This window comes from Oryx dammah, unplaced genomic scaffold (assembly GCF_014754425.2).
Source record: "Oryx dammah isolate SB20612 unplaced genomic scaffold, SCBI_Odam_1.1 HiC_scaffold_9, whole genome shotgun sequence".
In the NCBI taxonomy this organism is placed as follows: Eukaryota; Metazoa; Chordata; class Mammalia; order Artiodactyla; family Bovidae; genus Oryx; species Oryx dammah.
Genome location: NW_024070193.1, coordinates 49,502,437 through 49,574,191, shown reverse-complemented (window position 1 = coordinate 49,574,191; position 71,755 = coordinate 49,502,437). Strand labels below are relative to the sequence as shown.

General features: G+C 45.5%; 1 protein-coding gene across 1 annotated transcript; it reads left to right on the top strand.

The window, feature by feature from the left end:
* Nucleotides 1-22,908: 22,908 nt before the first annotated feature.
* DCLK3 (doublecortin like kinase 3) lies at nt 22,909-62,033 on the top strand. The gene is made up of 5 exons (XM_040245965.1): nt 22,909-22,981; nt 46,015-47,870; nt 58,702-58,834; nt 60,258-60,425; nt 61,388-62,033. Exons 1-5 carry the CDS (start codon nt 22,909-22,911, stop codon nt 61,549-61,551), a joined length of 2,394 nt encoding a protein of 797 aa, XP_040101899.1. The 3' UTR covers nt 61,552-62,033.
* The last annotated feature ends 9,722 nt before the right edge of the window (nt 62,034-71,755 follow it).

Here is a 71,755-nt window from a genome sequence, read left to right as displayed (position 1 = left end):
ATGTTCCTGCTACCTTCCCTGGCTTCCTTCCTGAGCTTCGAAGACACGCTCATCTAGCTATGAAGCTTGAAAAGTGAAAGTGAAAGTAGCTTCAGTTCAGTTCAGTTCAGTCGCTCAGTCGTGTCCGACTCTTTGTGATCCCATGAATCGCAGCACGCCAGGCCTCCCTGTCCATCACCAACTCCCGGAGTTCACTCAGACTCACGTCCATTGAGTCAGTGATGCCATCCAGCCATCTCATCCTCTGTCATCCCCTTCTCCTCCTGCCTCCAATCCCTCCCAGCATCAGGGTCTTTTCCAATGAGTCAACTCTTCGCATGAGGTGGCCAAAGTACTGGAGTTTCAGCTTTAGCATCATTCCTTCCAAAGAAATCCCAGGGCTGATCTCCTTCAGAATGGACTCGTTGGATCTCCTTGCAGTCCAAGGGACTCTCAAGAGTCTTCTCCAACACCACAGTTCAAAAGCATCAATTCTTTGGCACTCAGCCTTCTTCACAGTCCAACTCTCACATCTTTACATGACCACTGGAAAAACCATAGCCTTGACTAGACGGACCTTAGTCGGCAAAGTAATGTCTCTGCTTTTCAATATGCTATCTAGGTTGGTCATAACTTTTCTTCCAAGGAGTAAGCGTCTTTTAATTTCATGGCTGCAGTCACCTTCTGCAGTGATTTTGGAGCCCAAAAAAATAAAGCCTGACACTGTTTCCACTGTTTCCCCATCTATTTCCCATGAAGTGATGGGACCGGATGCCATGATCTTCGTTTTCTGAATGTTGAGCTTTAAGCCAACTTTTTCACTCTCCTCTTTTACTTTCATCAGGAGGCTTTTGAGTTCCTCTTCACTTTCTGCCATAAGGGTGGTGTCATCTGCATATCTGAGGTTATTGAAATTTCCCCCGGCAGTCTTGATTCCAGCTTCTGTTTCTTCCAGTCCAGCGTTTCTCATGATGTACTCTGCATAGAAGTTAAATAAGCAGGCTGACAATATACAGCCTTGACGTACTCCTTTTCCTATTTGGAACCAGTCTGTTGTTCCATGTCCAGTTCTAACTGTTGCTTCCTGACCTGCATACAGATTTCTCAAGAGGCAGGTCAGGTAGTCTGGTATTCCCATCTCTCTCAGAATTTTCCACAGTTTATTGTGATCCACACAGTGAAAGGCTTTGGCATAGTCAATAAAGCAGAAATAGATGTTTTTCTGGAACTCTCTTGCTTTTTCCATGATCCAGCAGATGTTGGCAATTTGATCTCTGGTTCCTCTGCCTTTTCTAAAACCAGCTTGAACATCTGGAAGTTCACGGTTCATGTATTGCTGAAGCCTGGCTTGGAGAATTTTGAGCATTACTTTACTAACATGTGAGATGAGTGCAGTTGTGCGGTAGTTTGAGCATTCTTTGGCATTGCCTTTCTTTGGGATTGGAATGAAAACTGACCTTTTCCAGTCTTGTGGCCACTGCTGAGTTTTCCAAATTTGCTGGCATATTGAGTGCAGCACTTTCACAGCATCATCTTTCAGGATTTAAAATAGCTCTACTGGAATTCCATCACCTCCACTAGCTTTGTTCACAGTGATGCTTTCTAAGGCCCACTTGACTTCACATTCCAGGATGTCTGGCTCTAGATGAGTGATCACACCATCGTGATTATCCGGGTCGTGAACATCTTTTTTGTACAGTTCTTCTGTGTATTCTTGCCACCTCTTCTTAATATCTTCTACTTTGGTTATGTCCATACCATTTCTGTCCTTGATCGAGCCCATCTTTGCATGAAATGTTCCCTTGATATCTCTAATTTTCTTTAAGAGATCTCTAGTCTTTCCCATTCTGTTCTTTTCCTCTATTTCTTTGCATTGATCGCTGAAGAAGGCTTTCTTATCTGTTCTTGCTATTCTTTGGAACTCTGCATTCAGATGCTTATATCTTTCCTTTTTTCCTTTGCTTTTCGCTTCTCTTCTTTTCACAGCTATTTGTAAGACCTCCCCAGACAGCCATTTTGCTTTTTTGCATTTCTTTTCCATGGGGATGGTCTTGATCCCTGTCTCCTGTACAATGTCACGAACCTCATTCCATAGTTCATCAGACACTCTATCTATCAGATCTAGGCCCTTAAATCTATTTCTCACTTCCACTGTATGATCATAAGGGATTTGATTTAGGTCATACCTGAATGGTCTAGCGGTTTTCCCTACTTTCTTCAATATCAGTCCGAATTTGGTAATAAGGAGTTCATGATCTGAGCCACAGTCAGCTCCTGGTTTTAGTCATGTCCAACTCTATACAGTTCATGGAATTTTCCAGGCCAGAATACTGGAATGGATAGCCTTTCCCTTCTCCAGAGGATCTTCCCAACCCAGGGATCGAATCCAGGTCTCCCACACTGCAGTGGATTCTTTACTAACTGAGCCACAAGGGAAGCCCCAATGGAGCTTAACAGAATGCAAACAGCCACTGTAACAGCTGTTGTGCGGTGAGTACCTCCCTGCCGGCTCATACTGGCGAGTGAGTGCCCACAGCGACCCCATGAGGCAGGTGTCGGGATCACACCCATTATACAGATGAGAACTGAGGCTGTGAGCGCTCCATGTAGCCCCGCCCCTCAGGACTCACATCTCCAGCAGTAGCTTGTGGGGATCACAGGTAAGTTTGCTTCCATTGTACAAAGATAGACAGGGTGGTACTTCTCTTGGGATAAAGAACACTTTTCTTCCATTTTCTATTCCACCAATTTCCTCCCTCTTTCAGTTTTCCTTCACATAGACGTCAGCATGTTCCCAGTTTTCTGGAAACCTTTTGACTATTTTGACTGCTCACTTTGCAGGTGGTTATTTGGCAGTGGGGAGTTGGGGAGAACCTGGTTTTTGTTTTAAATCGCTCCTCACAAAGTTCCTTTTCCTGGCTGATAGCTTGAAGGCTTCTTTCCCACCAAGGCTCTGGTCAGGTTGCCCCAGGAGCCGAGCCCCCGGGGACAATACAGGGTCAGTCACAACCGAGGCAGGGAAAGAGCCTCTCACCTGGAATGTTCCTGACTTCACAGAGGAGGGATCAGAACAGACCAGGTTGGTGCATTTTTCTCTTTTACTCGAAGCTTCTGGGTCAGAGTAAGGAGGAAACACTTTATCTCCCCGCCCCCCAACCCCACTCCCCATGGAGGCTGTGAGATGGCTGAACAGCTGGACCAAAGTGAGAAGATGCCGTCTGTCTTCCTGGAGACTGTGTTCCCGATACTAAACATCGGCGTCCTCAGAACTAACTGAGAGATAGCTGACCTTGATCGTCAATCCTCTCAGCTCATCAAAAGTCAGGTTAGAGTTTTCAAGGAGATCTGGGTTTGTAATAGAAACACTTTCCAGAAGAACACTAATCTTCCTCCTATCAAGGATTTTCAAATAAATTTTTTAAAGAAGCGGAAATCCTATTTAGAACAAAAGTAGACTCTGGAGATGTTAGTCTGTCAGGCTGACTGCTGGAGGCGGAAACATGGCCTGTCCCCAGGCCCAGCTGTGAGTAGGCAGGATACACGTGTGTGTGTGTGCATGTGTGTGTGTGTGTGTGTACAGGAGTCAGGACATGAAAGAAGGTGCATGTGGCTGAATTTCTCGTGTTTAACTCAAAGGAAAAAAAGTGCACAGGCTGCTTGGAGGTATCCAGGTGGAACGAAGCCACCGCAGTTTAGTTCAAGTGAACTGCAATCCGCAAATATATCTGAGAAGCAGTCTTTGCCAAGGGAGAAACACTTTTGTCTACCCTTTTTATAGGAGATATTTTAAAAAGTCAAGTGAGAGCCTGCAATCTGAAGGGTCTACACCTCCTCTTTTTTCACCCAGCAGTGATGGGAGTAGATGAGTGGGGTGGGGTCGTCAGGGAGGGGCAGAGGGAGTTCTGGGTAGCGGGGAGGGGACAGTATGTTTGGCTTAAGGAGAGGAGAACTAGAGGCCTTTGTGACTAGGGCTGTCTCCCCACTAATGATAATCAGGTCTGCTTGGGGGTGCTTACACAAAAGAAATGTTATTTTCTTGGTTCTGGTGGCTCCACAGCTGAGATGAAGCCGTTGGCAGTTTGGTCTTTCCTGAGGCCTCGCTTCTTGGCTTGCAGATAGCTGTCTTTTCCCAGTGTCTACACACGATCTTCCCTCTGTGGAACTCTGTGTCCAAATTTCCACTTCCTATAAGGAAACCGATTCTACTGGATTAGGGTCCAACCTAATGACCTCATTTAACCTGATCACCACTTTAAAGACCTTATCTCCAAACACAGTCACATTTTGAGGTACTAGGAATTAGGATTTTAACCTATGAATTTAGGGTGGGGTGATACAATTTAGCCCACACGACTGGAATAAGGCATCAGCTTTGTGAGCAACTCTTGAAGAAGAGGTAACCCAGGTGGCGTTAGTGGTGAGGAATCCACCTGCCAGTTCAAGATACATGGGTTTGATTCCTGGGCTGGGAAGATCCCCTGGAGGAGGAAATGGCAATCCACCCCAGTATTCTTGCCTGGAAAATCCCATGGACGGAGAAGCCAGGTGGGCTACAGTCAAAAGGGTTGCAAAGAGTCAGACGCAGCTGAGCACACAGCACAAAGGCATCAGTATCTTAAGGAAGAAGAAATTTGGTTGGACCATTAGCCTCAGTTGTCAAGCCACAGAGAGCAGAGCCTGGGACGAAAATTTTGACTGAGCAAAGGGGACCGAAGTCTTTAGTCATCTGGTCGACTAGGATGCTGCTGGTGCCGGAGGAGCTTGGACAACTGGCTGGCAGGGGCAGGGGTGGATAATAAATGCTGTCCTCTGAGCTCTGCCTTCTGCCTCTCTCTTGTCTTTTCTGATGTTTCTCACAGAACATCTCCTTCATGCCTTTGGCCTCAGTTTCCCCTGGTGTGCTCATCATTTCTCCATCACATCCTCCTGTCTCAACACCTCTTCCAAAGACCTGCTGATCCCTTCTTAAAGTTCAAGGTGTAGGAGGTGCCATCTTTCTGGGAGTCAAGTCTTCTGTCGCTGATTATATGTCATTTGCTTTCGTTTTTCAGAGACAGCATTCTTTCAACCATATCTTGACTTTTTCATTACCAGTAATTTCCATTTGTACTTTTCAACTTTTGTTTTCCCAAAGACGAAGATAAATAGTGTCTGTTCCTGCAAGACCTTTGATTGATGTTAACCTTGTTTTGCACCAGAGATCTCTAGCAGACTGAGGCACCAAGCTCTGCAGACACGAAGGCATCCAATGAATCCCACCCGTTCCTTGAAACAAAAGTCATCCTGCTGCCAAATGCTGTGGAATTATATAATTATCAGTTTTGCTTTGTTAGATAATTGTGCTTTTTAAATGCTTTCCTGAAAATAGCTTTACCAAAATCTACATTTTCTACCTTCTCTGAAACTTAGGGATGATTGGAGGGTTGGTTTTTTTTTTTCTTTCTGATTTTATTGTTGCTGAAATGCTTCACAAATGACATTATTAAAAATGAACCAGAACAAAGTTAAGGACATTTTTTTTTCATCCTTATTCTCCTCTCTGACACAGAAGAGCCTCTTTCACTTCCCTGGGTCTCCTGTTCTCCACCTACTCGCAGTGTAAGTGGGATGGTCTAAAGATTCATGGAACGCTTGCAAAATTCTTGAGATTTCAAACTGAGAAGGTTCTGTGCAAGTGTGGAAAACAAAGACCAGAACTCCACACAGAACAATGGCTCTTCAGACTCGGCCATGACTGCTCTGCCCTGCTTTCGTACTGCAAAAATAGCTATGTTTCCGTCGCTTTTTGTTTGTTTTTAATATGCTTATTTGATAATTTATTCTGTTTTTAAATTTCAACAACCCATGGGAATTTAGATCACACCATTTACCAACTTTAGTTCAAACAAAAATCATCACAACTTTCAAATGTTACCAAGCATGACATTAAAAAGTCAAGATTAATAACAATAGTTTCAGATCACCTAGGAGAAGAGTGTTTTTTTCCACCACCAGGGTATCTAACTGTCAGCTTCACTAATAGGCCATCATAACTCCCTCGTTGTTTTCTTCTCTAACTCTTTGCTTCTACTAAATCATAATTTTAGGAACAGAGGATCCTTCGAGGCTGCTAGGTCAACGGTTTCACTGCCCGGGGAGCCCCGGAGGGTGAAAGTTTGAACCTGGAGTGGAGCACTGCCTACAGCCATGTCCTGCCCTTGACTAACTTGGCCTCTGAGACAATTTCTTCATGGTCTGGTGCAGTGTTTGAATGTGACTTGTCAACCTAATTGATAATATGATAATGACTTCTTTCTCTGATGAATGAAGAAAATAAACATTGAGAAAAAAATTCCTACTTGGTGATTAGAGTCTTTTATACCAGAGTTCAACCTCCCTGTGAAATTCTGATATCTTTTTTTTTTTCTTCTTTTTGGCCACACCATGTGGCATGTGGGATCTTAATTCCCCAACCAAGGATAAAACCTGTGCTCCCTGCAGTGGAAGTACAGAGTGCTAAACACCTGGCCCTCCAGGGAATTCCTCTGATATCTTATTTTGGATATTTATGATTGTGATACATTAGCTTTGAGGCTAGAAGCTCAACCATCTCTAAAATATTGAAAATGTCACTGCCATTTGCCACTTGGAATCACGTGCTAAGTTGCTTCAGTTGTGTCTGACTCTGTGCAACCCTATGGACTGTAACCCACCAGGGTCCTCTGTCCATGGGATTCTCTGGGCAACAATACTGGAGTGGGGTGCCATGCCCTTCTCCAGGGAATTTTCCTGATACAGGGATTGAATCCAAGTCTCTTATGCCTCCTACATTGACAGTCAGTTTCTTTACCACTAACGCTACTTGGGAAGCCCACTTGGAATGATAAAAGAAGTCTTTCTTTACGTATCAGTTACAAGAAAAAAAAAACATTTTTATAACCTCATCCTCCTCTCCATAATTTAATGGAAGCACACTTCGTGACTGTGATCTTACTTGAATGTGATTCATACAAAACATGCTAAACAGAGTCTTGTTGCCCCTTTCTTCTCACTGCATGCCGAGAGAGTGGAGGTTAAGTCACCGGGAATTGATCATGCTTGTCATTTTCACTGGCTCCCTCCACCGGATGCAACGACCAGAGGGCACACTGATGGTCAGTCACTGCCTGTCTTCTGCCAATGAAGTCGTGTATGGATTGGCCTGCAGGAACAGGCCCTGAACTACACAGATATGCTCTTTTTTGCTTCATGTGTGGCTGATGTTCCATCAACCCTGGTTCAACACTTGTTTTCCAGTTTACAACAAAGCTGCCCAAACAATCTCTCATCCTGGTACATGAAAGTCATTGAGAGCGTCTCCCTTGTGAATGTGCCATGCTTGGGTCAAGAGTGAGACTGCATTTTGCAGTGTTTTGTCCCAATCTAAGTTGAAGAAACTTTTATGATGTGCACACACACATCGTATAGACTACTCTTTCCTCTTGTATGCCCCACTGACGTTACAAGACTTCCTATACTGTCATTTGGTAACGGCTTTTGGCGATAACCCTCTCTGCTTTGCCTTTAGGCATAATTTTGTCCTGACTACTGTGATTGATATTACAAGAAATTAACTTCCGTTTTTGCTGTCAGTTCAATTAGTTTAGTTTCTGAGTCGTGTCTGACTCTTTGCAACCTGTCTGACTGCAGCACACCAAGGTTCCCTGTCCATTACCAACTCCCGAAGCTCGCTCAAACTCATATCCATTGAGTTGAATGCCATCCAACAATCCATCCTCTGTCATCCCCTTCTCCTCCCATCTTCAATCTTTCCCAGCATCAGGGTCTTTTCAAATGAGTCAGTTCTTCCCATCAGGTGGCCAAAGTACTGGAGTTTCAGCTTCAGCATCAGTCCTTTCAATGGATATCCAGGACTGATCTCCTTTAGGAAGGACTGGTTGGATCTCCTTCCAGTCCAATTCTCAAGAGTCTTCTCCAACACCACGGTTCAAAAGCATCAATTCTTTGGCACTCAGCTTTCTTTATAGTCCAACCCTCATATCCATACATGACTACTGGAAAAACAGATGTTTGTTGGCAAAGTAATGTCTCTGCTTTTGAATATGCTGTCTAGGTTGGTCATAGTTTTTTCCAAGGAGCAAGCATCTTTTAATTTCATGGCTGCAGTCACCATCCAAAGTGATTTTGGAGCCCCCAAAAATAGTCTGTTACTGTTTCCACTGTCTCCCCATCTATTTGCCATGAAGTGATGGGTCCAGATGCCATGATCTTAGTTTTCTGAATGTTGAGCTTTAAGCCAACTTTTTCACTCTCCTCTTTCACTTTCATCAAGAGGCTCTTTAGTTCTTCTTTGCTTTCTGCCATAAGGGTGGTGTCATCTGCATATCTGAGGTTATTGATATTTCTCCTGGCAATCTTGATTCCATCTTGTGCTTCATCCAGCCCAGCATTTCTCATAATGTACTCTGCATATAAGTTAAATAAGTAGGGTGACAATATATAGCCTTGATGTACTCCTTTCCCAATTTGGAACTAGTCTATTGTTCCATGTCCAGTTCTAACTGTTGCTTCCTGACTTGCATACAGATTTCTCAAGAGGCAGGTCAGGTGGTCTGGTATTCCCATCACTTTAAGAATTTTCTACAGTCTGTTGTGATCCACACATTCAAAAGCTTTGGCATAGTCAATAAAGCAGAAGTAGATGTTTTTCTGGAACTCTCTTGCTTTTTCCATGATCCAGCGGATGTTGGCAACTTGATCTCTGGTTCCTCTGGCTTTTCTAAATCCAGCTTGAACATCTGGAAGTTCATTTTTCACATGTTGTTGAAGTCTGGCTTGGAGAATTTTGAGCATTACTTTGCTAGCGTGTGAGATGAGTGCAATTGTGCGGTAGTTTGAGCATTCTTTGGCATTGCCTCTCTTAGGGATTGGAATGGAAACTGATCTTTTCCAGTCCTGTGGCCACTGCTGAGTTTTCCAAATTTGCTGGCATATTGAGTACAGCACTTTCACAGCATCATCTTTCAGGATTTGAAATAGCTCCACTGGAATTCCATCACCTCCACTAGCTCTGTTTGTAGTAATGCTTCCTAAGGCCCTCTTGACTTCACATTCCAGAATGTCTTGCTCTAGGTGAGTGATCACACCATCGTGGTTATCTGGTCATGAAGATCTTTTTTGTATAGTTCTGTGTATTCTAGCCAGCTCTTCTTAATATCTTCTGCTTCTGTTAGGTCCATACCACTTCTGTCCTTGGTGTAAGGAGTTCAGAAATGAGTCACGCACCAGTGTAAAGTGAAGATAAATTGTTAGTTGCTTCAGTTGTGTTCGACTCTTTGCGACCCATGGACTACAGCCCGCCAGGCTCCTCTGTCCATGGGATTTCCCAGGCAAGAGGATACTGGAATACTGTATCCAGAATACTGGAGTGGGTTGCCATTTCCTCCTCCAGGGGATCTTCCCAACGCAGAGACTGAACCCGAGTCTCCTGCACTACAGGCAGATTCTTTACAGTCTGAGCCACCGGGGAGGCCCTAGAGCCCTAGTCCTTTTCTTCAACCAGTAATTAATTGGAAATCTTCACACTGGAACATATGACTTATTCTGGGGCAAGTGGGTAGAATTTGGTTTACCTGTAACTGTGGTTCTGTCACTGTGCTTAGTTTGAGAATCATAAAGTTATAGATGACTTCCTGCCACCTGTTTGAAAGTTTCAAAACAGACAATTCTTGAGCATTAGGGGTCAGTAGATTGCTTATGCAATGATGATCAGATTTCACATCTTCACTGTCAAACCTCCTACTTGGTTTTTTTTTTTTAATTTATTTTGCTTATTCATTCTGTTTTTGTTTTTGTTTTGTGGTGGTGGTGGGGTACGGGGAGCCACGTGTGCAGCTTGCAGGAACTTAGTTCCCCAGCTAGGGACTGAACCTGGTCGCTCAGCAGTGAAAGTGCCGAGTACTAACCATTGGACGTCTGGAGAATTTCCCTCCTACTTGCTTTTTTAAAACAAATAAGCAAACGACTTTTCTGACTGTGTGAAATGACATCCTAGTCACTTGTTCCAGCACAGACAGATTCACATTTACTGCTTTTACTAGAATCTTCACTATTTACATTTAAAACATTTAGAGTTGCAATGTATATAATACTACTTTCTTTACTACTTTTAGGATTCTATGAAAGGCTTCATATAGCCAGGAAGATTCAAGGGAAAGAAATAATATAATTATCCCTTAAATAACTAGAGCTGCTGTTGGAAACTAAAGATGCTCTATCAAGATTATAGAATGAAGTTTCAACTTTTAAGCATTAAAAAAAAAAAAAAAAAAAGCTCAAGACTACACTGAAAAAAATAATGACACCCAAGTTAGAGACTAGGAAATAGTGACTTTATATGTCATCACAGTCTGGTGAGTTCTACACCAACAGGACTCTAGAATTAGGTCTGGTATGGTGGTTAATAGAAATTCAAAGGTAATCTAGATTTTTAAAGAACTAAACTGGTTTGAGAAATTGCCTTAATCCATGAGTCAGATGACTTCTCTGACATGATGTCAACAGTCTATGTACACTTACACTTCAGGCTTACAATCTAATTAGTCAATGCTACATCTTTTAGGAAGATATAATCATGGGACTGTCTTTCAGAAGGATATGGTTACTCTTAATTTTTAAACTTAAATTATGAATTGAGGGGATTCTGACCTGGAGGAGGTCACATCAATCCTATCGGAAATGTATTTTACCCTGGTGGCAGTCCCTGTTCATTGTTTTCTCATGATCTCTGTGTTCTCAGGCTCTGGTGTAGAGACTGAACATAGCAAATACCCCTCAGTGCTTATTCACTGGATGAATCAATGGATACATCGAGCAGGCAGCAAGGTATGGTGGATGTGTGTTGCAATCACACAGACCCGGATTCCAGTTCTGCCTCTGCAATTTATTAGGCTATTGTGTGACCTTGGGTGAGTTTTTTAAGCTCTCTGACTCTCAGCTTTCTCAAGTGTTTAAGAACAGGAGACATCCTCAGAAAAATGGCAAGAATGACCCTACTTCACAGAGTTCTGGGCTTAAAAGAGGTGTCCCTCTACAGAAGCTCCTGACTGATGGTTCAAAAATGTTTGTCTCTCCTCTTGCATTGGGCTTTTCCTCTTTGGTAGAGATCTTTGAGAATATTCAGAGAAGGAGCTAAATCTCCCAAGTGGGTTGAACATCAAAAAAGTGATAGTCGCTCAGTCATGTCTGACTCTGTCTATGGGATTCTCCAGGCAAGAATACTGGAGTGGGTAGCTCTTCCCTTCTCCAGGTCATCTTCCTGAGCCAGAGACTAAACCTGGGTCTCCTGCATTATAGGCAGATTCTTTACTGTCTGAGCCACTAGGGAAACCCAAAGGGTTAGATTAAAGTAAAATGCCTATTTCAAACCTGAGAATGAGAAATTTGAATTTTTTTCTAGAAAAGTTCTTTATATATTATTTAACATGTGAAGAAGTAAAATTTGGTGCCTTGCCCTTCTCCATTTCCTCCAAAGACAGAACACAGAAAGTTGCTGACACTATAGCAGGGGTCTGTAAACCCTTTTTGTAAGGAACCAGGTAATAAATATTTTTGACTTTGTGGGTCTGTTGTTTAGTCGCTAAGACATGTCCAATTCTTTGCGACCCCATGGACTGTAGTCCGCCAGGCTCCTCTGTTCATGGGATTCTTCAGGCAAGAATACTGGAGTGGGTTGCCATTTTCTTCTCCCAATTCAGGAATCAAACTCACGTCTCCTGCACTGGCAGGCAGATTCTTTACCGCTGGGCCACCTGGGAAGCCCTTTGGTCTCTGTTACAACTATTCAAAAATAGCATAGGCAATATGTAAATTAATAGGCATAGTTGTGTGCCGATAAACCTTTATTTATACAGATTGACAATGAGCCAGGTTTGACTGTGCCATTCATAGAGTTTGCAGATCTTGCCTTAGAACAGCAACTTTCAGTTAAATACAAGAGTCAGGCAAGCTCTGTCCACTTTCTCTCTGTTTATCTTTGAGGACCGCGTTCATATCCAGGGTTCATAACCTTCTATCCTTTATATTAAGACGAACAGGAAGAATTTATTTGAGGCCAACTGAATCACTGATAAGTTTATTTTAAAGTGTTATGTAAGAGAATCTGAGCCCCTAACTTCGACATTTCCTTATCACATTCTCAGTTTTGGCGGGGTCCATACATAAGCATGAACCATGCATCGCATTTTGCAAGTATGCTTGTACATATGTATGGCTTTAACTTTGTGTGCCTCCGTGGGGTTTTTTTTTTTTAAGTTTTTATTGAATTTGTTACAATATTGCTTCTGTTTTATGTTTTGGTGTTTTGGCTCCTGATCTTCTCTCTCCCACCAGGGATCGAACCTATACCCCCCAGTGCTGGAACTAGACTGCCAGGGAATTCTCCTGTGACCCAATGTGTTTTATCCTGGAATCTTAGGACTGGCTACTATTTACTTATTATCTCTCTTTTTTTTTTTTTTTTTTTTGAGGACAAGCTTGGTAATTCAAGAGAGATTACACGTATTTTTGTGTTTCAGTCTGTCTCTCTCAGACTTAAGCGCAGTTCTGTTTTCTAGCTTTTATACCTAATTATAGGCAGTGTTTCGAGAATGTCATGTCCTATGATGCTTGAAATCTTGCCCTGAATCTGCTACTATACCGTATGGGCAGGGGAATGTTTCGGACTTGCCTTTTATTACCATTCCAGATTTGAAAATCATTTAGTAGTTTTGCAAATGAGTTTGTTTTTATTGCTACAATAGAGAAACAATTATCTGCATCTTGTTTTTACTGCACCAAGTGCCATATTCTTGGGCATCGGGAAGGCCCAGATGGCAAGTTTAGCAGACATTGGAAATAAACGAGTTTGTTTAAAAAAGCAGGAGCTTCTATCCAGGAAAAGGGGTACTGCATTTTAGATGTATTCCTGAAATCATGTCTACACACAGCTGACACAGTTAGCTAAAACAAGAGTGGAGAGATTATATGCATCAACATCTTCCACGGGAAATCCTGTACTTTATCTTAGGCAAGACTTTTGAATTCTTCGTTGTTTTTGTTTTCTGGACTTTTTTTTTACCATGCTGCATGGCTTGTGGGATCTTAGTTCCCCAACCAGGGATTGAGCCCTGGGCCCCAGCAGCTGAAAGCAGTGAAAGCACTGAGTCCTAACCACTAGTGTGTATGTGTGTGTGTGTGTGTGTGTGCACGCATGCACGTGCATGACAAGTTGCTTTCATCTTGTCCGACTCTTGCAACCTTATGGACTGTAGCCCGCCAGGCTCCTCCGTCCATGGGATTCTCCAGGCAAAAATACTGGAGTGGGTTGCCGTGCCCTCCTCTAGAGAATCTTCCTAACCCAGGGATTGAACCCACTCCTCTTAAGTCTCCTGCATTGGCAGGAGGATTCTTTACCACTAGTGCCACCTGGGAAGCCCCCAACCTCTAGACTGCCTGGGAATTCCCTGACTTCTTTCTTGTTGAAAGAAGTCTACCAGAGTGGGCTTGAATCACATGTGATGAGTCTGCCTAAGCCGACCAACGCATTCTGGTTGACTTCAAGGTTGATAGGAATCACCAGCTGGATGGAATATGTCACTAACTGCACCAGTTGCCATTACTGAAGGGGAGCCAGATTGATCACTATGCAGCCATTTCAACACTCTACTTTCCTATCTTCCGCTGATAGGGAGGACAGAATAGTTAGGACTTGTTAGATGCATTGTAGTTTACTTAGGGTGAACAGATGATGCTTGAGTAAGGGCTGCATGGGGCAGATGGAACAGTGGATGGAAAGAGACAGTGGCCAAGACAAAGCAAGGGATTTGCACTAGCGGGAGCCTATAGCCTCCCTGGGGAACTGGCAGGAGGTGAGGGTTGAGAGGTAGACAGTGAACCCCACTAAGATGGAGTTCACCTGCCAAGTTCCTTTCCGAAGTTTTATTCCCTTTCTTATCCTGCCCCTAGACCTCTCAGGCCGGAGGAGTCTGAAAGAAAAAGTGGTGGTGGTGATTTAGTCACTAAGTCATGTTCGATTCTTGTGACCCCATGGACTGTAGCCCGCCAGGCTCCTCTGTCCATGGGATTCTCCAGGTAAGAATACTTGAGTCGGTTGCCATTTCCTTCTCCAGGGGATCTTCCCCACCCAGGAATTGAACCCAGGTCTCCTGCACTGGCAGGCAGATTCTTTACCAATTGAGCTATGAGGAAAGCCCAAAAAGGTAGGGGAAGGTAACATTGAGCAGGCCCTTGCAGGGCCTTTCGGGGGTACAAAAGCCCCTCTGTGCCCCCTGTTCCTTGAAAAAGGCATTAGTCTCCTAGGAGTTTCCTGAGTTCCAAAGAGCAGACTCATGAAGTTACTAATTAGGGAAGTGAGGGAATGCAGAAGCAAAGGCAGTCAAGCAACAACAGTAAGGATATGTTAAGCAGTAGTTCAGTGACAAAACAGTCCTCATTCCTCCTCAAGGAATATACATAACAATCTGATGCATATCTTTGCATTGTTCTGCAGAAACTAAGGCCCCCCCACCCAAATGGAAGGTGGTGACTATATGTTGACCACAAGTACACAGATCTCAGATTGGCTAAAACCAGAATGTTGATGATTAAGATCCCTGAAATATCCTGTTACCTCACCACCAACCAATCAGAAGAAAGCCCATGAGCTGCAACCCTCACCCCAAATGTTGCCTTTAAAAACACTTGTCTGAAAGACATTAGCAAGTTCAGCCATTGGATAATGAGAGGCCTGTTCTCCTTGCGTGGTGTCCTACAATAAACACTGTACTTTCCTTTATCACAACCTGGTATCAGTAGACTGACTTTGCTGCATAGTGGGCAAGCCGATCACAGCTTGGTACAGTAACGAGCGGAGGCTAGGAAATCTAGTTTTTATTCCAGGCTGCAGTGTGTTCAGCTAAAACTTGGGATCTGTTACTAAGTCAGAAAGAGAATAGGTGTTCAGCGAGAAGGTAACAGTTTCTTCCAGTATTCAATGAGATGTATCATGTTTATCCCTCACTGTTGGGAGGTAATCTGATAACTTGAGCTAAGCTGTTCTTTGTATGTGTTTAATGAATTTATCTAATGAATTTATAAATGATTATATAGACAGTAATTAAACCTTGCTGGGCTGTTGCTTTTACAAGAAAGAAAACACAAGTCATCTGAATCCTCTTTCACAAAAGTTAAACCTTTTTCTAAACTCAGTTTTTGTGGGGTTTTTTTTGCCCGAGGCTTATGGGATTTTATTTCCCTGAACAGAGATTGAACCTGGGACCTTGGCAATGAGACCATGAATCCTAACCACTGGACCTCCAGGGAATTCCCTAAAACTTTGGTTTTGAAACTTTTGTTTACTCCTAAATCATAGAGTCAAGAACAGTGGCTGCAGTGGCTTCTAAAAAGGAAATATTTAAGTAGCCGAGGGGCTACCTACCGCCGAGAGAAATTTCAAGATAGTTTCTTCCTTCAGGCTTTTGCTCAAATGTCATCTTGCCAGTGAGGCCCTTCCTGTCTGCCCAGCCTAAAATAACAACAGTCCCCAACCCCCATTCCCTTCTCCTTGTTTGTTTACTCCTTGCCATTTATCACCATACTTGCTATTTCATTATCTGCCTCTCCATACTAGACAGGAGTGACTGGGAGGCAGGTCATTGGTCATTTTGTTCACTATTGCAGCAAGTGGTCCCTGATGACCATTTTGTGGCCATCAAACGAGCTGGAAGCCAAAGCTCTTTTGCACACAGTGGCTTCCAGAGGCTGTGGCAGCCTTCTATGACCCTGAGGCAACAGTCTGAGTCTAAGGAGAGAGAAGGCAATATGTTAAAGGATGCCACAGAAAGAGATTTTGTCCTAAGATCACCTCTGAGCTGCTGCACCAATGTAGTAGAGCCTTCTCCTAGAGTTTTTATTATGTGTGAGGAAGAGGAAGACAGACCCTGACATCTGGGAACAGGCTTGGTCTTCAGCCTTGGTGTTATCAACATGAACAAGCTCACAGAACACCAACACCAGACAAGGCCATTCGGTGACCTGATGGATCAAGGAAAATCAAGACCACTGCTGTAATCATGTCAGTGGCCATGTGGAGAAGTAGGTGATGGTAAGGAAGAAATTTTCCTTTGCTTTCTAGGGTCTTCTGGCTGGTCTCAGAATTGACATGAGACAGACTAACAGGAGAAAAATCAAGTTTAACAACAGGTATACATGAGAGGGCTTCCCAGGTGGCGCAGTGGTAGAGAATCCGCCTGCCAATGCATTAGCCACAGGAGATGGTGATTTGACCCCTGGGTCCAGAACATCCCCTGGAGTTGGAAATGTCAACCCACTCCAGTATTCTTGCCTGGAAAATTCCACGGACAGAGGAGCCTAACAGGCTACAGTCCGTGGGGTCACAAAGAGTTGGATGTGACTGAGCAAACATACACATACATGGGAAAGCCCAAGAAAAACTGGGGCTAAATGGCTAAAGCCCTCGCCTTAAATACCATCCTCAACTGAAGACAAAAGCGGATCTTGAGGGTGTAGAGGTTACCAGGAAAAGCACAGTATAAAGGGGGAAGGTTGTGATGCAGATTTGTCATTGCTTTCTCCAATGATTACAATTTTTAGGGAATTCCCTGGTGACCTAGTGGTTAGGACTCTGTACATTCACGTCAAGCTCCTAGGTTCAACTAAAACCCCACAAACCTCACAAAATAGCCAAAAAAAAGAGAAAATCATCTCTCTTTAAATATCTTTCTCTAGGTCTTGCACATGAGCTTCATTTATTTTTTGTATAGAACCATTTGTTCGTGATATATTAATATAAATGTGTGCTCAAATAAGTTTGAAAAATAATGCTTGCTCTGCATTCAGTTCAGTTCAGTTCAGTTGCTCAGTCGTGTCCAACTCTTTGCAACCCCATGAATCGCAGCACGCCAGCCCTCCCTGTCCATCACCAACTCCCTGAGTTTACTCAGATTCATGTCCATCGAGTCCGTGATGCCATCCAGCCATCTCATCCTCGGTCGTCCTCTTCTCCTCCTGCCCCCAATCCCTCCCAGCATCAGAGTCTTTTCCAATGAGTCAGCTCTTCACATGAGGTGGCCAAAGTATTGGAGTTTCAGCTTTAGCATCATTCCTTCCAAAGAAATCCCAGGGTTGATCTCCTTCAGAATGGACTGGTTGGATCTCCTTGCAGTCCAAGGGACTCTCAAGAGTCTTCTCCAACACCACAGTTCAAAAGCATCAATTCTTCGGTGCTCAGCCTTCTTCACAGTTAGTTCCTTTTAAAAATGTGGGGAATAATGATATATGTTTCATATAATAATAAAAAAAGAAAAACTCAGAAATGATGTGACAAGACTCAGTAAAGAATTAGAAATGAAAGGAGGGGAAAAGGGAATTTTTAGAGATTTGGTCCTTCTTTCCCAGGTAAAAGAGACATCTAATAAACGGAGATTTCCTTTACAAATATAAATGTTTCTTACACAAGGGTAACTCCTACTTGGTTTTCAGAGTTTTTCCCCTGTCTGCTGTTTCTCAAAAAATAACCAGCTTAAAATAATATTCCGAAGAGAGACCGTTTGGAATGGCAAATCCTGTTCCCCAACAGCGGCATGGTCTTCCCTGCGTTAATCATCTCTCCCGGGAGGGGCCTGGGAGCCGTCTTTGAGGGGATGGGATTTGACTGCAGACATGGGGAAATCTCTGCAAGTGGGGGGCGGGGATTCTGTGTGTGGTGGGCTTGCAAGGGGTAGAACAATGCAGGGGGCACTGAGCAGCCGTTGGATGGGACCAGGAAGACATGCGGCTGGAGGGCAGTTTGCAAGCTGTATCTGTGAGGTCACTGGCGTGAACAGAGTGGAAGCAGGTCTGAGTCTGGGGCACACGCAGAGGGCGACTGCGGGGTCCGTATGTGAGCATAGTGGGGATAGGGTAGGGGGAAGGGATCGGCGAGGGAAGCCTGGTCTCTGAACCTCCAGAAGGAGCGAGGATTGCCGCGGTCCTGGGAACGCCTTTGGTCCGCCACCCACAGAGGACGTGGGCGAGGCTCAGGTTCAAAGCCCAACCGCTCCTAGCTCAGGGCGCGCCCGGCGAGCGGGGACAGGCGGGGCTCCAGAGGGGTCCCCGAGGGCCACCTCGGGCGCTCTCTGGAGAAGAAAGGGGTGCTCGAGCAAGTTCAAAGCGGGCCCCGCCTGCCTGCAGGGCCGGGCGAGGAGCGGGGCGGGGCGGGGCGGGGCGGGCGCGGGGAGGGAGGCGGGGCGGGCGCGCGGTTGCTAAGCCGGCGCCCCCGGAGACGTTCCCCGTGGCTGTCGCCCGGCGCAGCACAAGACGGGCGGCGGGAGGGAACGGGCAGAGGAGGCGGCGCAGGTTCCTCGCCGCTCGCGCCGCGCCCGCCCTGCCGTCGAGCCGCGGCCCCGTGTCCGGGCCTTCGAGCCATGCCCGCCGCCGCGCCCGCCCCGCGCCCGCCGCCGCCCCCCGCCCGGCCCGCCCCCGGCTGCCCCACACGGCCGGCCCCGGGTAAGTGCTGTGCGCTCGGGCGCCCACCGGGTCGGGGCCGCCGCCGGGATAGGGGGAGCCCTTCTGTCTCCGGGACTGGAGACCCCGCTCCGCGCGCGGCGGGGCCTCAGTGCGGGTCCCGCGGGGGTGCTCGGAGCAAGCGCGCAGTGCTTGTACGAGCGTGTATATGCGCGCGCGCGTGTGTGCTTGAGTGTGTGCACACCAGCTGAAACTCGCCTCCTCGGGGTTAACGCTGTCCCGAGCTGGGTTCCTGTCCCTCGCTGTCCAGAGGGGCCGGCCTGGGAAACGCGGGGACATCCTGCGAGGTGCGGTGGGGCTGCAGGAGAGGGGAGCCGCGCGGGAGCAATCAGGCCTGTATTGAGCATCTCGACGTAGCAGGTGCTTTACCTAGAGTTGACCTCATTTCATCCTCTCCACAGACCTATAAGGAAGGTGGATTTATTCCCATTTGTCGGTCGAGCAAACGGAGGTTCCCAACCAAGGTCATATGGCTTGATAGCAGCCAAGCTGGTATTTGAACCCAGGTTTCCTGCAGCTCTGTGACCCGGCTAAAGGAAAGGCAGTTCTCCTTAGAAGTAAAGAAACACACAGAAGAACTAAAGACCACAGGAGAAAAGGCTCCAGGCAGAGCATTTGGGGGCATGAACAGAAAAAAAGGGGGGGGGGAATGAATCCGTGAAATATCCCATCAATAATTTCAAATGTAGGACCGCGTTTCCACAGCCTTCCCTTGTCTGACTCTGGGGGCAAGGTGGTGTGAGACGGGAGAAGGCCGTACAGGGCTGGATAGAGGTGTCTGGAGACACCTTTTTGGGGTATCTGCTTGCTGGGAGAGGGGAAGGTGAGGAGAAGTTGCGGAGAGAACTCAGTTGTTATCCATTGTCAACAGTCGTCTTTCCATCCCCCACCACTGCCCCCCACTGTGGACTCCATCTCCTTTACTTTCTGTCTCGTCCAAGACGACAGCTGTCAAGTTGAAGCTGGGTCCTTCCTTGTCGATTATCTTGACATTAGGTGATCCTGTGCCTTGATGGTTGGGTTAGGAGCCGTGAACTTAGTCCATTTACTGCTTATGTGGTGATCTGCAAGCTAGTGTTGAGCTAACAATCACTAACACAACGAATGAGGCATTTAGAATAGTAGCCAAGCATTGTGCTTATCCTTAAGGGGCAAGGTGGCAAGAAGCAGGCGCACTAGCAAGCAAAAAACCAAAAAAAAAAAAAAAAGGAAAAGACTGTTGGGTTTGCCTGGCAGCCCAACTTCAGGAAAACATTTCAGCTTAGTATTTGGATTGCTTTGGGTAATGATAGAAAATGCTTCATGGGAGAAAGAAGAGAGTCAGGAAACAATTCTGAAAGAGCCTCTGTAACTCATTCCATGAGGGTTTGAAAGGTCTTTGAGCCAGGTCCTTTTTGGGTGAGCCAAAAGAAATATGAGAACCCCGTGAGGCTGCAGAATAACTGAGTCAGCGGTATCATGGCCATGCTTTGGGCGAACCTTGGAGAAAGGGATACTGAAGCCTGGACTGTCAGGGGCTGTCCACTGTCACTCAGTACCCCCTCAGAGACCTTTCTGCACACTGGGGCCCCAGGTGTTTTCATTTCCAGCTGCCAACCCCTCCTCTTTGTTGAAGGAAGACCCTCTTTGCTGGGGCTTCTGGAATCTGTAGAAATCCACTGTAGAGTGGCATCACATTGACCTCCAGGCATCATTGCTGCTCTTGCTTCTCTTTCTGGCCTCACGTCTTCACTCTCCCCTACCAGTATTTTTCCTAGGAATACTTGCTAATGAAACACTTTCCTAAGAAATTCCTGTCTCAGGATCTGATGCTAGGGAACCGAGCCAAACATTTCTTGAGTTCGACTGTATCATGAGCTCTGGGCAGGCTGTGCTAGCCTGCAGGGTGCCTTGGGGAGAATTTTCACAAAGTGCCTCCTGACCGATGGAGCTCTGTGCCCAGGCACTAGTTTAACCAACAGGGAGTCAGAGCCCATTAATCACCTCATCTGGGTGCCTTTGGTGGGTGCCCAAAGGTTGGCATGGTGCTTTGGCATAATGCAAAACAAAATGGAGCATTGATTCACTGTCCACAGGATCTCACTCTTGTCTTCCCTCAACCCTCTTTTAACCAATTCGAGGGAAATGTCCCTCCCATGTTTTACTAAATATCTGATTATTTCAGGCAGGTGTGCTGCTTTTCTCTGGTTACATGTGGAGCTGGGTAAATGTCTTAGCTTCTTTCTTTTTAAAAAAATTCTGTGATGTGCACGCTTTTTAAAGTTTTTACTGAATTTATTGCAATATCGCTTGTTTTATGTTTTGGTTTTGGGGCTGTGAGGCTTATAGGCTCTTAGCTTCCCGAACAGGGATCGAACCCACACTCCGTGCATTGGAAGGCAAAATCTCAACCACTGGACCACCAGGGAAGTCCCCTTAGCTTCATTCTGAAGACAATAAAGGGAAAGGAAGGGCTGTCTTGACCAGTGGAATCACAATACCACAGACTCCAGGGACCGGCTGGTGCCTGACCAGGGAGGGTGATGGGTCTCCACCAGCCTGGCTCCCCAGGGGCCTCTGCCTGGATTTGGGTTCCTTGTGAGGGGCTTGGATAGGCTTCACTAGTTGAAGGCTCTTGCCTGATGATGTTTCCTTTCCTTGCATCCAGGAGGCTATTGTATCTGGTACCCAGAGTTTCCCAGGTTTTTCTGTGGTGGCCTCCTGTGAATGTCTAAATCTGGCCCATCTGGTGGTAACACAGAGCCCCTTTTGAAGATGCATATGTGGGGGAGTTCTTAGGGAAGGATGTTTTTAACTTCCTGGTAATGTAGGTCAGAAGAGGGAAATACAGGGAGAGTGGAAGTATGGGGAAGCAGACATCTGTCCTGGGAGTCAGGGAGTTCAGGTCTGTTCCCAGAGGTCTGAGACTTCCTGGTGACCTGGTGCAAGGCATTGGACTTCTCTGGGAACCTCGGTGTCTTCACCCTTCTTAGCTTAATAATAATTGTCCAGCCATCCTCAGAGGATTGTCTGATGATCAAGGAGGAAATATTTTTATTGATTCATCAACAATTATTGGCCAAGCCCATAAAATCATTGCCCAGGGAGAGCTGGCAGTGTCTTGGGGAGAGTGGTATATGTAGAGGCATAGTGGTGTTGGAAGTGATGGGTACGGCTGGGTGAAGGGAGATGAGATCTCTGGAAGCCTGGAAGATCTGGAAGGCTGTTCCTGAATGGCAGGGTGCCATCGAGTGTGTGGTGATGGGGATTACAGTTCTTGAGTCCAGGAGAATTGCCTTCAAACCCTGACTCTGACTCTTCAGAACTGTGTAATGATGGGCAAAGTACTCAACCACTCTGAACCTCAGTTTCCTCATCAGTAAAATGGACGTGAATGAATTGTTCTGAGAATTCAGTGGTAAAAAACACTTCACAGATATTATTATGATGAGAAAGTGTTGTGTTTTTTTTTATGAATTCCTTTTCATCTTTCAGTTTTATTGCAATATAATTGCATACGTCAGGGTATAAAAGTATGGTTATTAAAGTTACCTGTCAGGATGGAGAGATTCTGTTTGGGTACCTTGGGTCAGTGCCTCTCAAATGTTGAAAGTATATAAATCACCTGGGATCTTGCTAAAATGTGGGTTTTGACCCAGGTGTCTGGGGTCTGGTTCCACTTTTCTCACTAGCTACTCAGTTCTTCTTATTTAAAATATTTATTTGTTTATTTGGCTTCCCTGGGTTATGGCACACAGGATCTTCACTGTGGCATGTGGGATCTAGTTCCCTGACCAGGAATTGAACCCGGGCCCCTGCACTGGGAGCTCAGAGTCTTAGCCACTGGACCACCAGGGAAATCTCATTCCTTAGTTCTTAAGTGCGGACCACACTTTGAGTACCAAACCCTAGGCTAAGGCCTGCCAGGTAAAGTCTGAGTCCTTAGTGGGGGCTGAAGAGCACTGAGGTTGGGGACATGATGAGAATGGTTCAGGCTTCTCAGAACCCCGCATGTCTGGTCTGGAACTGGGGCAGAGACAGCTGGGACTTCCTGGAGCTTTTGCTCTTTGGTAAAGTGTTTTCTCTGGGGGGTGATGGATCTCAACTCAGCTTCCTTGCAGTATCTTAGGACAAGTCCTCTGGAGGACTTTTCCTGGCCAAATTGCCAAATGCTGCCTACTTCTCCTGCGTGGTGGTCTTGACGGTGTGGAGATGAATAAGCCGCTGATCTTGCAACAGTGTGTTTGGGGGTAGGGTGGGGACAGGCATGTAAACATGTAATTATCACATGGCAAGAAAGCATTCTGTAGAGTTCATGGGTAATGGTGATGGGGGAAAGAAGGTTGGAAAAGGGAGGAAAATGTCCTGGTGGTAATTATATCTGAACTAGCTTTTGAAGGATGAATCACAATGGCCGGAGGAGGAGGAGGACAGAAGAGTGTGGGGAATGGCATTCTAGGATTAAGTAACAGTATGAGCAAAGGTAAGGTGCCAAGAAGCAGTTTGGTGTGTTCAGGTCATTGAACTAAAAGTTGTTTGCAGCCTGGAGCATGATGGGAAGGGCTTGTTCAGGGAGGTAGATGGCCATTCGTGAAGTCAGGATAAGCTAAGCTCTGCTGCAGTAACAAATCAAATTCATCCCCTAGTAGCTTCACCCAACAATGGTTACTTCTCACTTGCACTGTGTGTTTTTCGTAGGTCAGTGGAAGGCCGAGTTGACAGAGTGTCCCCCTCTTGCTGCCACACCATTTGGAAAAATTGTCCTCTGTGTGGTCACCAGTGCTGGATGAGATCACAGGAGGGTTGCTCTCTGGCTTGCTCTCTGGCTCTTCCATGCTTCAGCCTGGAGCTGATGCATTGCTGCTTGTGCAGCAGCCCATTGGCCAGAACCAATGGTGAGAGGGGTGGGAAATGATGAGGGGTGTGTGGATGGGAAGGTCAGAGAATGTCACTGTCTCTCCCACATATGCTGTGTTTTGTAACTTAAAGCCTCATTCTGAGGGCCTGAGTTTCTCAAATGCGAGTAATATGTGAATTTATTTAAAGGAGGAAAAATGCTAGAGCGTCTAGTGGTGGCTAAAATTATTTTTATTACAGTGCAATTCAAATATGCGGTAGCCTTAAATATGTCTAAACTTTTCATATTTAGAGCTTCCTTATGACCATAAAACCAAAACAAATGTACGAATAAAATATCAACACAGCTACAAATTGAATAAATTCAGATTAACTCCATGAATTTAATGTGATGGATGAAGTCATTCTTGCTAAAACTAAATCACTGTTTCTGGGTGATTTTTCAGGTTCTTATGAGTTGGGGATGCTGTGTGCCATGCCACACAGGGCATGTGATGGCTCACTTCTCAGTTTCCTTTGTCTGAATTAAGTCTGATTGGTTGTTTTCTCACTAGCCTGTGACAATTAAAATAATATAAAAATAATAATTCTATTTCTTGTGACCAGCTACATCATAAATGCAAGAATACACAAAGTGGAATTATGTGGTAGCACTTGGTCATAACATCCTCATTCAGATGACCCAGAATATGCTTCTGTTGATTTTCTATTAATAATCTTTAAAAAGAGAATCATTCAAGTGAAAGCACAAAGTTAAATAAAAAATACTTTTGGAAAATTGTGAACCCCCTCGAGTATATCTGAGGATTCCCCAGAATTCGAGAAACAGGTGGAAACCCACCGGAGTTGTTCAGTTAAGGCAGGAGAGGGACGACCCACTTTATGATTCAGAGACATCACTTTGTCCAGGGGTGTGGGAGGGGATGGGAAGGAAGAAAGGTGAGAGACAGATGGCTCAAGTCCCATGCAATGGGGCGGGGGAGAAGGTGCATGTAGGTAGCAAGGAGTTAAGGGAGTGGAGAGGAGGCATCAGATTTGAGACATTTAGGAAGTGGAGTCCCTAGGACTTGGAGATTGACCAAATGTGGACAGTGAAGGAAAGAATTGGGAGAAGGACCTGACTCTTGGTTGTGGGGGTCGGAGAATGGAGGAAGTTGAGGGTGCCGCTGTCCCAGGAGAGGACGATATGCATCCATGGGAGGAGCAGAAGAGCTTTAGGGCAGACTGTGTCCAGCCACATCCATCACCCCACTTTTTCTGACTAACCAAAGCCCTCCTGAACCAATTTCTGAGAAGCTCTCACATCTTGCAGTGTCCATTTTTCCCTCTCCAGGACATTTCATTAGCGTTCATTCGCAGGTTCTGAGTTAACCCATCTCTTGTGCCTACCACTTCTGACCCATTGCAGAAGGTCAGAATCTGCCAGAATCTGGCAACATTTTGCCTAATTAAACACACTTTTTTTGTCTTCTGTATGTTGGAGGAAAGTGATAACTGTTTGAGAAAACTGGGGATGGTTTTGAGATTGAAGCTGTCATCCCATATCATGTGAGCTTGGTGATCTGCCTTCAGTTTCAAAGAGCACCAACGATTCACTTTCCACTCTGTGTTTTTGGACAGGGAAGCTCAAAAAATTCTCTGAGGAGAGAGCAGGCGTGGTGCTGGTTAAATGGTCTCTAGGTAATCATGCATTGAGAAGTATGGAAACTGCACTTTGCAGCAGAGGAGGGCAGAGAACACGAGGCCACCCAAACACACACGTGAAAAAGGTCACAAAAACAAATCTCTGGTGGCTAGAGTGAAATCTTGTATTAATGAAAGTTTTTGGCATTAATTAATTTATTTTAGAAGTTGGCTTTATATATTTTTAAATTTATTATGTTGGCTGCGCTGGGTCTTCACTGAGCGGGGGCCTGCTCTAGTTGCAGTGAGCTAGGGCTACTCTGGTTGTGGAGCGAGGGCTTCTCACTGCGGTGGCTTCTCTTGTGCGGGGCACCGGCTCTGGGACTCGTGAACTCAGTAGCTGCGGCTCGAGGGCTCGAGAGCTCGGGCTCAGTTGTTGTGGCATGTGGGCTCACTTGTCCCATGGCATGTGGGATCTTCCCAGACCAGGGATCAAACCCCTGTCTCCTGCATTGGGAGGCAGATTCTTAATCACTAGACCACCAGGGAAGTCTCACATTAAGTAATTTGGAAGGTAACTTGGTATTTCCCTTTTGTATGAATTATTAACCTAACGCACCAACAAGAGCAAAAAGCTGCCGTAAGTGGTGTCCACCCTGTCTGTCCTCACGCCTGACAAGTGTCCACCTGTCTCTTGTTCTCTACATAGGCATCACCTTCATGGCAGCATCTCCCAGGGCCTCCAGGGAGAGATGCAGGCTTCCCTTGCTGGTTTTCTTTGGAACCTGTGTTCAGTGGTTTGTAAGCTAGTCCTTACTGGTCACCCTCAGAGACCACATACTACATGGAAACAGGCTTAGAATGCCCAGGAACTGGTGGGGCATTTTTTCCTAACAGCCATCTCCACACCCACAATCTAGTCCAGGGTATCTTCAGGGAGCATCTTTGCACCTCAGTGCTGATTGGGGGAGCAGATCCCTCAGCAATAATAGCCTTGGTTTTAGAAGTGTCTTTCCAGGAGTGGACTGGATGAAGCTGGTCGTTCAGTTTCGTTTAGATGCTCTGTAGGTGTCAGATTGGCTGAAGAATCCTCTGGAGCTTGGATCTTTGCATCTGTGGCAGACAGTTGGTGCTCTCCAGATATCCACATCTTCCCTTCTTTAGCAGATTCTGTGAGTCCCCCACAGAGGATGAGATGGTTGCATGGCCCCGCCTCAGCCCCTGTCCTGATGCTTTTCTTGCAATGCACTGCAGCCCTGTTGGAGGGCTTTCCCTGGCTGCAAGGGGCATGGTTGGCCCGGAAGTGCTGGGAGGTTAGTGCTCCTGGGAGCAGCCCTGAACCACTGATGGGGGCGATGGGTAGATATATACCACAGTTCCCTGTCCCCCTGGTGGGCCAACCCTTGGAGGTCCTCTGCCCATTCTCCCCAGAGGTGCCCAGCAGGGCTGAGGCCAGGTTGCCCACAGCAGTGACCCGCTCATTCACTCTCGTTTACTGCCTCATTTCTCCCGCCTCCTCCAGTATGTTCCAGGCTCACCTCCCCCGGTCAACCCAAAACCTTCCCCCAGGCTTTGCTTTAGGTAGAGTCCAACTCAGGTTGAAGTCTGCTTTGGAGACAGTCCACCCCAAGACCCTTAGGGTTGGTTGGGTGGGTGGAAGTGCTGTGTGTCACTTCTCATGAGAGTAAGAGCCAGGGCACTACCGTGGTGTCTCTCCCACCACTGCAGCAACCTGAGGATTTGAGGTGGAAGAACATGCTCAGTCCAGTGGGACTGCACAGGAGCAAGAAGCTTGTATCATGGTAGCCACTGAGCTTCTTGCCATTGACTGATTGAGGCACCTCGCTACCTGACACCCAGCGTTGGCCCTGTCCCTGTGGGTAGGGTGGCATCACTAAAGTCAGTCCATCCTTTCTGATACATAAGAACTCTTGGGATCTTTCACCTGTGATCATCTTTAACGTTTCTGATTTCCAAATGTGTTCTCTCTTCAGTGGCTTGAAGAGATGGTACTTAATATTTAAGTACTTAAATATTAATATGGTACTTAATATTAAAGTACCATTTATTTGTTTTTCTATGACCTGTAATTAATTCACCTGGAATTTATTTTGGTACATGCTTGTCAAATAAAAATCCAAGTGCATTGCATTTCCAGATTATTATCCAGTTGTTCCAGTATTGAATAAAAATCCTTCCCTTCTCAATTACTTTGTATTGATCCTTTATTATACATTAAATTCTCATGTGAGGTAGTATCTATTTTGGGGCTACAGTTTTCTTTTTCGTGAAATTCAGCTCTTTTTGTGTAAGTACCAAGGCATTGTAATTATAGCTCTATAATATATTTTACTATCCTCATTACTCATTTCCCTCTTGTCTGTCTTTAAAAATTGCATTATTGCGTAAATGGCATCAAACCTACAAATCCCAGTTGAAAAGAACTGATATGTTTAAGCTATTAGGACTTCACATTCTAAAGCCATTATTTAAATGGATATCCTATTTCCTGTCTCGGTTTTGTGATTTTTCTTATGGGCTTCCCTGATAGCTCAGTTGGTAAAGAATCTGCCTGCGATGCAGGAGACAACTCTGGTTCGATTCCTGGGTTGGGAAGATCCCCTGGAGAAGGGATAGGCTACCCACTCCAGTATTTTTGGGCTTCTTTGGTGACTCAGACGGTAAAGCATCTGCCTACAATGCAGAAGACCTGGCTTCGATCCCTGGGTTGGGAAGATCCCCTGGAGAAAGAAATGGCAACCCACTCCAGTATGCTTTCCTGGAAAATCCCATGGACCAAGGAGCCTGGTAGGCTACAGTCCATGGGGTCCCAAAGAGTCAGACACGACCAAGCAACTAAAACTTATTGTTGATCATATGTATTTCTTGCTAACCTCATTCCTAGGAATTATATGTATGTTAACATTATGTATGTTCTTACTTTAAAATTGTTATTTTCCAACTGATTGTTGTTGTTATATAGGAAAACTTAATATCAGTTCAGTCCAGTCGCTCAGTCGTGTCTGACTCTGTGCAACCCCATGAATTGCAACACACCAGGCCTCCCTGTCCATCACCAACTCCCAGAGATCACCCAAACTCATGTCCATCGGTGATACCATCCAGCCATCTCATCCTCTGTTGTCCCCTTCTCCTCCTGCCTCCAATCCCTCCCAGCATCAGAGTCTTTTCTGATGAGTCAACTCTTTGCATGAGGTAGCCAAAGTATTGGAGTTTCAGCTTTAGCATCATTCCTTCCAAAGAACACCCAGGACTGATCTCCTTTAGAATGGACTGGTTGGATCTAGCAGTCCAAGGGACTCTTGAGAGTCTTTTCCAACACCACAGTTCAAAAGCATCAATTCTTTGGTGCTCAGCTTTTTTCACAGTCCAACTCTCACATCCATACATGACCACTGGAAAAACCATAACCTTGACTAGACGGAACTTTGTTGGCAAAGTAATAGCTCTGCTTTTGAATATGCTATCTAGGTTGCTCATAACTTTCCTTCCAAGGAGTAAGCATCTTTTAATTTCATGGCTGCAGTCACCATCCAAAGTGATTTTGGAGCCCCCCAAAATAAAGTCTGACACTGTTTCCACTGTTTTCCCATCTATTTGCCATGAAGTGATGGGACCAGATGCCATGATCTTCATTTTCTGAATGTTGAGCTTTAAGCCAACTTTTTCACTCTCCTCTTTCACTTTCATCAAGAGGCTTTTTAGTTCCTCTTCACTTTCTGCCATAAGGGTGGTGTCATCTGCATATCTGAAGTTATTGATATTTCTCCTGGCAATCTTGATTCCAGCTTGTGCTTCTTCCAGTCCAGCATTTCTCATGATGTACTCTGCATATAAGTTAAATAAGCAGGGTGACAACATACAGCCTTGATGTACTCCTTTTCCTATTTGGAACCAATCTGTTGTTCCATGTCCTAGTCTAACTGTTGCTTCCTGACCTGCACACAGGTTTCTCAAGAGGCAGGTCAGGTGATCTGGTATTCCCATCTCTCTCAGAATTTTCCACAGTTTATTGTGATCCACACAGTCAAAGGCTTTGGCTAGTCAATAAAGCAGAAATAGATATTTTTCTGGAACTCTCTAATATAAATATATGTAAGTTAAAAATGTTGGCCTTATAGTTGACCACTAGCTAATTGTATTTTGATGTGAAAAACAGAAAACTTTCATTAGATTCTCTGTGCCCTAATTGCCTTAAGTGGCTCTGAATAAACAAATGGATATATGCTAGAGTTGAAATGAACTCAAGGAACTTCCCTTGAACAGTCCAGTGGTTAGGACTCCACATTTCTATTGCAAGGGGCACGGGTTGGATCCCTGGTTGGGGGACTAAGATCCCACATGCTGCGAGATGTGATCAAAAAAAAAAAAAAAAGGGAAAAAGTTCAGGGAGCGAAGGAGGGATAGAGAGAAAAGGTATATAAAGTAACTGGGCATTTGGTAGGAATCATCAGAGCCCACCCACAGTCTAAGCGCAGAGTTACAGATGCTGTGAGACAAATAGCTTGGGGTCACTGTGTTTTCTCTTTGAGACATTGTCTCTCAAGAATTTGAAAGTTGCTTGTAGGTGTCTCTGACTGGTCTTAGACATCAGTAGCTCCAACATCACAGTCCTCCCTTTGCCGACTGACCCTTGTTGGTAATAACATGTTTGTATTTTGAGTCTGGATAATAAAAGATACCATCAGAGGCTACTGGCAGTCACAATCAAGACAGAACTGACAGGTCAGACTGGTTAAAGTAAAACAAAATAGAAGGAGTCCTTTTATTTTATTTACTGTGTTTGAGTTAAGAAAACCAAAATCATGGAAATGTTAATTTAAAAAGAAAAAAGGAACTAGATGGAAGCTCCTTTTTCTTTGTAGAACTTGGAGTCAAGCGATACCCAGGGGTGGCAGACCTCCCCAGCAAGCTAATTATGAGGGAGTGTCCAAGCGCAAGCTTATGTGTGCTGTGCAGCGGCTTTCAGAACCTCGAGTGCTTCCTCTTTAATGCCACTAATATTAAATTTAGAATTCCCAGTTGTTGCTCATTTTCTACAAGAACAGTATAACCGAGGAGGTTTGCTGGGGTTTTTGTTTGTTTGTTTGTTTTTTATTATGATTTGCTGGTTTCGAAGACTGTCTTTGCCAAAGCAGTCCTATAGCGTGAAATAAAAACAGGAATCCACACTTGCACTAAGGAGAAACGGGGGATAAGTAAAAAGTCTGAGACCCAGTGGAAAGACCCCTGCGGGTTCCATGTTCTCAGGAAGGTTTGTCAGTTACTGGCTTTTTTCCCAGTTGCTTTGTCTCTAGTACGGAGCAAAGACATCAGTGGCTGCCTGGTGCTGTAAGTTTCCTGTGCTTTCTTCATCAGAGGACAAAGTAGGTGTCCTTGCTAAGGGGTTTTTCTAGAAAGGCAGGTGGAGCGTTTGTGTCGAGGTGGGGAGGGGTGGGTTCGGAGGCAGACTGGGCCTCTTTTGTCTCAGCTTGTTCCCTATGGTCATACACACCACATGTGGGTGTCACGTGTTCTTAAGTGAGGATGTTAACCGAGGAAAAAAACACGCATGGTGGATTTTTATCCTAATTGCCTTTTGTTTTTAATGAAACGCGAGAGAAGGAATGCCTTCTACTTAGGAATTTGGAAAAATGCCACCAAACACAAAGCGCTTAGTGCTCATTCTTATTTTAAAATTGAAAGACTTCTCAGGATTTCCCTGGCGGTCCGGTGGTGAGGACTCCACACTTTCACTGCAGAGGGTGAGGGTTCAATCCAGGTCCGGGAGCTAAGATCCCACATGCCTTGCAGTGTGGTTCTACCCTCAAAATAAAATAACAAAATGTAAAGATCTCTCATAATTGGGGGCAGTGGTGGGGACCTGTGTTCCCTGGAAGCGGACCCTGAGGTAGGGATTTCTGTGCAGGTGACTTTGGCCGGAGGGCTGACAGGAGAAGGAGGTGGGGGAATAAGGTGAGCAAGGGATGCAGCTAAGCAAGGATGTGGTCTTAGCTGGGAGTGATGGGGCTTGCACTGCCTCAAGGAACTGGTCTCCCTGTGGGGTAAGGGCCCTGTCTTTGTACCCTTCCCGTCCCCATCAATCAGAAGAGCTGGCAGGTGGCAGCTGCCGCCTGGTAAGGGCATCTGAGTAGGCACTTGCAGCATCCATGACTGAGGAGCTGTCAATAGATTTGGGGGCAGAAACAGATTAAAAAAATCCTGGGTACAGGATTGCCTTGATCACCTGGCCCATTCTGAGAACTGTGAACTTGACTGCGAGGCTGTTTTCCTAAAAACGACTATGGATTTGTTAGGTTCATTCCTGCAATACCTGTTTATGGACAGTCTGCCACAAGCTTACCATCAGGGCTGGGTGTTTGGAGTCTTGCCAGGCAAGGCCCATTTACTTAATAGGCTTCATCCCTGCAAATCACATATTTTTGGGCAAGTGTCAAGAGACGGCATTACAAGGGATCCTGAAGAAGCTTAACCCCAAATGGAGAAGCCAGAGCCGCTAAGGTTTACCTCTATTAAGGCTTGGAAGGAAGCAGCCTTTGTGAAAAGCATTTGTAAATGATGCTCTCAAAAAGCCTAGACGTAGCAGTGGGGCTGTTTGAGGGAACCATGTAAGTTTCTACTCGCTGAGACTGGCATTTTTACATATGTATTTGTTTATCTGGCTGCATCGGATCTAAGTTGTGACCTGCAGAATCTTCAGTCTTGGTTGTGGCATGCGAGATCTTTAGTTGCGACATGCCGACTCTTGGTTGCAGTCTTTGGGCTCTCATTCCCCAATCAGGGAGTGAACGCAGGCCCCCTGCGTTAGGAGCCCAGAGTCTTAGCCACTGGACCAGCAGGGAAGTCCCGAGATCGTCTTCTTAGAAGAGCTGTTGCGTTGGTGCCGCTGTTGTCAATCTGATTTAACTACGAGGTATTGAGTGCTTACTCTGTGTAGGTGACCTTCTGCCTGTCATCTTGTTACCGTCTTTACCTCCCGTCTCCTGGGAAGTGGGGCTGGTGCTGGCCATGCAGGCTCCCTCGGCAGTGAGAAGCACCAGGTACTCTGGCAGCAGAGGTGCAGTTGAGGACCCTTGTGGCTCTGATGCTCAGGTTGGGCATTGGGCTGGAGCTTTATAGTATTAAATACCTATTGGATGCAGTCAGAGTCCCTGCACTGTGACTTCCCTATCTTCCAATGAGAGGAAAACCAAGTCCAGTTTTAATTCCCTAAAGGAAGAAAAGGTTGTACCTTAATCTGCTTTCCCCCAGCATCATTCTTCTTTGTTTGGAATCTTAATTCACTTTGGGGAGTTTTTTTTTTTTTTTTTTTTTTTAGCTCATCCTGTCTACAGGGATCAGGGACGAGCTCACTTGTTTATTGCCAGCTGCAGGAACACTGGGTGACCTTATTTTGCCCAGTTGGGATGTTGGCTGACTTAATAATTGGAGCAGAGTTAAACTGAGGCTGCTCTGCGTAGGCATTGTTGCCTGTTGATGAGTCTGAGTCCGGCTTTGTTTCCTCTGGCTGACCCCATGAGTTTTGCTTTATTCCATGGTTACAAATGACTCCCCCAAACCTGCCTGAACTGTTGCTCAGAAAGATTCAGGGTCTGTGGAAGAACAGTATTTCAGTTCTTACTAGCTGGCTGTGGGGCTTGGGCTAATTGCTTAACCTCTCTGGTCTACAGTCATATCTAAAAATTGAGGGTGTTGGACTATTGGCCCTTTTAATTCTGATACCCACAGATTTTTCACCTACATGGCCTTTCCCTTCAACACATGGTCCTTCTTAAGAACCTTCTTTGTATCTTTCTTAGATTGATCCATGACATTGCTTTTGTTTACAAAAGACGAATATTTCCATATAAGCAATTTCTGAGAATTTTTACCAGTAAATCCAACCAATTATGTAATGACCATACCCTAAATATTTATATAAAGTTCTTCCTCAGTCTGGTGTATCTAAACCTCAGGTAGGGACCTCCCTAGCCGTCCAGTGGTTAAGACTCCAAGAATCCAATGCAGGGGACGTGGATTTGATCTTTACTCAAGGAACTAAGATCCCAAATGCAGTGCAGCACAGCCAAGAAAAATAAAATAAACCTCAGGTAAATAGCACAGTGGAGCTACTTAGGGTATTTATTTCTTCTTGAGTGAACTTTGGTAACATGTCTCTTTCAAGGAATCCACCCGTTTCATTAAGTTGTCTTATTTATTGGCTCAAAATTATTCATCATATTCCTTTATTATCATTTTACATAAGCAGCCCCAGTGTTTTTCAAATGTGTCATTTCTCCTATATATGAATGAAAACTATATATATTTTTGGAACATTTACTCTTGAATTGTCTTACTTGCTTGCTATTTAATTATACATTGCACATGGAGGTTGTCTTACAGAGAAGTCAAAATCGTTTAAAAACCACTTTCTAAAAATCCACAAGCTCTTTGCTTCCTCTGTGCTTACAGTAATGGCAGGTCTTTGGTTTTTGTGTTTTGGGCTGTGCCATGCAGCTTGTGGGGCCTTAGTTCCCCTACCAGGGATTGCACCATCGCTCTTGGCAGTGAAAGCACAGAATTCTAACCAGTGGACCACCAGAGAATTCCCAATAATGGATAGTGGAGGTCTGTGCCTGCCCCTCAGATATGCGTCTGATAATGAGGGATGAGAGTCTACAGGGAGGTGCTGGTGGATGGTACAGATATACCAAGTGTCTTTACATCACTCTGAGATCCGTCCAACCAGAGCACAGAGATGCAGAAATGAGTAAGATATGCTCATCTCTCTAGAAAAAAGACAATGGAGGAATTGCTTTTAGAATGATTGCCACAGGGACTTCCCTGGTGGTCCAGTAGTTAAGACTCTGTGCTTCCAATGCAGGGGGTGCAGGTTCTATCCCTGGTCAGAACTAAGGTCCTATATGCCATGGAGTGTGGCAGAAATAAAGAATGGTTACTGCTCCTCACCTGTACGGATAGAGTATGGTAAAGCTCTGTCTAGCCCAGTGTTTGAATGTTGTTCTGATGCAGGTGGGTAGAGACCTGTGGGCCAGTGAAGGCTTTGTGGTGTGATCACCAGACAGAAGAAGGAAAATACAAAGTCTGGCAGGATCAAGTCGGCTGGAGACGGGTCCCAAGGTGGGATGTAGTTTAGCTCTCCCTTTCCAAATAAACGCACCCCGTTGAGCCTCCTTGAACAGTCCTGAGAGAAGCAAAACCCCAGCCCCAGTCAAGGTTATTGTGAATCTCTGAGCTGCAACAAATCGGGATTAAAAATCCAGGTCATAGGAAACCACAGCCCTTCCTGGGAGCTGTGCCCTCTTGTAATTTTACTGAGTGAGCGGTGATACCCCAGACGTGGGTGAGCTGGGGAGTGTTGGAAGAAACATTAAACCCAGAGGTCAGCCTGAAAGAGAAGCTATCCCCAGCGGAAGCGTCCGTCAAAGCCAACTGGCATCGGATGTCACAGAGAAGGACCAACGTGAGGGACACGGTGGGGCACAGAGCAGCGGGCAGAAAGAGGACCGTGAAGGCTTCATGTGATGGAACGAGCAGAAGGCGGGAGAAGGGTTCATCTGGACAAACCGCGGTTGGAGAGAAGGTTAATCGTCGTGGTTACTGAGATATCTGAAGCTCACCAGCCTGGGAGCAAACGAGGTCGCGTTAATATTAGTGCCCAGCATGAGGTCCCAGCGGCCCCGCCTGTTCTCACAGGACCTCAGCCAGCATCCTCAGGGTCCCCCCCTGGGGAGGATGTCACCTCATCCTCAGGTGCACCAGGATGAGCATCCTCAGGATACTCAGGTGCACCAGGGCTCCGGTTCTTCCTCCATTCGTGATTCACTCCTCACTTCCCTCTGCTTTGCTGTCCCCTGGCTGCCCCCTTCTGCTGCGCCCCCTTCCTGTAGCTTCTCTCTATAGCTTAGGCCTATAGCTGTGCTTCTCAAAGGGTGGTGCAGGGGCCAGCAGCATTGTATCACCTGGGGACCTTGTTAGAGCTGCAGAATCTCAGCCCCACCCTCCACCTGGACTGACTGTATTAGGATCTGCATTTTAACATGGTCCTTGGGGGTGTCACAATTAGCATTTGAGAAGCCCTGCCAAATGGGAGCCTCAGGTTTTACCACTTTAGCAGGATGCTCAAAGGAAGCAGGTCAGTGACAACAGGGAGAAGTTCATACTTCAGTCCTGGATCCTTTTTGTCTTGGGATGACCTGGGACGTCTGAGGAGAGAGGAGAATACCTTCTGGCTTGCATAAGCAGGAGGATTCTTCAGACAAAATAAAGCTAGCAGAGAAGAAAGCGGGAACTATGATCTGCTGATGAAATGGGACCAGATCAGGGTGAGCCAGAAACCTGAGCGGGGGAGGATGAGAGATATTGAGGAGGTCAGAGATGAGATTTAAAATGAGGAAAGACACGTATGCTGGTTCACTTTAGAATCCCCTTGTAAACAACAGAGGCACCGCATAATATGCATCACAATTTCAAGGTAGCTGGGACAGTAAATGGCATCATTAAATCAGCGAGTACCTTGGGAAAAATATATCAGACATCTGTTCTAACAAGGACCGGCAAACATCCCTCACCCAGAGTCCCTAGAGAGCTTTTGTGCCAACATGCTGGGAGGCACTTGGAATTGGCACAAGAAGGTTAGCAGATAAGAGAGAACCCCAAACCTGGGACTTTTCTGAGATGAGAGCAGGAGAAAGTCTTTCTAATTACTCTGTTCCTGATGTCCTGTCGGTAATAAAGATTAATTAGCGATGACATTAGAGTGTCATCGGTGATGACAGACAGTAAATAGCAGCATTTTATTACCTTACCCTTGTTAATTTTCCCGGCTTTGATCAATACAGACATTGCCCAGGCTTCCTAGTTACGAAACAGTAACTAGGCTTAGTAAAAGGCTGCGTTCCAATTTTTCATTCGTTTAGGAAAACCCTCCTTGGGATGTTTGCATAATCAAATGTAAGTTCGCAAATGTTTCTCCTGCCTCAGATTTGCATATGAACAAAATGAGTTTGTTCCCAAACAGCCCCTGGAAAACTCCCAGGACAAATGATTACTCAGTGAAAACGAAAATGATTTCAGCCAATTCTGCTCCTTCTCCCATAGACAAATGGAAGTGAATCGTCTCTTAGCACTGCCTACTGAGGCCACCAGTTATCAGTCTGTTGACACCATCAAGGAATAAGAGGTTGATAAAGGGAAAGAATTCCAAGTAGAGCTTCCCTGTTAGGAAGGAAGATTCCATGTCATTTGATGCATTGCATGGACTTTTTTGTTGCATTGCTTATTAACCAGATGTTTTAAAACACCAGTTTCCATTTCTTTTAATACTCAGAATTTGTAAATGGTTAAAGAGTGAACATATATTATTTATGTCCTATAGCAACTTGGGTATGATTCTCCTATTTCTTTTTCTAGTGTGTTATAGGAGCCAAGGCGAGAATTCCAAAGTGGATGCTGACCTTAGGCATAGTTTTTCTTTGTGGTGTAATTTAGACCTATGGGTTATGGTTAAAAATGATTAGGAAGGGACTTCCCTGGTGATCCAGTGGTTAAGACTCACTTCCAAGGCAGGGGGCTTGGGTTCGATCCTTGGTTGGGGAACTAAGATCCCCCATGCCTCAGAAGCAGAGCCAAAAATAAATAAATAAAGACAGATGTACTGCATTTTTTTTAATGACTAGGAAATGACAACCCACTCCAGTACTCTTGCCTGGAAAATCTTATGGACAGAGGAGCCTGGTAGGCTGCAGTCCATGGGGTCGCTAAGAGTCAGACATGACTGAGCAACTTCACTTTCACTTTTAACTTTCATGCATTGGAGAAGGCAATGGCAACCCACTCCAGTGTTCTTGCCTGGAGAATCCCAGGGATGGGGGAGCCTGGTGGGCTGCTGTCTATGGGGTTGCACAGAGTTGAACATGACTGAGCGACTTAACAGCATCAGGAGATGATACACTCCTTTTGTTTTCATGAAAGAATGTAAGTAAGAGATTCATGTTAGCAGTATATTTTCATTGTGTTTTTTTTTTTTTCCTTGACCCTAAACTTGATGATTAGCAGCCTGGACAAAATAATGATAAACGATTGGATAGGAAACTGGGTTCATGTGACTTCCAGTCATTTTGGTAGCCTTTTCAGTGGAAAAAGGTGTAGAGCTGACCCTTGTGGAACAAGGTTACATTAATTCATCTGAGTTGTGACAGCAGCGAGGAGGCCACAGTTGCTTGGAGTCAAACCCATCAGAGGTAATAACAGCAAAATGCTTTTGCAGTTACTGAGTTTATTGGCTCAGACCAGTCAGAGAATCCTAGGATCAGTGAGCAGGAAGTTTATCTACCCACAGGAGCCGGATGCTTAGATCTGCCTGGGTGTTTCTCTTAATATCCTGTTCCTACTGGTTTTCTGTTTCAGTCGCTACTTAAATGACAAATTCACCCTGCTGAGTCACATTTAGCATCATGTCCTCTTCGCCCTTGACATGTATGTGGATTGGGAGGAAACCGAAGGTTATGAGACCTGTTCTGTTGGAGAGGAAAGCCCACTCTATGCCAAACAGCATGCAGAGGTGAGGTGCCAGAGTTAGCCCACGTGGAAGAGGGCTCAGAGAGTTCACATAATGTTCCCAAGGTCACACGGCTACTCAGAGCCTGGTAGGACCAGGATTTAAATGAGAACTTCTGACCCCGTGTTCACATTCTTTGTGCAACTCGGAAAGGAAGCTTCACAAAACTCCGAAGAAATACACTCCTCTTCCCTCCCTGTATCATCTGTCCTTGGCAAACGTTACCTTGTCACATTTCCTGGTAGTCAGTGGATGTCTGTGACTGTGTTTTCTTTCATCTCACTTGTTTCTTCTAGTTAAGGTCTGTTGTGGGATGTCTACCAGTGCAGAAACTAGAAACGCTCAATTATTTGCAAGGAGAGCCAGAAGCCTGAGACCTGATACGCATGCTGAAGTTAGTACTGGAAACGGGTTTCCCCAATCTCACATGCTTATTATATATCCTGGGACAGAGGAAGGGAGTTTGCATAATCCATGGTCTCTGCTATTGATGAGGCTGAGTTTAGTTGAGAGGGGGAATATTTACACCTTTGAAGATGAAGGAACAGCAGCAAATTTGGAAAACTCAGCAGTGGCCACAGGACTGGAAAAGGTCAGTTTTCATTCCAATCCCAAAGAAAGGCAATGCCAAAGAATGCTCAAACTACCGCACAATTGCACTCATCTCACACTCTAGTAAAGTAATGCTCAAAATTCTCCAAGCCAGGCTTCAGCAATACGTGAACTGTGAAATCCCTGATGTTGAAGCTGGTTTTAGAAAAGGCAGAGGAACCAGAGATCAAATTGCCAACATCTGCTGGATCATGGAAAAAGCAAGAGAGTTCCAGAAAAACATCTATTTCTGCTTTATTGACTATGCCAAAACCTTTGATTGTGTGGATCACAATAAACTGTGGAAAATTCTGAAAGAGATGGGAATACCAGACCACCTGACCTGCCTCTTGAGAAATCTGTATGCAGGTCAGGAAGCAACAGTTAGACCTGGACATGGAACAACAGACTGGTTCCAAATAGGAAAAGAAGTACGTCAAGGCTGTATACTGTCACCCTGCTTATTTAACTTCTATGCAGAGTACATCATCAGAAACGCTGGACTGGAAGAAACAGAAGCTAGAATCAAGATTGCCGGGAGAAATATCAATAACCTCAGATATGCAGATGACACCACCCTTATGGCAGAAAGTGAAGAGGAACTCAAAAGCCTCTTGATGAAAGTGAAAGAGGATAGTGAAAAAGTTGGCTTAAAGCTCAACATTCAGAGAATGAAGATCATGGCATCTGGTCCCATCAGTTCATGGCAAATAGATGGGGAAACAGTGGAAACAGTGTCAGACTTTATTTTTTTGGGCTCCAAAATCACTGCAGAAGGTGACTGCAGCCATGAAATTAAAAGATGCTTACTCCTTGGAAGAAAAGTTATGACCAACCTAGATAGCATATTCAAAAGCAGAGACATTACTTTGCTGACTAAGGTCTGTCTAGTCAAGGCTATGGTTTTTCCAGTGGTCATGTATGGATGTGAGAGTTGGACTGTGAAGAAGGATGAGCACCGAAGAACTGATGTTTTTGCACTGTGGTGTTGGAGAAGACTCTTGAGAGTCCCTTAGACTGCAAGGAGATCCAACCAGTCCATTCTGAAGGAGATCAACCCTGGGATTTCTTTGGAAGGAATGATGCTAAAGCTGAAACTCCAATACTTTGGCCACCTCATGCGAAGAGTTGACTCATTGGAAAAGACTTTGATGCTGGGAGGGATTGGGGGCAGGAGGAGAAGGGGACGACAGAGGATGAGATGGCTGGATGGCATCACCGACTCGATGGATGCAAGTCTGAGTGAACTCCGAGAGTTGGTGATGGACAGGGAGGCCTGGCGTGCTGCGATTCATGGGGTCGCAAAGAGTAGGACACGACTGAGCGACTGAACTGAACTGAACTGAGGTGTGCAGAAGGAAGGGCCTCAAGCATTCATGTGAAACGTTGTTTTAATGAATGAACAGAGCTTCAGAAGAGGTAGCGGTGACTGTGAACTTGTGAGGTCAGGGAGGGTGTGGTGGTGGATGCGGGTCTTAGGTCTCACGTGATGTTGAGGCTTGGATGGGTGGGAAGAGTGAGGATGCCATCTTGGAGAGACAGCAGTGAACCATCCTGAAGAGAGATCTTAGTTCCCTGCCCAAGACCTGAACCTGGGTAGCCTGGATAAACAGCCGGAACCCTAGCCGCTAGTCCACTTGGGGCAAAAGGCTAGAAACAAAGTTCCCCTCACTCTTGCCATGTTTGAAATAGGAATTTCTCAAAGTGGCAAAAACTGTAAAAACAGGTACAAAGCTTATTATCAGAGATACAGTGTAGCATGTGGGAGAGCACACAGAGAAACATTGTGTTTATTTAAGACTGAAGCAAGGCAGAAATACAAGCCTGAGAGAAGGGGTATGGGCACCCTCCCCAATGAGGAAGAATGCAGTAAAGAGGCAGTTAAATCACATGTATCAGGCAGTCCTTCTGGACTTTGTTTACCTTTGGCCAGTTATTTCATTTCTTTTCCTACACCTGACCTGTTCTAAGACCCACCCTTCCAGCACCCCCTGCCCCCCGCCCAATATGTATGAGCAGCTTTTTTGCCAAGATGGATTCCAGCACAGAGGCTAGTGGGAGGTTTGATGACACTTATTACGAGATGGTACACCCTCGTTTTTGACCCCTGAGGAGCCTTCCTGTGCATGTGCAGTTGGGGAGTTTTCTCTGACCTCATGAGCAGACCTCTTATCTCTTTACTCCAGCAGAGCTCCTGTCATTAACTTTGTGCTTGGAGCATCTGCAGAAAACAAAGCTTCAATTTTACTCCATTTGACAAACTCCAGCTGCTCTGCCCAGGGGCCCATCTATCTCCTACCCAGGTAGAGTGGGGTTGGGATAGGTGAGGTGCCGCTGGATGAGGGAGCACCTTCCATGTCAAGCTGAAGAGTTTGGGTTTGACCCTCAGAGATGGTAATAAGGAGCTCCTGAAGGCTCTTAAGGAGACAAGTGGCTTTGAGAAAGTTCTGCTGCATGCATGGGCTTGATGGGTGCTGGGGAAAACCCTATAAACATTTGTCTGAGGCAAAAGCAGCAGTATTGTCAAGCTGAGGTCAGTTTATGTTGCTGTAGGAAATTAACAGAAAAATGGTTCCACAAGGGCATCCTTTCCTGTGCCCTTCCTGGAAACTGCCAACTGGTGGCTGAGGACTGGGAATGAGATGCTTAATTTTTACTATGCCTACTTTGATTAACTATTGTTAGTGTAGAGACAGAGTAGGGGTTATTATCCAAGATAGTGCTAGGTTGAGCCATATGAAATTTCCCTTTTAAGGTAATTGTTGAAATTCCCCTTTAAGGTAAGTTGTGGTTCAGTCGCTAAGTCATGTCCGACTCTGTGGCCTCATGGACTGGCAGCGTGCCAGGCTTCCCTGTCCTTCACTATCTCCCAGAGTTTGCTTGAGCTCATGTCCGTTGAATCAGTGATGCCATCCAACCATCCTCTGAGATGTAATTGGTAGAACTGCTAGCAATTTTATATGGATCTACTTAATTGATTTTGTCAGTTGTTGGAGATGCATGGACATGGTCAGGCTATCTGGGTAGGTCTTGGATAGTGCTGCTTATAGTCAGCCCCAAAGTCCTCAGGGCACTCTTTTCCTTGGGCGATGGAATGATCCTGGAGATTGAACTCAGGGTCCCAGGGATGTGCTAGGCTGTTCCTCTCCAGGCTGTTTGCTCTTCTTGCCGATGGACCAGGCATTCATAATCTCCTGATTTTTTCTCTTCCCTTTAAAGAAGAAAAATCTGCCTTGGACTAAGAAATTTAAAGGAGGAAGGAGGGCTTGTGGAAGAGAAGATACAAATAACTGCATCTTGAGGTTGTGTTTCCCAGGATGCCCCAGTAGCACGATACAGATAAAACCGGAAGCGCTACCTTTGTAGCTCCGAGTTATGTGGCGGGGGAGGGGTCCCAAGTTCTCACCCTGGCTCTAAGTCACGGAGGTTTCAAGGGGGTTTGAGAACACCCGGGCAATGGGCTGCGCATGCGTGATGGTGGTGGGGCAGAGACTGCGCTGTGCTGTCTCCACATCTTTTGTGCCCGCGCCCTGGGATGGGGGCCGCGCCCGTGGAGTCTTTCCTGGATTCAGGGATGGAGTGAGCCCAGAGTGCTCTCCTAACCACCAAGAATGAGGATGTATTCTGAGTTAGGGTCTGCTGGAACCAGCTGGGGCACAGCCATCCCAGGGCATGGCCACCTCTCCCCCATCCCAGCTCTGGGTACCACAGGCCAAGTCACCTACCACTACACCCGGACTCTGAAATCTCACTATCTCGGACCTTGAGTTCTCATCATGACTTGCCTCTGTCATCCTCAGTCACCACTGAATATGTGACCCACAGTGATTGTCTTGCTCCAAGAGTACTATTGTATGTCTCCTGGGATGGGATCTTCCTGGACTTCCGCTGGGCCCCTCCTGAACCCCCTTCCATGCTAAACTCTCATGTATTCACGGAATGCTCCCTGTCCTGGTTCTGCCCTGAACCTTTCCTGGAATTGTTCGCTCACTCAGTCCCATCCAGCTCTTTTGGATCTCATGGACTCTAGCCCGCCAGGCTCCTCCATCCATGGGATTCTCCAGGCAAGAATACTGGAGTGGGTAGCCATTTCCTTCTCCAGGGGACCTTTCTGACCCAGGGATCAAATCTGTATCTCCTGCTTGGCAGGCGGATTCTTTACCAGCTGAGCCACAGACATGTTTCCCCTTTCCTTAGCCTGACAAATGTACTGAGGGTCCCGCTCTGTAAGAAGCACCCTAAGGAAAACAAATGAAAAGACTTAGTCCCTCTGTGTTGGAGAAGGCAGTGGCACCCCACTCCATACTTTTGCCTGGAGAACCCCATGGACAGAGGAGCCTGGTAGGCTGCAGTCCATGGGGTCCCTAGGAGTCGGACATGACTGAGTGACTTCACTTTCACTTTTCACTTTCATGCGTTGGAGAAGGAAATGGCAACCCACTCCAGCATTCTTGCCTGGAGAATCCCAGGGACGGGGGAGCCTGGTGGGCTACTGTCTATGGGGTCGCACAGAGTCGGACACAACTAAAGCGACTTAGCAGCAGCAGCAGCAGCAGTCCCTCTGTGTACGGGCATTTGAGGGTCACCTTTCTTGGCATCCTTCCTGTTTCCTGAGGAAACGGGAACTAGTGCAACTCCTGGAGACCTCTCCTCTTGCTCTCTCAGCATCAACCTTCTCAGCCGAAAATGGAGGCAAATCAGGGAGATTATGAGAAGAAAGGAATGACACATCTCTAAATAAATAGTTGAACTGTAAACGTGACTGGTAAGCTTATAAATTCATGGCATGTGGGAAGAATCAGTTAGGGCCACACTTGTCATCTAATCAGACACCTGTGTCTGGATGGAAATCATCTCAGAACAGATTGTATGTTATAATTAAAAACCAAAAAAAAAAACAAAAAAAACCCCACAACATTCTGTCAATATGCTGGGCCAAATTGCCCATCCTGGCAAAACTGGAGTGTCTGCTACAAGTCAGATGTGCTTAAAAACAATCATTTAAAACTTCTTAAAGGAAGCCTAAATGGCAGGTTCCTGCATGTAGGATGTGACATAGGGGTCCTGTGGGGCAACTTTAATAATTTGCAGCCCATTCTTGGGTTTTAACTGAGTTCCATATTCTATCATTTTTCTGTTTCCTTTTCTACCCTGGGCAGAAATGAAAATTAAACCACTTTTGTCTCAAGCACAGTTATACCTTGGAGCTGTTTTGAGTCCAATTCCTGAGCAATGCAATAAAGTGGCTGTCCCAATGGTTTTGGTTTTGCAGTACATATAAAAGTTATGTTTATACTCCACTATTATCTATTAAGTGTACCATGGCATTATGTCTTAAAAAAAACAATGTACAGGGACTTCCCTGTTGACCAGTGGTTAAGACTCCATGTTCCCAATGCAGGGGCCCAGGTTTGATCCCTGGTCAGGGAACCAGATCCCACATGTCGCAACTAAGACCTGGAGAAGGAGCCTATTATACAGAATGAAGTAAGTCAGAAAGAGAAACACCAATACAGTATATTAACACATATATATAGACGGTAACAATGATCCTATATGCAAGACAGCAAAAGAGACACAGATGTAAAGGACAGACTTTTGGACTATGTGGGAGGAGGGGAGGGTGGGATGATTTGAGAGAATAGCATTGAAACATGTGTATTACCATACGTAAGATAGATGACCAGTGCAAGTTCGATGCATGAAGCAGGGCACTCAAAGCCCATGCTCTGGGACAACCCAGAGGGAGGGGGTGGGGAGGGAGCGGGCAGGAGGGGTCAGGATGGGGAGACATGTGTGCACCCATGGCTGATTCACGTTGATGTATGGCAAAAACAACCACAATATTGTAAAGTTTTTATCCTACAATTAAATCGATTAATTAAAAAAATAAATGTGTTCAGTTCAAGGAAAGAAAAAAAAACAAAGACCTGGAGCAGCCAAAAAAAGGGTACATACCCTAATTTAAAAATACCTTACTGGTTTAAAAAAAAAAAAAGTCAACTATCATCTGAGCCTTCAGTGAGCCATAGGAGTAACATTTAAGATTCCTGGTCACAGATCACCATCACAAATATAACAATTATGACCAAATTTGAAATATTGCGCAAGTTACCAAAATATGACACTGAGACATGAAGCGAGCAAATGCCTTTTGGTAAAACGGTGTCCATAGACTTGCTTGACCCGCGCTTGCCACAAACCTTCAATTGATAAAAAATGTAATATCTTCAAAGCATAAGAAAGTGGAGCACAATAAAATGAGGTAAAGCTGGGTATGTCTGACCAGGAAATACAGAGTCTTGTTTTATTCGTTTATTCAGTTTATCAGGAAACATCATGAGAATGAGCACATTCTCATTATTAAAGCTCTGAAGAATAAAATGACTTTGATTTCCTTCTTTCCTTTTTTTGATAATGAGAGAAAAACGCATTTGGAGAAGACCACCGTGTCATTTCGGCCCATGAGGTCCTTTGCTATCAGAATGAAATGATCATACAAGAGAGATATTAAGATCACAAGGACAGTATTAATAACTGACAATCACTGTGCCCTTACTATGTGTCAAGCTCAAGTGAGTCATAATCATTTTCTTATTTACTCTCTCCCAAAATCCTGGGAGGAAGGTGTTATCATTCTCACTTAATACATGAAAAAATAAAAATAAAAAACAGATTGTGAGTAATTTGTCCAAGTTCACAAATAGGGTCAGTGGCCGCTCCAGGATTCAAATCCAGATCTGTGCTTATAACCTCTTCGCACCTTGCCTCACCCTGAAAGTCAAGCTGAGAAAACTGTTCTTGGCAAAGAGGTAGGTAAGATTTGGATTCTTTAGGGGTAAGGGGAAATCTAGAAGGGAATGGATACATATATATGTGTGTGTGTCTGGGTCACTCTGCTGTACACCTGAAACTAACACATTGTGGATTAAATGTACTTCAATTATTTTTTAAATGGAAAAAAAAATCTTTTGTGACTTAGCAGGAAAAAAAAAAAAATTGGGGTTTTTTAAGGTTCCAGAAAGTTCTGACCTCTTGTTGGAATTTCCTGAGCAGCAAATTTTGGACCTTTTATCTCAGTTGTAGATTTTTGAATGTCAGGTCACTTTAGGATAGTGGGAGCTGCCTTCAGGGTCAGGCCTTGCCTAGAAGGGGCTCCCAAGGTGTGGCCCATCCTGGTACCCAGGGGACTTGGGGGGGACACCTCAGGCCCAGTGCAGACTCCATACTGCATTCCTGGCCGCTCCTGGAGGAGACTGGGTAGGAGACCTCACACGTGACGGCTCCATTGTTTCAAGCAGATCCTCAACAAGCACACGTCTAACCTGTGACAGTATCAGTCATCTTTAGTAAAGACTTTTTTTGTTTGTTCGTTTGTTTAGTCGCTGAGTTGTGGCCGGCCCTTTTGCAACCACATTGGACTGTAATTCTCCCGGCTCCTCTGTCCAATGGATTTCCTAGGCAGGAATACTGGAGTGGGTTGCAATTTCCTCCTCCAGGGGATCTTCCCAACCCAGGGATCAAACTCGCATCTCCTGCATGTGTCTCCTGCTATTGCAGGCAGATTGTTTACAGCTGAGCCATCAGGAAACAATCTTAGTAAAGGTTTGGTGGCTGTTTAGTCGCTAAGTCGTGTCTGACTCTTGCAGCCCCATAGACTGTAGCCCGTCAGACTTCTCTGTCCATGGGATTCTCCAGGCAAGAATACTGGAGTGGGTTGCCATTTCCTTCTCCAAGGCGTCTTCCTGACCCAGGAATCAAACCCAGGTCTCCTGCATTGCAGGCAGATTCTTTACCGACTGAGCTGGTCAAAGGACTCTTTGAACCATCCGGACTAATACTGTGTTGTCCTTTTCCCCCCACAGGACATCGAGGTCTCTGTGAACATTCTCTAAAATGTTTAAGCTCGAGAATCCCGGAGCGGAAGCTGCAGGGCACCTGGCTGCCTGCTGGCCGAGGGAGCCTGGAGAAACCATTCCTGGGATCACGCAGCTCTGTGTTCCCTGCGTTCAGCCCCCAGAGTGGCCTTCACCCTGTCCACACTGAGAACAGCCCGCTGAAGCCCAGGGTCGTGACCGTGGTGAAGGTGGGCGGCCACCCTCTACGCAAGATCACCCTGCTTCTCAACAGGCGATCGGTGCAAACCTTTGAGCAGCTCTTGGCCGACGTCTCAGAGGCCCTGGGCTTTCCCAGGTGGAAGAGTGACCGCGTGAGGAAGCTGTTCAACCTCAAAGGCCGGGAAGTCAGGAGTGTGTCTGATTTCTTCAGGGAAGGAGATGCCTTCATAGCGGTGGGCAAAGAGCCGTTGACGCTGAAGAACATCCAGGTGGCTATAGAGGAACTGTACCCCAGCAAAGCTCGGGCTCTGACTTTGACCCAGCAGCACAGCCAGATCCCCTCTCCAAGGCTGAGAAGCAGACTTTACAGCAAATCTGTGAAAGGGGGTCACCCCTGTGGGGAGACCGAGACCACCAAGAGCAGCAGTGAGGCTGCTAGGTCCCCGGCAGCCGTCAGACCCCAGGGGCAGACCCCTGGGGAGGACAGGGAGAGGACCCCGAAGAAGTGGGGGAAGGGGAAGTGGGAGCCCGAATCTGGCAGCAAGGCGCCCAAGGATGCTGCCCTGGAGAGGCGTGCCAGTGGAGAGAAGCACCTGGCCGTAGAGATCGAAAAGACGTCGGGGGAATTGGTCAGGTGTGAAAAGTGTAAGCGGGAGCGAGAGCTCCAGCAGGGCCTGCAGAGGGAGCGACTGTCCCTGGGCACCAGCGAGCTGGACCTGGGCAGGTGCCCCCGCTACGACGTGGAGAGGCTGGTGAGGACCAGGAGTTGCCGGAGGTCCCCGGAGGAGAAGCCCCAGGGTGGGGAGGAAGGATGGAAGGAGGGTCCTCGGAGCAGTCCTGGGCACCCCCCACAGGAACCGAGGAGACCCAGCAAAAGCGTCGACAAGAAAGAGGACAGAGACCCCGGAGGCCAGGAGGGTCATCCCCCTGCTGCAGTCAAGGCCAAGAGGGACGTTTTCGTTGGGGACGCACAGCCCCGCCGAGAGGAGAAGGACAGCAGGAACGCAGGCAGGAGCAAGCCGGGAGGCTGGCTCCGGAGGGAGCATCACGCTGACCTGGATCTGGAGAAGCTCCCCAGGACCCGAGGGGACGAGCAGGAGGCGGAGAAGGAGAAGAAGCCCGGGGTGCCCGGAGCGAGGAGGATGATGGTTCCCCGCGATGAGCCGCCAGCCAGAATCGAAAAGGAGCCCAAGACGAGGCCGGAAGAGAGCAAGGCGGAGCGGCCGGGCAGGAGGCGGCGGCCCGCGGGCATCCTGGCGGCCGACGTGCGAAAGCAGTATGAGCCGGGCCGGGTGATCGGCGACGGGAACTTTGCGGTGGTGAAGGAGTGCAGGCACCGCGGCACCCGGCAGGCCTACGCCATGAAGATCATCGACAAGTCCAAGCTCAAGGGGAAGGAGGACATGGTGGACAGCGAGATCCTCATCATCCAGAGCCTCTCTCACCCCAACATCGTGAAACTGCACGAAGTGTACGAAACGGACGCCGAGATCTACCTGATCATGGAGTACGTGCAGGGAGGGGACCTGTTCGACGCCATCATCGAAAGTGTGAAGTTCCCCGAGCGCGAGGCTGCCCTCATGCTCATGGACTTGTGCAAGGCGCTGGTGCACTTGCACGACAAGAGGATCGTCCACCGGGACCTCAAGCCGGAGAATCTGCTGGTGAGCCCTGCCCTGGTGGGAGAGGGCAGTGGGGAAAGATAAACAGGGGCACAGGGGCCGTCCATGTGGTCCAGGGGTTAAGACTCTGCGCTTCCAATGCAGGGGGTGCCAGGTGCTATCCCTGATCTGGGCACTAAGATCCCACATTCCCCAAGGTGCAGACAAAAATTATTTTTTAATTAAAAAAAAAAAAAAGATACAAAACATAGGAATGATCACCTATTCTGTTACCCTTGCACTGTAGAAGATCAAGGTGCTTGCCCAACTTGTCATTCAGTCGTGTCTGACTCTGCCACTCTATACCACTGTAGCCCACCAGGCTCCTCTGTCCATGGGCTGCTATGCCCTCCTCCAGGGTATCTTTCCAACCCAGAAATCAAACCCAGGGCTCCCTCATTGCAGGCGGATTCTTTACCATCTGAGCCATCAGGGAAGCCTGTAGAACATAACATATATAACATATATAACATACATAACATTATATGTATATAATTTTTTATGTTGATATGTTGTATTTTCATTTTTGTTCAGACTAAGAAATTTTCTTTCCTTTTTTTGGCCATAGAGTGTGGCATGCATGATCTTAGTTCCCCAATCAGGGATTGAATCTGTACCCCTTGCAGTAAAAACAGGATGTCTTAACCACTGGACAGCCAGGGAAATCCCTGGAACATTACCTTTATGGCCTTTTTTTTTTTTTAACATACTTGTTCCAGTATGTAAAACTTTCTTAAAGTTCAAAAATTGTGGAAATAAATGGGTTTTGATTAAATTATTGAGAAAGTAGCCTTCCAATTTAAACAGAGGAAAATGTTTCCTCATCCCTGGGAGAAGAGTATTTTCACTTGGACCGTGATCACATGGACTTCATTTCTTGGGCATTTGCACATCTTCTGGCCTAGGTGTTAAGGATGTCTGCTGATAACAGCTTCCCCTGTAGGCTTTGAGCCCATTCTCCCATTGAAAGCCCCCTGGGCCTTTTGAAGAAAAGGTCTTGCCACAGGAATTAAAAAGGCTTGGTACTGGGAATTTTCTGGTGGTCCAGTGGTTAGGACTCACGGTTCTCACTGCCGAGGGTCAGGGTTCCCTCCCTGGTCAGGAAACTAAGATTCCACAAGCCTCTAGCATCAGTCCTTTAGTCTCTCTGGGGCTTTGTTTTTTCATTTATGAAAAAGAAATAGTAATGGTACCTATCTTGTATGGTCGAGGGTGGATTGCTCATGGGAAAGGAACATTAGCCCGAGACCACCAGGAGCTGGTCTGCCACTCACAGCTGAGCTGTTCAGGTTTTGGATGCAAACCATCTCCCCAAACACCCATGTGAAATAAGGTCACTCTAGGACCATGACGCGTGCTCAGTCGTGTCCAGCTCTTTGCGACCCTACCAACTGTAGCCCACCAGGCTCCTCTGCCTAGGGGATTTCCCAGGCAAGAGTACTGGAGTGGATAGCCATCTGATGGATCCAGACAGAAGCAAGACCTCTTCATCATGATGTCCAAATCCAGATAAGAACAGGATAGTCCAGACCACAAGTGTGGCTACGTATTCCCTTCCTGGGGACTGACTCACTGCCCCATCTTCTTCTCACCTTTTAGGTAAGAATTACCAAGATGCCCAGTCACAGAATTGCCCTCACATCCTGACAGTTTCCAATTCATAGCAAAATCCTACTTTCTTGGACCCTCTTCCAAATTAGCTGGCACAGCCCAGATCTTACTAGTTCATTGAACACCCTCTTGCTTAGACGCCTGGATCCCCAAGGTGCACCTTCTCACTTGTTGCAACGAGGCAATCAACTGAACATGTTTCTGAGCTTCAGCTGTGTTCCTAGTGGGCTTCATTAGGACAGCACGCTTCACATGGTCACTCTCTGGCCCTTTATTCCACTTTCTTATTTGTAACCTCAATCACCACCTGATCTGTTTCATATTTATGTGTCTGTTCTCTCTTTGCTCCTCTTGGAAAGTCCTAGGACAGCAGGAACATTGTTTTATTCAGACTGTACCATGAAACCTAGACCAGTTCTGTCACATAGTGGATAGTCAATAAATATCAGTTGGATGAGTGGATGAATATAGACCCCAGCATGCTGCCTGGTGAATAGCAAGCCTTCCATCAGCGGCAGCTGATGTCATTATTATGATGTTAAGAACATGTCTGATGATAAGGTGGACATCATGAGGAAGATTCCAAAGCCAGATTGCTGCATATGAAGCTGGAGAAGATGGACACAGTGGTCTCTGTAAACCATACTTTTTTTTTTGCGGGAGGGGGCAGGGAGTTAGCCTGTTTCCTTTCATTTCATGGTTGTAGAGCCAGCCTGGAAACATCATCCCGGTACATTCATCTGCCTAAATTGCTCCCACAAGCAGAATGAAACTCTGAGTGAGTCAAGCTAATTATCTGGTGAAGTGAGGTCTAGTTGACCCTTCAATCAAACAACTTTGTTTTGGCCTAAATTCATAGAATTACAGAGCACTGACTGACTGCCTGAGTGGTCTGAATTACCATTGTGAGTAAATCTCCCTTTGAAAAATTTCATTTTTGCTTTTTTTTTTTTGACCACACTAAGAGGCTTGCAGGATCTTAGTTCCCCGACCAGGGATCAAACTTGGGCCCAGAGCAGTGAAAGCACCAAGTCCTAACCAGTGAACCACCAAGGAAATCTTGAAGAATTCCACGTTTGCATGAGTTGAGTGTCCTCAACCATTTTTTAGTTTGAGGTCTGAGCCCAGTTATTCCCTGTGTGTGAAGTGTGGCACTCTGTTTCCAGTGGCCACTTTGGAATCATGATAGAGCTGTGTTCTGTATAGTTCCTCTGTTGTTTTTACTGAGTTGTGTAAGCAGGAAGGATTCAGATTAGAGGCCTGGGTGTGGGACACTTTGGGCCTGTGCTTAAAAAAAAATCACTAGAACAGTGATACATGCTCTTGAGGATGTGGAGTAAGATTGTTTACCCTGTAGGATCGTTTTCTTTAGGGGACAGTCATCTGAGCTTGCATTTTCTCTGCAAGGTCCCGGAACCAGGTTGTCAAGCTGGTTCATCTCTTGGGCAGGAGAGACTCTCATTTGTGTTAAGGGACTGACTTGTCAACAATTTTTGAAATGAAGAATGTCAGCACTTGCAGATGGCATGAAGAGGTTTGCTTCAGGAAATAGAAAAACCGCAAGGAGTACATTTAGTGTGGACAAGCTACCTGCCTGAAAGAAGTCATTCAGCACCTCTTCATGGATTTATGTCTCAGTTCATACATGTTTTAGTGCCCTTGAAGGCAGTGAAGTGTGTGTGTATGTGTGTGTGTGTATCTTGAGAGAGAGAGAGAGAGATGGAAACTGCAGCATAGCTATGTTTTCAATAGTACATGAATTGTTCAGTTCAGTTCAGTTCAGTTCAATCCAGTCGCTCAGTCGTGTCTGACTCTTTGTGACCCCATGAATCGCAGCACGCCAGCCCTCCCTGTCCATCACCACCTCCCGGAGTTCACTCAGACTCACGTCCATCGAGTCAGTGATGCCATCCAGCCATCTCATCCTCTGTCGTCCCCTTCTCCTCCTGCCCCCAATCCCTCCCAGCATCAGAGTCTTTTCCAATGAGTCAACTCTTTGCATGAGGTGGCCAAAGTACTGGAGTTTCAGCTTTAGCATTATTCCTTCCAAGGAAATCCCAGGGTTGATCTCCTTCAGAATGGACTGGTTGGATCTCCTTGCAGTCCAAAAGACTCTCAAGAGTCTTCTCCAACACCACAGCTCAAAAGCATCAATTCTTTGGCGCTCAGCTTTCTTCACAGTCCAACTCTCACATCCATACATGACTACTGGAAAACCCATAGCCTTGACTAGACAGACCTTAGTCGGCAAAGTAATGTCTCTGCTTTTGAATATGCTATCTAGGTTGGTCATAACTTTTCTTCCAAGGAGTAAGCGTCTTTTAACTGCTGTTAATTTAATATTTAGACCCTATTTCTGATTTTTAAGAAAGCCCAAGGTTTTTTTCATGGTGGTGTGGCCCCTTCAGAAGCTGTACAAAGCCACAGATCTGAGCCAAATTTAGTGGCATAGGGGAATATCTCTTGTATCCTGTGGATAATTTGTCAGCTGGCATTTTTCTGAATGAATGCGCCTATCGCATTTCTAAACTGTGTTTGTCCTTTTCTGGGTGAGTAAAGTTCAGCGTGAGCTTCCCAGGTGGCTCAGTGGTAAAGAAACTGCTTCTCAGCATGGGAGATGCAGGAGACCTGGGTTCGATCTCTGAGTCAGGAAGGAGGAGGGCATGGCAACCAACTCCAGGATTTTTGCCTGGAGAATCCCATGGACAGAGGAGCCTGGTGGCTACAGTCCATGGGGTTGCAAACAGTCAGACATGACTAAGCATACACACACTCGAAGTTCAACATACTATGTCAGAATTTCAGCACTACTTAGCATCGGTGCATTGCGGTTTTTCAGAAAGAGATCTGGGGAGTGTTGGATTTGACAATAAGCTCATTATCTGGGTTTAGAAAGGCGTCATCTCTAAATTTCCTGATATTATAATTATGTTGCAAATTTGGCTGGTCTTTTGAGAGTTAATATTAGTAAATATCACCATGGTGACTGCTGTCCATCAATTAATGCTCTTGGGTTGTCTTTAATTTTGTATTCTGCTTTGTATTATCAAAGTGATTGTTTCTCCCTTTAATGGATGGCTACTGGCTGTATCAATACCTGTCTCTGCCAAATGGGAGAGTGATGATGTCAGAACTAACTTTTGATTACATGGCTGATTGTGGCTGCCTTTAGAGACTTCCAGAATGTGCCAAGAACTCTTAATGGATCCAACAAGCTTATCATGTTGTTTTCACCAGCAGAAATATTTATATCTGGTAATTGGGCCCTAGAGTAAAATTTTAGGCCTGTGTTACTGAGCGTACCTTATTTCTAGTGATCGTATTTCCTGATAAGATGTTAGTTTCCTTCTTCCTTTAGGGTTATTTAGACTCCTGAGAGCTTGCAAAAGAAGTTTTAATTATGAGAATTTCCAGCTCGCAGCAATATCAGTGTTAATTGCTGCTTCTGTCAGCCTGTGTTCCCTTGGCGGGGTTGGAACGCGCTGTGTGGTGTTGACTGAGACCTGGGAGAAGCAAACAGGAGCCGGAGAAGTGATGATGTGTAGGCACCAAAGGCGTGTCATAGGCTGGTCATGTGACAGGTCCCAGGGAAAATTTCATCCCCATTGATTGTTTCATTCTTTTTTTTTTTTTTTTTTGCTGTTTTTTTGCTGTTGACATGTAAGTTGATTTTAGACATTGGCGTTTCCATGTCAATTGGTTTTTAAGGTCATTCCAGTCCTCATGGCCAGTTACAAATGGAAACTTGGAGGGAGAAGGCCAGAGGAAGCATGAAGGATCAAGTAAGAAGTTGAAGATAAATAAGCTTTTTATCCCTTTTCTTAGGGCAGCCGCTTGCTGTTTGGTCTGTACTGTGCTGCCACCTGCTGTTCAGATATGATCATTGCAAGATCATATTTAAATTGTGCCTTCACAGCCAAAAATTAATTTTAAAAAACCAGACTGCTGTGCCTTGAAAGAGAGGAAGTTGTTAATGGCTCGGAAAAAGAACGATTCCTCTTGAATCTTTGAGACAGTCTAGATGTGACTGGGCTGCTAATGTAAATAATATAGATTGCCTGGATTCAAAGAAGGGGACTTTGGTGTGGCTGGGGAAAGGGATGTTGGACCTAGATGGATCAACAGTCATTGAAGTAACATATAAAATAATCTCTAACACTGTCTCTAAGAGGGCAACTGAAGGCAACAAGCCCCAGAAGGGATGTGACCTAGAGAAGTGAGTTTAGATAGACCTGTAGGCAGAGAAATGGAGATTTGGGCTGAGGGCAAGGTCAGATGTGGGCACAGGGGCTGTGGGCGGGCCCTCAGCCAAGTATGGCCCAGGAAGGTACCACCTGGGAGCCTGTTAGAGAAGCCAGAGGTGACCTGGGGGGAGGGTGGGCAGATTTTAGAAAATGGGGGTGGGGATGAAATTCTGAATCAGCATGGGGTGAACCTCCTCACATGTTAAGCTGATTATAATCAGTACGGTCTGCCATGTGAAGCTGTGGGATCTTTTCATCTTGAGATTTCAGTCAAAGTGAATGATAGTCTGGTGGGAGGATGTTTTAGATGAGTTGCCCCTTTGGGTGGAGAATTTGATGGTTTCAGAAGTTCTGCACAATGTAAATTGTCTGCGGCCACCATGGAGAATAGTATAAAGGTTCCTTAAAAATTAAGAATAGAGTTACCTATGATCCAGCAATCCCATTCATGCACAAAGGATCTGGGAAAGGCGAAAGCTCTAACTTGAAAAGATACATGCACCCCAATGTTCATAGCGACACTGTTTACAATAGACAAGAAGCTGCCTAAATGTCCATAGACAGACGGATGGATAAAGAAGATGTGGTACGTATATACAATGGAATATTACTCAGCCATAAAAAGGAAGGAAATTGGGTCATTTGTCGAGATGTGGATGAACCTAGAGTCTGTCATGCAGAATGAAGTGAGTCAAAAAGGGGAAAATAAATATGGTATATTAACCCATATGTATGGATCTAGAAAAATGATACTGATGAACCTATTTGCAGGGCATGAAGAGAGACTCAGACATAGAGAGTGAACTTGTGGACACAGAAGAAGGGAGAAGGAAACAGTGGGGTGTATGAGAGAGTGGCATAGACATAGATACTCTATCACGTGTAATATAGATAGCTAGAAGGAAGTTGCTGTATAGCACAGGGAGCTTGGCTGGATGCTCTGTGATGACCTAGAGGGGTGGAATGGAGGAGATGACAGGGAGGTTCAAGGACGGGATATATGTATACATACAGCTGATTCACGTTGTTGTACAGCAGAGACTAACACAACATTATAAAGCAATTATACTCTAATTTAAAAATTAAAAATACTTTTTTAAAAAGATGCATCTAGAGATTATCATACTAAATGAAGTAAGTCAGAGGAAGACAAAGACAATATCACTTATATGTGGAGTTGGAAATATGATGCAAATGGATTTATTTACAAAACAGAAACAAACTCAGACATAGAAAACAAACATGGTTACCAAAGGGGAAAGGGTAGAGGAGGGATAAATTAGGAGTTTGAGATTAGCAGGTACACACTACTATGTATAAAATAGCTAACCAAGAAGGTCCCACTGTATAGCACAAAGGACTATATTCAGTATCTTGTCAGTAACTATATTGGAAAAGAATATGAAAAAAATATGTATATATAACTGAATCACTTTGCTGTATACCAGAGTCTAATACAACATTGTCAGTCAACTGTGTGTGCTCAGTCATGTCCAACTCTGCGACCCTTTGGACTCTGCCCATGGGATTTTTTTTTTTAGGCAAAAATACTGGAGTGGGTTGCCATTTCCTCCTCTAGGGAATCTGCCCGACCGAAGGATCGAATCTCTGTCTCCTGCATTGGCAGGCAGATTCTTCTGCTGAGCCAGTCAGGGCAGTTAATCAACTATACTTCAATTAAAAAATTGAAAGGGCTTCCCTGGTAGCTCAGAGGTTAAAGCATCTGCCTGCAATGTGGGAGACCTGGGTTCAATCCCTGGGTTGGGAAGATCCCCTGGAGAAGGAAATGGCAACCCACTCGAGTATTCTTGCCTGGAGAATCCCATGGACTGAGGAGCCTGGTGGGCTACAGTCCAGGGGGTCACAAAGAGACAGACACGACTGAGTGACTTCACTTTTCAATTAAAAAAAAAAAAGTTCCACAAATTCTAGGAGGAAGGGTTATTCCAGAAGGATGTCACTCATTTGAATTTAAGGATTAAGATAAGAACTGTTCCAAAGGCAAGATTTTGAAGTGCCTGTCGGAAAACAAAAAGCCCAAAACAGAATTCACACTGTCAGTGTGTGAGCTTAAATGTAGTTAGGCTGGTCTTGTAGGTGAAGTAAACAAGAAGTCTAAAGTCACGCTGTCAGCTCTGAGAAATGTTACATAACTCATGACAGCAGAGGCTGGAGACAGAAGAATTAAAAACACGATGCATCTCACTTTCTGGAAGGAGCGAACAGCCCTGCAGATCTTAACCACCCCTCAACTTCTGCTGTGGGTCTCATCATTTGGAGGCTCGAAGAGAAAAGCAATGGAGATAAGAAGCAATATATTATTTTAGAAAAGCCATAAAATATTTTCTTTAAGAAAACAGATTTGGTATTTGAAAAATATGTCTATCAGCACATGGACATTTAACATAATGCATTTTCAGAATAAATCTCATGAAAAATTTCAAAATGAACGACTGAATCTCCTTCGTGTTTCATCTGCTCCCCCTGTTATGCAGCCAGGTTTTAGAATCAGGGGGTTTCTTTGAGGAAGGGAAGGGTGTCTTTGTTATATTGCAAAGATGTACATGGTTTGTTTTGGTGTATTCAATCAGCCACCCGCTTTTACTGCTGATCATTTGGTTGGGAATATTTCCATATGTTTGCAAGGCACAGATTTTTTTCATTAGTCACCCAGCAAATGGGATTCATGAAGATGGCCCATCTGGAAACTTAAGTCAGCACGTGGTTTTTTGTCCCTCCCTTCCAAACTAGATTTTCTAGTGTAAATTATTCTCAGAATTACCTCCCCAGTCCCCTTTAGGGCTGTAGTCTGTCTCCACACACAGACCAAAGCAGAAGAGTGTTTTGGCTCTACATCTATGATTTCCATTCAGTTCAGTTCAGTCTCTCAGTCGTGTCCGACTCTGTGACCCCATGAATTGTAGCACGCCAGGCCTCCCTGTCTATCACCAATTCCCGGAGTTTACTCAGACTCGTGTCCATCGAGTCGGTGATGCCATCCAGCCATCTCATCCTTGGTCGGCCCCTTCTCCTCCTGCCCCCAATCCCTCCCAGCATCAGAGTCTTTTCCAATGAGTCAACTCTTCGCATGAGATGGCCAAAGTATTGGAGTTTCAGCTTTAGCATCATTCCTTCCAAAGAACACCCAGGACTGATCTCCTTCAGAATGGACTGGTTGGATCTCCTTGCAGGACAAGGGACTCTCAAGAGTCTTCTCCAACACCACAGTTCACATCCATACATGATCACTGGAAAAACGATTTATAGCCTTGACTAGATGGACCTTTGTTGGCAAAGTAATGTCTCTGCTTTTGAATATGCTATCTAGGTTTGTCATAACTTTCCTTCCAAGGAGTAAGCGTTTTTTAATTTCATGGCTGCAGTCACCATCTGCAGTGATTTTAGAGCCCTCAGAAATAAAGTCTGACAGTTTCCACTGTTTCCCCATCTATTTTCCATGAAGGGATGGGACCAGATGCCATGATCTTCATTTTCTGAATGTTGAGCTTTAAGCCAACTTTTTCGCTCTCCTCTTCCACTTTCATCAAGAGGCTTTTGAGTTTCTCTTCCCTTTCTGCCATAAGGGTGGTGTCATCTGCATATCTGAGGTTACTGATATTTCTCCCGACAATCTTGATTCCATTAGGTCAGGTTAATTATGGAGACATTGATTAGCCTGTGCAACGGTGACTCGGGCTCAGTGATTAAGACACTGTCTGCTTACAGAGATGTAAGCTCTCTGGCAGGAACCAAAGCATATTTGGAGCACTTACCCTTGTCTGGGGAGATCGGGGGTGGGGGTCGGGGGGCGGGGCTGCCCGCCCTGCATTTTTGGGTGTCGCTGTGCCGTGGGACTGATGGGGGTCAGGGAGAACCAGAGCCCTGCCTAATGCCCTCCAGCCCCACCAAGTGCTGCCTCCTGCAACAGAAATAACCCTTTTCCTGGAAAATTTGGGGTCATACACTAGTTATAAGCACAGACTGTAAAGCCCAAGTGTTCGGGGTTCAAACTGCAGCTCACCATTTACTGTGTCACTGTGCCTCCATATGCTCATCTGTAAAATGGGGATGTGAGCGGCCTCACACGACTACAAAGAGGATTACATGAATTAGTATTTTGTAGTATGTTATACACAATGCCTGGCCCTGAAGAAGCATGACAGAGGTGTTTGTTAGGTAAACCATATAATTTTAGCCTCCACTGCTTATTTGTCTACTCTTTCATTCCGGTTCCTATTTCTCTTCCTTTTCTTTTTTTTCCCTCTGGTCAGATTTTGCATTACCCACAGGATTTTCTAGCTCTCGTTAAAGCTAGTCTGTGTTCAAAAAATGGGGTTCCCAGGTGGCTCAGTTGGTAAAGAATCCACCTGCAGTTTTCGGGTTCGATCCCTTGGTTGGGAAGATCCCCTGGAGGAGGGCATGGCAACCCTCTCCAGTATTCTTGCGTGGAGAATCCCATGGACAGAAGAGCCTGGCCAGCTACAGTCCACGGGGTCACAGAGTTGGACATGACTGAAACAACTTAGCACGCACGCACACACTTGCTCAGAAACATCACTGATCCTGGTTCTAACTCAGTGCTGCTCAATGGAGCTTTCTGTCATGATGGTAATATTGTAGATTTTCATGGTCCAATATGGTAGCCCTCAGCCACAGATGGCGTTTGAACACTTGAAACATGGCTAGTGCATCTGAGACACTGAATTTTTAATTTAACTCGAGTTAAATGAATTTAATTTAAAATAAATAGCCATCTGTGACAATATGGTACTACCACATTGGACGGCAGAGAGAATCTAACTCATTGGCTCTTTAGTAAGCAAGTGTCACTGAGGTCAAGTTGAATTTGTCAGCATCAGATTAATCTATAAGTGCCTGTGTTTTACTGTTTGTTTGTCCTGAATTTTTATGTTCGTTGTTCTAGTCCGTCTTTGTTCTCATCACAGTTTTGTTCATTTGGGGATTTTGGCTTCTTACAGGTTCAGCGAAATGAGGACAAATCTACCACCTTGAAACTGGCTGATTTTGGTCTTGCAAAGCATGTGGTGAGGCCTATATTTACTGTGTGTGGGACTCCAACTTATGTAGCTCCTGAAATCCTCTCTGAGAAAGGTAACAGTTACACGTGGCTCTGTGGGACTCTAGCTCGCTTACTAACCAGTGTTTAATTTTTCGTATTTAAATTTCACATTTTTCAACATGAAGCAGTTAAAAAATCTCAGAGATTGGCTCTGCATTTGCAGTTGTATATCAAATATTTGAAGTAGGTCTCCTTGACCAAAGCATGAGAACTTTTTCCTCATCAGGGCTGCTCTTATTACAGAGAGGAGATTGTGAGTGAGTGAGTGTGTGTGTGTGTGTGTGTGTGTTGGTGGGACAGTGAGATGAAAGATGGTGGAGAATTGAATGGGAAACTCAAGCAAGCAAGGTCATTTAGTCACTTACCCAAAGCTACCTCTAAGGGAGAGATATGGAGCAGTTCTCCATAAAGTAATTGGCTTTAAAACTACTTTTCTAACCTCGCAATTAAAGGAAAACGAGGTCCCAATTCAAACCCCATGAATAATATATGTATATTGCATATTGTATAAGGGTCCAATGGGCTATTTTAGTGATAGACTCTGTAAAGGATATACGAGAAAATCATCTTCATCATTATTATATGGCTGCAAGTATGTGAATAATTATTTAGCCATCCTTGTACTCCAGGAGAAATCAGTTAAACCACCTATGATGGCTAAAAATGGGAAAGCTCTAGATGGGTTATAAGCTTGGGGGTAGGGAGAAGGGAGAGTTTTATCCCAGCAGCAAATGCATCAGGGAAGCCAAGATACAGAGATTAGCCTATGCATAGAAGTTGGGTGGCAGAGACTTTGAAAAACCAGCCTCAGTAGAGCAGAGGGAAGTGCAATTGGATGGGGAGGGTTAGCCTGGATTCCCCACGAATGAGTCTGAACTCAGTGTGGCCAGCAGAGTTGCCATGGTAATGTGGTGACAGTGTGACAGGAGAGTGGTGAGTGACTATGGGCATTTTAATGGAGGCATTACTCTCTTGGGTCAGAGAGGAAAGAAAGCAAATAAGCTGGGGACTTCCCTGGGGGTCCAGTGACTAAGACTCTGCACTCTCAATGCAGGGGACTTAGGTTCGATCCCTGGTCAGGGAACTAGATCCTGCATGCTGCAACAAAGGGTTCCCATGCCACAGTGAAGACTGAAAATCCCATATGCTGGAGCTAAGACCTGGCACAGCCAGATAAATATATAAGTGAATAAATATTTGATAAAACAAGTAAGGCTATGTGAACTCTGGGAAGCCAGGATAGTAGGACTCACGCCAGCTAACCCAGGGTGTTGGAAAAGGAAGCTCTCTGGGAGATGGGAACGGGGTGAGTTAAATTTTGAACTCACTGACTCTATGGAGACATCAGGATGGATACACACAGAGTTGTCTGGTTGGCTGAATGTGTGGTTTTGAGACCCTCTCCGTACCAAGATGGCAGCCAAGAGATGACGTGTCTCTGCCTCCACTGCACAGGTTACGGGCTGGAGGTGGACATGTGGGCCGCAGGCGTGATCCTCTACATCCTCCTGTGCGGCTTCCCCCCGTTCCGCAGCCCAGAGAGAGACCAGGAGGAGCTCTTTAACATCATCCAGCTTGGCCGCTTTGAGTTCCTGGCTCCTTACTGGGACAATATCTCTGATGGTGAGACTTTGGGCTTCCCAGGCAGGAGGGGGGGTGGGTGGGGGGAGCTGGAGCCCCTTCTGGGATCTGACTGCAGAGCCTGTTTTCAGGTCAGATGTGTGAAACGATACTCAGAGAACTCGCTACGGTAGCCGGGCCGTCCGCATCCTCTGCTTTTCTTTATTTCCTGCTAGCTTTGTGTAGATCTCCATAGCGTCCCAAACACACGACTTGCTTTGAGATGTAAGTCTCACCACCAGTTGGAGTCACCAGATACTTTTCTTGAAGCCAGTTGAAGAACCTCAGAACTGGAAAAATATCAGAAATGTGGAATCCTCATTTGGAAAGATCAAAGCCATCTCACATACAGAAGTGTCTATGAATCAGACAGACTAGAGATGCTTATTTTACTTGTGAATAGTCAGGTCTCTAGGGCCGTCCTTTGGGCACAGGGGCTCTGGAAGGTCAGAGGGTGAAGGTCAGAGGTACGTTTAGTGCAGCAGAAGCTTGTGTGGTCCTCCTCCCTTTTGGCCCTTTTGGCCCTTTCAGGTGAAATCTTTCCCTTGATTTACACATTTGAAATATGTGTAGGTATGGTTCACAGCCTCTGTGTGTCCTCTTGGGCTGGACGGCGCCATGGGTGGTAGTGGTGGGCCTGACCTCACGATTCCACGTCTAATGTGGTAGCCCTGTAGCTGCATGGGGCTATTTGAATTTAAATGTCAGTGAATTAAAAGGAAAAGCAAGAAGAATTCAGTTTGTCAGTTGCACCAGATGAATTTCAAATGCTCATCCGTCCCAAGGGGGTAGTGCATATGTGGAAAGCTTCCTTCACGGGGCAGACAGTTCTGAGGGCCAGTGGTGCTCTTGTCCAGTGCTTGTTGCTAACACAGATGTTTGTGTCCTTATTTCCTGTATGGAAAAGGAAAACTCCGAACCATCTGCATCCATCTCATTTTTCCATCCTTCTATCATTCCAACAGCTGCCAAAGATCTGGTGAGCCGGTTGCTGGTGGTAAACCCCAAAAAGCGCTACACAGCCCACCAGGTCCTTCAGCATCCCTGGCTTGAAGCTGCGGGAAAGACCAGCAGGGCAAACCTACAAAAGGAGGTGCCCCCCAGCATCGAGGAGCACTTCCGGAGCTAGCACACATGGGCTGCAGAGCAGACGTCGTAGTCGCAACCTCAGCCTCTACTCAGTCCCTCAGCCTCTACTCAGTCCTCCATGGTCCTGCTTGGGGACAGAGAAGACGACAGACGTGGAGGAGAAAAACAACGAAAAAGGCTTCTTCACATACCTGGAGAATCAAGAGAAGGCGAGAAGACACTCAGTGTATTTTAAAGCGTGTTTAACAAGATAAACTTGAGACTTAATGTTAAATGTTGTAACATATGTTTAGGTTTTTAGATTTGAAGTCTTTAATACATTGTGGGAGGTGGGGTGGGGAGACTTATTCTCAGTGAGGGATGTTTTGGTATTAATGATTTGTGTTTTGCTTCTTCCTCGTAATCAAGTACATAGTACATATTACACGAGTGGTGCTTACCAGGGTTTAAACTCCCCCTGTGAAATTAATCATCTGAATCATAGTCCTTCCTCATTAATAAAATGTGCTCTGGATAACTGAAGCCAACTGTATTCTGACTGCTTCTTAATGCTGGTGATGAAAACCAGCGAATTATAGTTCAGACATGTCTCCTGAAACCCCTGTGCCTACACGTAAATGTGCTGACGGACCCTTGATGAACTGACTAGGGCTGTTTGCTTAGGATATGCTGGTCTGGGTCTCTTGCATTTTAGTTCTGCTGAAAACCAGATTTGGTGCAGCCTGAAATGGAAAGGAGAAATCATCGATTTACTCCTATCCCTTTACGACCCATTTAGACCATGCTTCAGTCACTGAGCTTCAGGCCTGAGTCCTTTCTACGTGAAGTTAGGCTTCTGCTCAGGTTGCGACTGTGTTAACGTTTTCAGATCAGGAGGGAGCCATTTAGTGCACTAGTAGGTCAGAAATGCAGTTACTGGGTTACACTGGAAGGGGCTCTGAGGGTTCAGACGCGTTCCTACCTGCGGGGCATACGCTCAGAGGGCGCAGGACACAGGGTCACTGGTTATTTCACTCCAGATTTCTGTACCAGTAGATGATTCTGGGAGTACCAGTGAGCTGAAAGTGAAACATCATCCTGATGTTTCCCAACTTGACCTTTCAGGGTTATATACAACCTGGTCGAAAGGGCACAAAATTCAGTCCAAAAGTGTGGGTTTCTCACCCTGCCTGTTCCTTCCTGACAGCGTAGGTGTCATTTTGGTGGAAGAAGGGCATCCATCAGCAAACAGGAACAGCACAAGAGGCTCTAGCATGAGGAATTGCTGGGACAGGTGTTGGAGAATGCAGAAAGTGGACAGGAGGTAATCGAGTGACGTTAACACCTAGGTGAGAAGCCAAGGGAAGAGGTTGGGGTGATTGAATGTAGAGGCTTGGAGGAGAAACCCTTGCAGTGAATTCTGATTGTGCCACCTAGATCGCCACTCAAGACTGAAGGGAATAAGCTGCAGGGTGGTGCTGGCTGACAGCCCTCAGCTGTGAATGGGAATTGCCTTTAACTGGGAGGAGTCCCCTCCCACGGGATCACACCCCTCTCCCAGGAATAGGCTGCATCCAATGGTGTCTCTATTTAGGGCTTGAGCAGACAACACTGAAGGGCCAGGCCCTTTCACAGCTCCCCGTGGGGGTGGCTGAGCCTTGATGGAGCCTGCATCACAGCCCAATTCTCCCTCATCTGGTCCTGATGCTTTCCCTTCTCTTCCAGAGGTTGATGGTCCTCAGATCACTCCCCAATGAAGCTTCAGCACTCTAATCTCCATCTTGGGGTTGGCTTCCCAGGGAACAGAGCCTGGGACATGCCCTAGGAACTTAGAATGACTGCAAATAGGTACCAGCTGGTGCTTGGACTTCAGGAGCTCTGAGGAGTGGCCCCCTGAAGCTGGGACCCAGACACCTAGGGAAAGGGCGCTGCCAAGCAGGCAGTACAGTGGGACTCACTCTAGAAATGTGAAAAGAGACTGGAAGCTGGAACCAATTTCTACTGGAAGATCTTTGGTAAAGTCACCGAGAGGCACTAAATCCAGAGGAGAATATTCAGACCTCATATGGCATCATTTGATCCTACTGACCACCACTCTCTGAGTCACTTCTCCACTTGGCTTCCATAAGTGAGGCATTTTCCTGGTTTTCTTTCTATATCTCTATTTACTCCTTTGAGTCTCCTGAGCAGGTTTAGTCTTCTACGTGCTGTAAGTTGTAACTCCATTATTAAGTCACTCAGTCAGTGAGTTCAGTTGCTCAGTTGTGTACAACTGTTTGCGACCCCATGGACTGCAGCATGCCAGGCCTCCGTGTCCATCACCAACCCCAGAGTTAACTCAAACTCATGTCCATTGAGTTGGTGATGCCATCCAACCATCTCATCCTCTGTCGTCCCCTTTTCCTCCTGCCTTCACTCTTTCCCAGCATCAGGGTCTTTTCAAATGAGTCAGTTCTTTGCATCAGGTGCCAAAGTAATGGAGTTTCAGCTTCAGCATCAGTCCTTCCAATGAATATTCAGGACTGATTTCCTTTAGGATGGACTGGTTGGATCTCTTTGCATTCCAAGGGGCTCTGAAGAGTCTTCTCCAACACCACAGTTCAAAAGCATCAATTCTTCGGCATTCAGCTTTCCTCATAGTCCAACTTTCACATCCACACATGACCACTGGAAAAACCATAGCTTTGACTAGACGGACCTTTGTTGGCACAGTAATGTCTCTGCTTTTTAATATGGTCATAACTTTTCTTCCAAGGAGCAAGCATCTTTTAATTTCATGGCTGCATTCACCATCCACAGTGATTTTGGAGCCCCCAAAAATAAAAGTCTTTTCCACTGTTTCCCCATCTATTTGCCCTGAAGTGATGGGACCAGATGTCATGATCTTAGTTTTCTGAATGTTGAGTTTTAAGCCAACTTTTTCACTCACCTCTTTCACTTTCATCAAGAGGCTCTTTAGTTCTTCTTCGCTTTCTGCCATAAGGGTGGTGTCATCTGCATATTTGAGGTTATTGATATTTCTCCTGGCAATCTTGATTCCATCTTGTGCTTCATCCAGCCCACAGTTTCTCATGATGTACTCTCTATATAAGTTAAATAAGCAGGGTGACAATATACAGCCTTGATGTACTCCTTTCCCGATTTGAAACCAGTCTTGTTCCATGTCCAGTTCTAACTGTTGCTTCTTGACATGCATACAGATTTCTCAAGAGGCAGGTCAGGTAGTCTGGTATTCCCATCACTTTAAGAATTTTCTACAGTCTGTTGTGATCCACACAGTCAAAAGCTTTGGCATAGTCAATAAAGCAGAAATAGATGTTTTTCTGGAACTCTCTTGCTTTTTCAATGATCCAATGGATGTTGGCAATTTGATTTCTGGTTCCTCTGGCTTTTCTAAAACCAGCTTGAACATCTGGAAGTTCATGGTTCACATACTACTGAAGCCTGGTTTGGAGAATTTTGAGCATTACTTTGCTAGCGTGTGAAATGAGTGCAATTGTGCAGTAGTTTGAGCATTCTTTGCCATTGCCTTTCTTTGGGATTGGAATGAAAACTGACCTTTTCCAGTCTTGTGGCCACTGCTAAGTTTTCCAAATTTGCTGGCATATTGAGTGCAGCACTTTCATAGCATCATCTTTTAGGATTTGAAACAGCTCAACAGGGATTCCATCACCTCCACTAGCTTTGTTTCTAGTGATGCTTCATAAGGCCCACTTGACTTCACATTCCAGGATGTCTGGCTCTAGGTGAGTGATCACACCATCATGATTATCTGGGTCATGAAGATATTTTTCATATAGTTTTTCTGTATATTCTTGCCACCTCTTCTTAATATCTTCTGCTTCTGTTAGGTCCATTCCGTTTCTGTCCTTTATTGTGCCCACCTTTGCATGAAATGTTCCCTTGGTATCTCTAATTTTCTTGAAGAGATCTCTAGTCTTTCCCATTCTATTGTTTTCCTCTATTTCTTTGCACTGATCACTGAGGAAGGCTTTCTTATCTCTCCTTGCTATTCTTTGGAATTCTGCATTAAAATGGGTATATCTTTCCTTTTCTCCTTTGCCTTTCACTTCTCTTCTTTTCTCAGCTATTTCTAAGGCCTCTTCAGACAACCATTTTGCCCCTTTGCATTGCTTTTTCTTGGGGATGGTCTTGATCTCTGCCTCCTGAACAATGTCACGAACCTCTGTCCAAAGTTCTTCAGGCACTCTATGAGATCTAATCCCTTGAATCTATTTGTCACTTCCACTGTATAATCATAAGGGATTTGATTTAGATCACACTTGAATGGTCTAGTGGTTTCCCCTACTTTCTTCCATTTAAGTCTGAATTTGGCAATAAGTAGTTCATGATCTGAGCCACAGTCAGCTCTTGGTCTTGTTTTTGCTGCCTGTATAGAGTTTCTCCATCTTTGGCTGCAAAGAATATAATCAGTCTGATTTCGGTGTTGACCATCTGGTGATGTCTATGTGTAGAGTCTTCTTTTGTGTTGTTGGAAGAGGGTGTTTGCTATGACCAGTGCGTTCTCTTGGCAAAACTCTATTAGCTTTTGCCCTGCTTCATTTTGTACTCCAAGGCCAAATTTGCCTGTTATTCCAGGTATTTCTTGACTTCCTACTTTTGCATTCCAGTCCCTTATAATGAAAAGGACATCTTTTTGGGGTGTTAGTTCTACAAGGTCTTGTAGGTCTTCATAGAACCATTCAACTTCAGCTTTTTCAGCATTACTGCTCAGGGCATAGACTTGGATTACTGTGATACTGAATGGTTTGCCTTGGAAATGAACGGAGATCATTCTGTCATTTTTGAGACTGCATCCAAGTACCATATTTTGGACTCTTTTGTTGATTATGATGGCTACTCCATTTCTTCTAAGGGATTCTTGCCCACAGTAGTAGATATAATGGTCATCTGAGTTAAATTCACCCATTCCAGTCCATTTTAGTTCACTGATTCCTAAAATGTTGATGTTCACTCTTGCCATCTCCTATCTGACCACTTCCAATTTACCTTGATTTATGGATGTAACATTCCAGGTTCCTACGCAATATTGCTCTTTACAGCATCGGACTCTACTTCCATCACCAGTCACATCCACAACTGGGTGTTGTTTTTGCTTTGGCTCTGTCTCTTCATTCTTTCTGGAGTTATTTCTCCACTCATCTTCAGTAGCATATCGGGCACCTACCGATCTGGGGAGTTCATCTTCCAGTGTCCTATCTTTTTGCCTTTTCATATTGTTCATGGGGTTCTCAAGGCAAGGATGCTGAAGTGGTTTGCCATTCCCTTCTCTAGTAGACCACGTTTTGTCAGAACTCTCCAACATGACCCGTCTGTCTTGGGTGGCCCCACACAGTATGGCTCATAGTTTCATTGAATTAGACAAGGCTGTGGTTCATGTGATTGGTTTGGTTGGTTTTCTGTGATTGTGGTTTTCACTCTTTCTGCCCTCTGATGGAGAAGGATAAGAGGCTTATGGAAGCTTCCTGATGGGAGAGACTGAGGGGGAAACTGGGTCTTGTTCTGATGGGCAAGGCCATGCTCAGTAAATCTTTAATCCAATTTTCTGTTGATGGGTGGGGCTGTGTTCCTTCCCTGTTATTTACCTTGGGCCATACTATGAGGTAAAGCATGTGCCTGCAATGCGGGAGCTGGAGAGGGCAATGGGAACCCACTCCAGTACTCTTGCCTGGAAACTCCCATGGACGGAGAAGCCTGGTGGGCTGCAGTCCATGGGGTCGCTAGGAGTCAGACACGATTGAACGACTTCACTTTCAGTTTTCACTTGCATGCATTGGAGAAGGAAATGGCAACCTACTCCAGTATTCTTGCCTGGAGAATCCCAGGGACGGGGGAGCCTGGTGGGCTGGCATCTATTGGGTCGCACAGAGTTGGACACGACTGAAGTGACTTAGCAGCAGCAGCAGCAATGCAGGATACCTGGGTTCGATCCCTGGGTCAGGAAGATCCCCTGGAGAAGGAAATGGCAACCCACTCCAGTACCCTTGCCTGGAAAATCCCATGGACAGAGAAGCCTGGTAGACTACAGTCCATGGGATCGCAAAGAGTTGGACACGACTGAGCGACTTCACTTTCACTTTTCAAACTATGGTGGAGGTAGTGAAGATAATGGCGACCTCATTCAAAGGTCCCATGCGCGCACTGCTACACTCAGTGCCCCCAACCCTGCAGCAGGCCACTGCCGACCCACGCCTCCACCTGAGACTCCTGGACACTCACAGCAAGTCTGGGTCGGTCTCTTGTGGGGTCACTGCTCCTTTCTCCTGGGTCCTGGTGCACACAAGGTTCTGTTTGTGCCCTCCAACTGTCTGTTTCCCAGTCCATTAAGTCACTAGGGAAGTGTTAATCAAACCCACAACGAAATAGTATACAGCTATTAGAGTGGCTAAAATTAATTGGCCAAATAAGTGAAAAGACCGACACTTCCCTGTAGTTTTTGAGAATATGTAGACTTGAGGTTGGTGCCTTAGCAATGTGGAGAATGTTTTCTGTGAACACCACAAGCAAGCATAGACTGAAGCCCAACATATAGGCCCTTGGTTAAGTCTATTTCAAACACAGAGTCCCCTTTTGGAAGGAACACAATGGCTGGAAGTAGAAATCTGCAGGTCAAGATCATCAGTATCAGATTCTACAAAATGTGTTTACCCTGATTCAGTGTAATTTTCATGATCGGGTTTACCCGTTTCTACCATTTTTTCCAGTAGTAAAATATATGATTTAGGAGAAATGCTTTGACTTTGCAAATTTGTGTGTCACGAGTCTACAAGGGCTTATAATGGTGTACACAATGCCTCCTGAATATCTGAAGATCCGAATCAAATCTGTGAAAACACCAGAATTTTCTATTCTGTCCCCTTTGGAGTGAGTTCTCTGCTGCCTTCTTGTGGCCCTTAGAATAATAACATCTAGGGCCTTGCCTTTGGTCCAGTGACTCACCCACCCAGGTCCAAGGTTCCTCCTCCTTTGTCCCACTCAGTGGTCCCCTGGATTCTGGGTGAATACTTTCCATGCAGGATGCCAAACTGCAAAGCAGTCTATACCTATGTTGGGAATCTTTGAGTATGAGAAAGTTCTTTCTAATGCTCATCCAAATTCTACCTTGGCCCAATTTCTATCCAACCTGTCCTTGTTCTACTATTTAATTTTTAAATATTTGAAGGTATCTGCTATTCCTATTTCCACACATTTTCCCCAAGACTGAGTATTTCAGCTCCTTCATCATCTTCTCATGTGATAGGTTTTTTAGAGTCCTCATCATCCTGTACTTCTCTCTTAGGTCAGGTTCCCTAGCAGCAGAGCCTGATACAGAGATTCTACTCCAAGGGTTTACTGAGGGGAGTGTCCTCAGCGTGCACGTGTAGGGACTGGAAGCAGGATGGGGGAAGGATAGAGCTGAGCAGGGATGGACTTTATAATTTGTGGAGGATTATTCTTGATAGTGCATATTGAAAAGCAGAGACATTACTTTGCCAACAAAGGTCCATCTAGTCAAGGCTATGGTTTTTCCAGTAGTCATGTATGGATGTGAGAGTTGGACTGTGAAGAAAGCTGAGTGCCAAAGAATTGATGCTTTTAAACTGTGGTGTTGGAGAAGACTCTTGAGAGTCCCTTGGACTGCAAGGAGACCCAACCTGTCCATTCTGAAGGAGATCAACCCTGGGATTTCTTTGGAAGGAATGATGCTGAAGCTGAAACCCCAATAATTTGGCCACCGCATGCGAAGAGTTGACTCATTGGAAAAGACTCTGATGCTGGGAGGGATTAGGGGCAGAAGGAGAAGGGGATGACAGAGGATGAGATGGCTGGATGGCATCACTGACTTGATGGACCTGAGTCTGAGTGAACTCCAGGAGTTGGTGATGGACAGGGAGGCCTGGCGTGCTGCGATTCATGGGGTCGCAAAGAGTCGGACACGACTGAGTGACTGAACTGAACTGAACTGAACTGAACTGATTCTTGATAGTTGTCCTGATCCATCCTCTGGGGTAATGTTTTGCATGAAAAAAAAGAAAGGGACGATATTACCAGCTCACTCCCAGTTATCAATGTCTCATGAGTCTTTAATCATGGCTGCCCTTCCAGGTATATATCAATTGTATTTTCTGCACAATATTCATAATTTCTTTGAAATGATGATCTAGTGATATCTTAAGAACTCTTTGTTCCTTTTATGTCACCTGCCTTAGTTTGGGTTTCCTCAAAAAGCAAGGATTGAGGAGCAAACAGCCTTTTAGGGAGGTGATCAGGGAGCAGAAGGGAAGGAGTGGAGACAAGGAGAAAACACTTAAGTCAAGAAGAATACAATGGAATACTACTCAGCCATAAAAAAGAAGGAAAATTTTATCATTTGCCACAACATGGATGGACTTGGAGGGCATTATGCCAAGAGAAATAAGTCAGAAAGACAAACACTGTTTAATATTACCTGTACGTGGAATGTAAAAGATGAATATAATAGTGAATATAACAAAAAAAAGAAGACTCACAGATATGGAGGACAAACTAGTGGTTACCAGTGGGAAGTGGAGAGGGGCACGTAGGGATAGGAGATTAACAGGTACAAACTATTAGGTACAAAATAGGGACTTCTCTGGTGGTCCAGCAGTTAAGACTCCAAGCTTCCACTGAGGGGACGAGGTTTTAATCCCTGGCTGGGGAACTAAGATCCCACATGCCATGAGGTGTGGCAAAATATATATATATATAAAATGAGCTGCAAGGATATATTGTACAACATATGGCATGTAGCAGTATTTCTTTTAATTAATTTATTTTAGTTTTGGTTGCACTGTGTCTTCATTGCTGTGCTCTGGCTCTCTCTAGTTGCTCCTCTTCTGGTGGTGTGCCAGCTTCTCATTGTACTGGCTCTAGGCGTGCCGGAATTGTGACTCGTGGGCTCTGAAGCACTGGCTCAATAGTTGTGGCCCAGGGTTAGCTGCCTCAGGGCATATGGGATCTTCCTGGAGCAGGGATCGAACCTTTGACCCCTGCATTGGCAGGCGAATTCTTAACCACTGGGACCATCAGGGAAGCCCTAGCCAGTATTCTATAATAACTATAAATTGAGTATAACCTTTAGAAATTGTGAATCACTCTGTTATACACTTATTGCTTATAAAATACTGTACATCAACTATACTTCAAAATTTAAAAAACTAAGAAGGTACATCAGCAGTGAAGGTATCATCAAGAATTTTATTTTGGTTACACTAAATTGGAAATAATTATTTAGACATCCAATGAAGAAATTAAGCGGGCACTTGACAAAAAAGAAAAAAAAATCAGATTATTCACAACCAATAAAATGGAGCTGATCACTGCTTAGTTTCTCTAGCAACAAGTCCCTTCTCTGACATAATGTCTGTCACCTCCCAGGCTTTCTTTTCTTTGGGGATCAATGTTAGTTAACTGGAGACAGAGCATTATGGCAGCCTCTAATTAGAGTTATTCTAAAGATAAATAGCTAGCCTTTACTGTTGGTGGCAGCTGCTTTCCAGATGCCAAAAATCACCCCTGAGATCTTTTCTTACACTAAAAAATGGTCCCAGATGCTGCTTTTCACAAGCTCCATACTTAAGTCTTCTTGGATATTTTCAATGTGTTAGTCCACAGGGTTGAAGCCATTACCACGCTCATTTATTTTTCATGCAGTGTTGTAATAGGAATCCTGGATTCAGCAAGGGAAGCTGGGAGCTGTATTAATAATGTATGTTAAGTGCAGCTGGTTGGCACTCCTGTCATCTTAACATCACTGAGAGTGTCAGAGAAGATGAGCTTTTTAAAGAGATACTCACCGAGCCTGGGGGTGGCCATCCTGCAGAGGTCAGTTGGGGGTCGCCCATCTCCCTGACAGCTTCACCTCCTCACCTAGAACGCGGCTCTGCAGCAAGTCACAGAGATGGGGTTTGCACAGGCAGAAGCCAGGGCATGCAGATCCAAAAAGGCCTGATTTTCTAGGACCATGAGTTGGTTTCACCCAACTCATCTTGGGATGGCTGCTCACATTCTGGAAGAAGATGCTGCTGCTGCACTAATTTTGCACCCTCAAGCTTCTCCTCAACCAGCGTGAGAAGGAAATGGTCCATTGCAGTTGAACTGGAAACCCAAGGAGAGGTAGGTGTAACACGTCTGAAGATGCAGGTTCCACCCTCCACCTGGGTGGAATAATTTTAAGGAACCTGAGTTTCTGATTGGTCAGTAAGAACCTAAGCACGCACACACACAAAAGACATTGGCTATTC

Coding starts and splice junctions, on each gene's coding strand:
- DCLK3 (XM_040245965.1), top strand. CDS start 22,909: ATGGCCGGAGGAGGAGGAGGACAGAAGAGTGTGGGGAATGGCATTCTA. Junction 22,982..46,014: donor AAGTAACAGTATGAGCAAAG/GTAAGGTGCCAA, acceptor TTCCCCCCACAG/GACATCGAGGTCTCTGTGAA. Junction 58,835..60,257: donor TGAAATCCTCTCTGAGAAAG/GTAACAGTTACA, acceptor TCCACTGCACAG/GTTACGGGCTGGAGGTGGAC.